The following is a 71,448-nucleotide window of genomic DNA, read 5'->3' as shown; positions in this document are numbered from 1 at the left end:
TCTACAAATTATAAATAAATAAGAGTGGTTGGAAACTAAATTACTTGAAATTTGCATTTAATTACAGGCCAGCTTCACTTAAGGTTCTGGATGTTTTGGATCACTTCTTAGATGCCTTATTTAATGGCCCGTGGTCCCATTGCCACAGTGAAATAGAATTAATAACAAGTATTCTATGCTGACTTAATACTTGACAAACATATCATTCTTTGTTAAAAAAAATATCCTGGCAAATCTAGCAGGTTTCAAAAGGATTCTAATTTTTTAGAAATACAAGTCCTTAATTATAGCTGTAGAGAAATTTGAGATGAACATATTAACCAACACATGACAAATATAGACACTGTACTGTCCTGCTGGCTAACAGCTTTGACTGAAGCCTGACATTTTCTTTTTCAAGCTGTTTCAGAGTAAAATTAACTTGAAATACTTCTGAATGGAAGGAAGTCATTTCATAGTCCAAATTATCTTTTTTCCTTTTGAATTCTATTAGAACTTGTCATTACAGGCCAATCGAAAGGATCTAGTACATATTTTTTTCTAAAACTTGAAATAAAATTTGAATTTAGTTTATATTAAATTGCATCTAATATAATCAAAGGGGACTTTGTCTATATGGTAGGACATATATAGAAAATACCAATATAGACTTTCTGTATATGGTAGGACAATTTTGAAAACACCAGTGTAGACAATAAACTGAACAAAAATATAATTAAAAGAACAGAATTGGAAACCTGAATTCCAAGCTGTTTAAATTGATACCTAATCTGTTTGCATTTAACCACATCATTAACCTCACTTTGTTTATTCCTTAATAGGACTAAGATTGCCTTTACCCCAGGGATGTTCAGATTCTAAACTATATGCAATTTGAGATCCTTGGAAGACAAGTAAAGATCTGTGGTGATGTTGTTATTGTTCAGTATTCTTTTAATATATTACTGAATTATACGCTTAAGAGTTTGAAAGAACAAATTGGGTGTTGATAGAGTCTCTAATCCCCCCAGCTACTAGATTATTTGTTCTTTCACTTTCTCTGTAGTCCCAGGAAAAGCCACTAGTAAGGAAGACTTTTAAAGTACGTAAACCAAATCATCTAAACAAAATTGCCATCTATGAACACACAGTTATCACTCATTTGGATTACATTTTAAAAACTTTCAGTCTAATGTATCATAATCTTCATGTAATTATGATATTCCCATTTTTCAGATGGAAATATGGGCACTGAGAAATTAAGGGAGAAGCCCAATGATGAGAACTGGAATCATTTATCTCTTGTGGAACTTTCCACTCTGTTTCTGTGGTTCTCATAATAGAAACAGAAAGGTCTGAAGGTTTAAGCTTTCAGAGGACAATAATGCAGATATGATGCCTGGGGAATAATGTAACATGCTTAATTTGTTGGATAACAAAGCAGGCTTATTCAAGTCTCTTTGAGATAAAAGGAAAGTCAAGCAAATGGCAGAGAGTAATTTATCCTTACAATATTTTTAAAGTATCACTCCCAAACACTCAAATTTAAGGGACTCTTCTTTTTTCTTTTTGTTCATTTGATTACCCGATAGTTTATAAATCGCGGGTCTGTTTCGTACATTTTGTACCAGACAAGTCTGGGCATACAAAGATTGTAGAGAGTTCACAAAAGCCACTTAACATACTTGGTTGTCATTTAAATTATGACTTTGGAAACAAAAGAAGACAAGCCCTTTTACAGTGATAGGCAGGTTTACATAAATTGCTACATGAACTGAATTCAGGATAATTTCAGTTCATATTGAAAAATTCTTCCATTGACACTCTGCCATAATACTCTATAATATTTTGCAAAATATTCACAGTGATTAATAAGCATGACAGTTCCACCAACTTCTCTTCTGTGTACTCATTATGTAAGTCATGGAATCTGCGGCCCCACCTACTCCCAGGCTTTCCATGAATGATTGGATGAAATATAGCTTTTCCTCCAAATATCCTGCCACATTATAAACCAAGAAAAGAAAGCCCAGAGACAAGACTTAGGAGCACAGATGAAACTTGAGTTTTGTAAATTTGCTTCCCCTATTATCTCTCTTGCAACAATTTCAGTTCAATGACTCAAGAATATCCAAGGAAGAGAAGAAAGAGGAGAAGTTAAAAGAACTAAAAAAAAAGAAAAGAAAAGACCCCTGCAGTTCATGTATTCTCAGTGGCCCAGAGCACTGCAGTGGGTACGTGTATTTGGAGAGGTTAGCAGTATAAGCCCAGGTAGAGGCAGATTGGAGTTTAATCCCTGCCTATAATTTACCAGCAGTTTTCTGCATCTCATCTATAAAATGGGGAAAGTCACTTCCGCTTCAAAGAACTATTTTCAGGGTTAAATAAAATACCCAATGTTTATTGCTCAGTGATGTGTCTGACAGAACATGTATTCCATAAGAGTGGTTATTGTGGTTGTTATACATGCTTTGAGTCAGTCTATAAATTTATGCTAAATACAAAGTGAAATATTACTAGAAAAGACCAGGAAAAGACTGTTCAGAGGAGTGAAATATTTGTGTTATGTAATTAAAAAGGAAGGAAGTTTCTTACTTTAATAACATACAGTCAGAGAACTATATGCATAAATTATGGTAAAACTTGCTTTAATGAATAAAAGAAGAATATATAGATATCAGTGTTAGATTTCAATTCTAGAATTATCCTTTCAGCAATTTCTTTACTTTTGCTCTTTGGCTCTCTCGACTTCCACCCTTTGAGGGAAGTAGTGGGGATAGTATAGTAAAACTACATGTGTGGGGGGAAGTGATATCTATATCTCTATTTATCTACCTACCTACCTCCTTATCATCTATCACCTACTACACAAAATAAGATATATAAGACAGTGATTATTTTAAGATTATAATAATTTTTTTCTGTAAGTAGACTTTTTTATTTTAAAAGAATTTGATTCCTTTAAAAAAGACTTTATTTAGATTGTATATGATGTGATGTTTTCACATATTGACACAACACACATATGCATGTAGTAAAGCAATTACTACAGTCAAAATGTTACATAACCCTCTTCTCACATAAATTCCTTTTTCCTCTCTTTCTCTTTTGTGTGGGTTAAGAATGCTTAAAATCTACTCTGACAGTAGCAAATTTCTAGTATCCAGTACAATATTATTCACTATAGTTTTTATGTTGTATATTAGCTACCCAGAACTTCTTTATTTTAGATAACTGTGTCTTTGTACCCTTTGACCTATCTCTCCTAATTTCCTTCATTTTTCCCTTAAAATTATTTTAAGGGCCAAAAATTAATCTAATGTAGGGGCTGGGGATGTGGCTCAAGCGGTAGCACGATCGCCTGGCATGCGTGTGGCCCGGGTTCGATCCTTAGCACCACATACGAACAAAGATGTTGTGTCTGTGGAAAACTAATAAATAAATAAATATTTAAAAAAAAAATTAATCTAATGTAGACATACATATTCTCTTTGTAAAACCATTTACATTATTGCTTATCTAATTATTTTGTGATTTATATAATTAAAAATTAACCTCAAAGGGGTTGTGATTTGGATAGGGTACATGAAATATCTTCTGGAGTGGATGACAACATTTGATTCCTTAATCTGTGCTGGGAGCCATTAGCCAAGTAGGTATGACAGTTTCCTTGCCAGCGTACCCCATGTTGCTGACATGTTGCAGTGACATTGAATGTAGGTGACCTTGCTCAAGGACCAAGGCAGATTAGGGTGTTCCCGGTTTTAAGATAATCGTGTTTAGGGCGTTCCCAGTTTAGGTTCCAGGTTTAAGGTTTAAGATTATTCCTGCTGTGAATAGGGCGTATCCTGCTGCCTGAGTTCCCCTTGAGTTCTCACGGGATTTAGACAGTATATTTTGGAGATAGAAGCCCAGTGGAGGTGGATTTGGGCAGAGAACGTGGATTTCCCCAGAACGTGATTGTAGACGGCTGGTGTGAGTTCGGGAATAAAGAGTTGCTGTTTGAATCTACAAGCTGTGTGGTGGCTCGTGATTGTGTGCCCAGCCAGACTGAGGCATTTGTGCCCAGCCAGACTGTGGCAAACCTGGGTAGTAATTACAAGGATGTTCTTATAATTACTCATTAAGTGATACATTGGTTTTGTGTGGTTTTGGGTGCCTTTACTTTAAAACAAAAAATTTCTCAGTTATTGTATGAACTCCTACAAAAGGGAAATGTAAAGGACTAGTTTAGTGAAACTTCATTATTTTTTTAAAAAACATATAAAGTAGAACTAACAAAAAATAAGTCAATTCCTATCTTTTTATGGTGTCATTCCACTAATGCAATAAATTACTAGGGAAGTTTTCCGTTTTCAAGTATAAAATTCTAGCTGGCAGGGCTGGGGTTATGGCTCAGCAGTAGAGCGCTCACCTAGCACGGGCAAGGCACTGGGTTCGATCCTCAGCACCACATAAAAATAAATAAATAAAATAAAGGTATTGTGTCCAACTACAACTAAAAAAATATATTTAAAAAAATTCTAGCTGGCAGTTTCTGTAAATGTAGTAGTATTAATGATGTCAACAATAGCAGTACATATAGCAATTTATATAACAACTGCTGTTAATTTCAAAAGATAAATCAAATTATAATGAGGACCCAGGATTTCAGTAGTGGCAAAGATAATAGAGCCCATTTAAAAATAAAAAGTGTACAGAAGTACTGGGATGGTGGTGGCTCCATGGTAGAGAATATGAGGCCTTGGGTTCTATCTCCCAAAACAAAAGTGGAGTGAGGATGGGGGGAGAGAGAAAACACAAATGGATGACCAGTTGATTGAGTGAGTCCATTTTTGTGTGGTTATTAAAAGAACTAAAAAGATGGCTTTGCTATTATAGGTATGTCTTGAACATTATCTCCAGTGAAAGGTATAAAAATCACAATTATTCTCTATGTGGAAGATATATGAATCAGTATCTTCAGGATATTTTGTTGATAAGAAAAAGGAACTAGCTCAAGTTTTCTCTAGATAAGAGAATACAGAGGTATCTTAGGAAATCCAGGACTTTGTAAGTGGGAACCTGTCAGAAACCAAGGAAGATGTGAATTTTGTCCCTTTCCCCCTTCAAACTCTTGATATGCTTCTCTTTGCAGAATGACTCCCTCCTCTCTGCAGACCATCACTCCATTCCACCTATCGATTCCTGATTATTAGCATTAGTTATGGCTGCCAAATGGTATACGACCTCACAGGACCAGCATCTGATGCAACTAAGTCTTTAGTCTGGGGAGAGATTCTGATTCACTCAGCATTAGTCAAGTGTCCAGTGATGGTCTGAATAATGGTGAGTAAAAGAGACCATAGGAGTGGAAGGTTTTGGCTAAGGTAATGTAGTGGTGAGAGGAAATGACTTAATAGAATTCAACATAGACAATGACATGGCCACTAAAATGAATCACCCATTCCTTCCACCATGAGTCAGACTGTGCTACAGATTCAGGGATGAATAATATCTAGTTCTTATGCTGGATGAGGTCAAACTTCAAAAAACAAGACAGAATAACTAAAGAAATCCCTTAAAGAATATAAAATAAAAGAAATATGAATAAAGTCATTCAGGATCCTAAGGAAGGTAATGACTAATTTCATAGAGGGGTAACAGCAAAACAATCGGGAAGAATGAGTATTAAAACTCACAAAATACATTCAACTAGGCAAAAAACTGGTCAATTTACTTGCATCAAAACTGGGAATTTTTCTTCAGAGAAGGACAGGTACGGATGACATGTAACCCAAATGATGGTCAAAAAGATTTTTGCAATACCTAAAACTTACTTAGTTAATGCAAATCAGTAAGAAAATGATGAATGCTCTGATGGAAAATGGGCAAACATTATGAATAAGTAATTACCAGATGAGAAAATCAAAAGCAGCAAGCACCCGAGATGATAAAACTCATCCTTAATCAATTTTCCCAATCAGACCGACAAAGTTAGCAAGTAGAATAGTGATAAGTGGGAGCACAGGATGTGGGGCTCTATCCTTGAATGGGAGTGTTAATCAGTGCATCCATCCTGAAAAGCATTCTGGCAGAGTGTATCAAAGTATGCACTAGAGACTTAACACCCAGTTCAGGAAGATGAGAATGAAGAGACAAGACCAGCTTGGAAGAGTTATGAGTTTGGTTTTGATTCTAAAGACAATGGTCAGCCAAGAGAAGACTCTAAACAGACCAGTGATAGCCATAACAAAACTGATGGCAATGTCAGGCAACATGGAGTTAAAAACAGACTGCATGTGTAGGAGAATGGAAGCTTAGAAAATGGATTAAAGGCTGTGTGTGTGTGTGTGTGTGTGTATACACAGATAATTTCTGTATTATTTTGCATTCTGTTTTGTATACACACAGTGAACAAAACAGAATGCAAAATAATAGAGACTTCAGCTATTATCATATAAGAATAGCAGAATACATTTAGTAAAGATAAGAAATTAAGTATATCATTTAATATTCATAAGGTTCTTTTTTCCCATGCAGCAACTTGTTTATATTTTTATTGTGAAAAATACTGTTTAGAATTCTGTAGTATAAATATTAAGAGCATTACTTAAGCAGGCAAATGAAATACACATAGAGATGTAAGAATACAGTCATTATCCTGATCCTTTGATCTTATCTGACAGGTGAGGTCTTGGCAGTTTGGTGGTTTCTGACAGCTACTTTTAATAACTATTATGAAAACTTAGAATCTAATGACTCTTTAAAATTTTAAATTGCTCTTTAAAGAATGTAGCTGCCAAGGCTGGGATTGTGGCTCAGTGGTAGAGCGCTTGCCTAGCACATGTGAAGCACTGGGTTCAATCCTCAGTATCATATAAAAATAAATAAACAAAATGAAGGCATTGTGTCCATCTACAACTAAAAGAAAGAAAGAAAAAAGGATATAACTGCCAGCATGGTGGTGCATACCTGTAATCCCAGTGACTTGAGAGACTGAGACAGGAGCATCACAAGTTTTAGTTCAGCCTCTGCAACTTAGCAAGGCCCTAAACAATTTAGCAAGACTCTGTCTCAAAAAATAAATAAATAAACAAAAGGGGCGGGTATGTAGTTCAGTTGTTAAGTGCACCTGGGTTCAATCCTCCATACCAAAACAAACAAATAAACAAAATAATGTGACTACTCTTTATGGGATTATGGATGAGCTTTCCAAATGTTTTACATTTTCTACAGTTTCTATAATAAGGCCACACCCATGTAATTTACTGTTTCTCCAACTAAATTCTAACTTTTCGTTTAGATAAACTTAGGATTTGTTTTAGATAATTGTAAAGCTAAACCTACTTATGAAATTAACTGGGTGATCCAGCTGTTAGATAAGGTCACTGCCACCCCTGTGGCAAAGCACTGTCAACCTGGAGAATGCAGGGAAGTCAGTCCCTGTGATGGACAGATTCTCTGCTTTGACATTACCTCCACAGTTCTTGTGATTTCAAAAGCATGAAGCACACCAGTCCCATGAAGTACACAGTCAATAAGTGCTTGTTAGCTTCTGTTTTGTGTGCAGAGATTTAATTACCTCTACTCTTAGAAACTGTTCATTTTGGCTTCTGTAACCTGAATATTAATTAACAACCTATTCTCTTTCCTGTATATCTCCCCATCTCGGGACAATGCCAATGCAGAGAATACACAAAGTCCTTTTCTAACTTGCTTCTAGTTTTCTAATTTCTCTTTCTTCTTCTGCCTCTCTCCTTGCTTTTTGTCAGCCCCAATCTCTTGTCTTTCCTTTTGTACCCACTGTCCTAGGCTTAATGGTTTGTGTTCTCATTAATCCATGAGACGGCTTCATTGAGACTTAGGCACCACCTAGACAAAAGGACTCTCAGGGTAGAATGTACATGTCTCCAAGTAGACTTCATCAAGATTAGGTTGGAGCTCATTTGCAATGAAGTACATTAAAGCCAAAGAACTGTGTGCACATTAGATTACTTGCTAGGATCATTAAAAAATAAAATAGATACTTAGTATGGAGACTAGCTTTTTAATTTGAAAATAGCATCCAAACACTATAAAGGGTGTTCAGTTGTGCCCTGAATATAATGTGTGGTGTTCTGTCAGGTCTAACTTCTTTTCTTAATTTAAGCAACTTTGAAGAATTGCTTCATGCTTTTCTGTCATTATGATGCAGTTTAATATGTTAAAATAATAAATTATTAATAACTAATTCACATAGCTGTACTCAATGCTACAGGTGAACTCCAAAAAAGTAGTATGGAAATAAAATTATGAAAAGAAAGAATAGAATTTTAAATGACTAAGCTCTGTGAAAGAATTCTATTGCTAATTATTCAATAATTAACAAATGAACCTTCTTGTGAATAATGTAGAAGCATGATAAAGTGGGAAAATAATGGGATTTGCAGTAATGAGAACTAGATTTCGGTTCTGGTCTTGCAAAATATGAACTGATCTGTATTGTATCAAAGCAGCCTTAGGTACAGTGTCTACTTGGCAGATTTTTTTTTTCACAATGTTATTGCACTTTGCAAATTAGAAAATACTAGAAGAGTATGCCACTATTATTCTCAGTCTTTTTTTCCCTCCTTATTGTGCACTTGTAGGGATCAAACCCAGGCAGGGCCTTCCACATGCTAAGCAAGCACACTGCCAGTGACCTACACTACCAGCCCTGTAGGGCCTTTTAATACATGTGTTCTTATGGGCTTTCCTGCATTTCTGTAGTTGAGACAGAGCTGATCTCATACATTTCTGTATAGATAAAGAAACTAAGGATCAGGAAAGTTTAGCAATTAATATAATATTACCAAAGGTGACAGAGGTAAACCTAAAATCCAGGTTTTGTGACTCCAAAATTGGTACATGCTGTGGTTAGATATGGTTCGAGTATGTCCCCCCAAAAGTTCATGTATTGAGGACTTGTCCCTAGGGTGGTGGTATTGGGAAGTGGTAGGACATTTAAGAGGTGAGTCCTAGTGGGAGGTCCTTAGGTCAACTGGGGGCATGCTCTTGGAAGAGATGGTGGGAACCCAATCTCTTTCTGGCTCTCCTGTTTCAAGATGTGATCTCTTACTCCTGCATGCACTATTGCTTCTGCTGTACCCTATAGGGCCCCTACCAGAGCCTCTGCCATGCTGTTTGGACTTTCAGCCTTCAAACTGTGAGCTAGATAAACATATTTTCTTGATCAAGTTAGTCTTCCTCAGGTATTCCATTGAAGCAATGTAAAACAAATGAATGCAGTACATTTTCTACTATACCATGCTATCTCAGACTTTAGGAGTAGGAACTGGAGGGAGAGGGAAAGAGATGGATGCTTATACATTCATATGCTTTTCCCTATTACAGTGCAAAGTGGAAGGGTATTGGCTTCAGTAGAAACAATCTTAGCTAAAATTCTTGCTCTACCACTTACTAGTAGTATCAGCTTGACTTACTAGTAGTATCACCTTGAATGTAATACTTAACCTCACTGAGTCTCTGCTAGTTTAGATCTTAAATGTTCCCTGAAGGCCAAAAGTGTTAAAGGCTTAGTTCCCTAGCTTCATGTTATTGGAGGTATTGGGAACTTTAAGAGGTGGGGCTTAGTGGAAAGTCTGTAGGTCATAGGGGTGTGGCTTTAAGGGCACTGTAGGATTCTAGTCTTCTTTCTCTTTTTGTATCATGGCCATAAGGTGACTGGTTTGATCCACCACATGCTCCCTACCATGATGTGCTTTCTTGCTACAGGCCCAAAGATAGGGCCAATTGGTTATGGACTTAAACTTCCAAAACTATGAGCCAAAATAAACATTTCTTCTTTATAGGCTGATTGTCTCAGTTTTTTTTTTCTTATCGTAATTGAAAGCTAACTGGCACAATCTACATTGATTCAAATATAGAATGAAGATACTAATATAGAATAGGCAAAGACAATGGAATGAATCTGACCTAACTTTCCTATGTACATATATGAACACGCCATAGTGAATCTCACCATCATATACATCCACAAGACTCTAATATAAAAAAAAAACTAAGTAAATAGTAGAAAGATCGATAGAGTAGAGGGAAGAGAACAAGGGAAGGGAGGAGGAGAGAGAGGGAAAGAGGAAGTACTAGGGAGTCAATTAGAACAGATTATATTCCATGCTTTTATGATTATATCAAAATGAATCTTAATGTTATATATAACTAAAAAGAACCATTAAAACAATTTTTATTTTATTTATTTATTTTTAAGAGAGAATTTTTTTTTGATGTTTATTTTTAGTTATTGGCAGACACAACATCTTTGTTTGTATGTGGTGCTGAGGATTGAACCCCGGGCCGCACGCATGCCAGGCAAGCGCACTACCGCTTGAGCCACATCCCCGGCCCTAAAATAATTTTTAAACAAAACAAAAAAACTTACAATGGTAGTGTGTGTGTGTATATGTGTGTGTGTGTGTGTGTGTGTGTGTGTGTGTAGGAGAAAGAGAGAGAAAGGGAGAGAAAGAGAGAGATGAGTTGGCTCACACAACTGTGAAGCTGCAAATCTACAGTTAGGCCTGAGGCTAGAGGCCCAAGGAACTCAGAGTTGCAGTCTGAGTCCCCAAGCAATCTGCTGACAGAATTCCTTCTTGCTTGGGAGTCATCAGTGTTTGTTCTATTAAGACCTTCAGTGAATTGGACAAGGTCCACTACATTATGGAGGGTAATCCAATTAAGTCAAAGTCCAACAATTATAAATATTACTCTCATCCAACAAAATTCTTCATTATCTCTAACAAGTATACAGGATATATGGAGGTGGTGACCTTGTATATAGCATAATTTAATAAATGAAAATATTCTCAATCTTAAAAAATAATAAAGATACTACTATCTAATTTGTAGGTTGGCTAGGAGTAATAAAATGATATGTGTATTTTATTATATGTGTATAATAAACATCCATTAAAGAAAGTTTTCAGACCCACATAGGTGTGAAAGAAAAGGAAAAAATATATCTAAAGTGACTTACGGGATGCCAGTAGTTCTGCCTTCAGAACTATGGATGCCTTAAGGAATCATGTTGGATACCAGGAGAAGAAAAACATTCTCATTTTCCATGAATTTCCTTAATTCCAGTCATTCTAACCATCAAAATTTCCTGCAGTTCAGAATATTCTTTCTTTCCTGAGAAAATAATGAGATGATTTCTTGATGGCTTATGGAAATGGAAGATGTGCAGTCTCAGAGGACAAACTGAGTACATGACTTTGTAAATGCTATTAAAATGCTAATTAACACTATTTTTAAATTCCAAAAATAGAATAGAAGGGGTGTCATCCACAATCTAGAAAGTTCAATCAATTTCTGTAAAACAGAAATGTATAGAAGAGAAGGTGACTGATGAAGTAGGTGGTAGAAAGCCTAAATTGCTAATGGAGGGACTGTGAGGTTGACAGGTTCGTGAGTAAATCCTGACCTACAGGGTAGAGAGAGCCTTCAAATTCCCATGGTAGGTTTGAAGTGGGGCTGAGAAGGGAGATCTATTAAAGATCTGTATATTAAAATTAATCCTTCCTGATATTTCCCACTTTTCTATTCAGAGTATCTGGTAGCTAGGTGTTTAACTACTAAGCAAAGAAAAAACATTTTAAAAAATTATATTAAATTTACTTTTAAAATGTTACATAAAAATAGAAAACCCATATATACCAACATGACAATATGTAGTTTCTTTCAATACCTGGACACATGATGTAATGTTTAAATCAGGTTAAACATATCTATCTCCCCAAACATCTATCATTTTGTTATGGTGAAAACTTTTATTTTTTTTCCTTCTAGCTTTTTGAAATATACGTTTCTAAATAAATTGAAAGGACTCCCAGGGAGAATTCACTTGGGTGATATTGGTGGTCCAGTACAATGTCACTCTCTTCAGCATTCTGCATAGTGATCCCTCCCAGCCTGCCTGGCCAATCTAAAACAAAATGTGCCCAGGAGAAAGCTCCACCTCTGCACCAGGCATTCCCAGTTGACCTTTGGTTTTCCTCATTTCCACATATAAACAAAGATCACCAGACTTTTAAGTCAAACCTGCAACATGGAAGAGAAAGAACAAGTCAACAAAGAGAGAGATATCGACCCCTAGAAGAGACAGAATTGGTTAATGAAACAAAAGAGCTAGGTGTGATAGCACATATCTGTAACCTCAACCCCTAGGTGGGCTGAGGTCAGAGGATCACCTGAGTCTTCGAGTTTGGAACTAGCCTGAGCAACAGAGTGAGACCCAGTATCAAACAAACAATAAAAAATAAAAAAATAAGAAGAAGAAAAGAAAAGAGAAAAAAAAACAGAAGGCACCATTTTAAATATGAAAATTAGGGGGGATGGGGCAGGAAAGATGGTGGAATGAGATGGACATCATTACCCTAGCTGCATGTACGACTGCACATGGGATGCAGTGCTACATCATGTACAACCAGAGAAATGAAAAGTTGTGCTGCAATTGTGTACAATGAATCAAAATGCATTTTGCTGTCATATGTACCTAATTAGAATAAATAAATAAATATTTTTTTAAAAAAATAACTAAAATTAAAAAAAAATGAAAATTAGTACAGCCACAAAGTTATAAGTAAATAATATATCTGTGAAACAAGGATGTATGCTGTGAAAAAGGAAGAAGGGCTTGGAATGTAGCTCAGTGGTACAGTGTGTGCTTAGCATGATTATATAAAAATGAATCTTAATGTTATATATAACTAAAAAGAACCATTAAAACAATTTTTATTTATTTTATTTATTTTTTAAGAGAGAATCCCCAGCACCCCATTTAAAAGAAAAAAGAAATGCCCAGTGCAGCTGTGCACACTTGTAATTCCAGCTGCTTGGGAGGCCAAGGCAGGAGGATGGCAAGTTCAAAGTCAGTCTCAGCAACTTATCGAGACCATGTCTTTAAAAAACAAACAAACAAAAATGGCTAGGGGAAAACCAAAACAAAACTAAAAACACACACAAAAAAAATAAAGAAAAAAGAAAACAAAATTAGAAAGAACTGGTGGTGGGAAAGGAAGAAGAAAGAAAGACAAAGATTGTTGAAATTGTAAATTCAGTACAAAGGCAGGATGATAAAGTCAAAGAAACTGCTCAGAAATTAAACCAAAATGACAAACATATCATATCAGAAGTTGTAGAGATTGAGATTATAGGATGGAGTAGCGGGCAGGGAGTAGGGAGCCACAGCTGGAAATTTTAATATAAAATTTGAGTACCCAAGACATTTAAAAAAAAAATCTAAAGGCCTCTAGAGAATAAAACAGGAAAGAAATCTGCAAGACAAAAGTTATTCAGTGCTAGAATAATGGTAGAATAAAAGCACTTCAAAATGGACAAGTCCTCAGAAAATTTACTTCCTGCCCACTCCCTTACTGGAAAAGATTGGGAAGGTTTTTTTTTTTTTTTTTTTTTGGTAAAATGAGTAGAATCTAAGATACAGCAGACATCATAAAGCAACCATGTCCCAATAAGAACATGAGTATTCTGAAAGGGAGGTTTCTGGGGAAATAGCATAACCATCTATTAAAACCAAATAGAATAGTTGTACTCTCAAAAAAAAAATAATAACGATAATATAATGTCTTTGGATACAAAAAGGTAACCAGAAACTTAGGGGGTGGGAGAGAAGCTGTATAAAAAACTGGAGTTTCAAGAAGCAAAATGGATTATATTCCAAGCAAGGAATGAAATGAATAGGAATCTAGAAGACAGTAGGGATACGATGGAGAAGACATATTATGTTAACACATGTGTTCCTTCTTCAAAAACAACAAAAGAGTAATGAGAAAATTGAGAGGAAGAAAGTAAGAGAAAGACATTTTTCAAATACAAGGCAAATTCAGGCAAACTGAATTTTATGTTAGAATCATATGTGAGGGGTTCAAGTGCCAGGAAGAAAGCATTGTTTGTAGATGCTATTTGAGTAGTTGGTGAACAATGTTTACAGTCATTATAATAAAAGTGCTGTTAATTACTTTTTAATGTTTAAAATAACTTTAAAGGAAAATATCAGGAAAGTTCATTATGGTTGTAAAGCAGGCTATGAACATTACCAACTCTAATAATTTAAAATAAAGGTTCAGCTGACACAAGTTGCAATGAAGAGAAAGAGCTAAGCTACTAACTCTCATCACACCAAACTAGAAGGAGTCCTCTGTAATGGAACAGGAAATGTAGGTGGAAGTGTTTGGTGAGGGTGCTAAGCCCCTGTCATAGAAAAGGGTGAGAAAAGGCACTAGACCACTGAGCCACATCTCCAGCCCTATTTTGTATTTTATTTAGAGACAGGGTCTCACTGAGTTGCTTAGTGTCTTGCTTTTGCTGAGGCTGGCTTTGAATTGGCTATACTCCTGCCTTAACCTCCCCAAAAGCCGATAAATCTTATATAAAGTGGTATAAATGTATAGTTTATAAATATGGAGCTGACTACTAGAATACGTGAAAATATAACAATGTTAAAAGTGGTGACTGGTGGGAAGAGAGGAATTAGAGGGGAGCAGGGCAGAGGAAGGTTGCTTTCATTATAATCCTTTTATGATTTTTTTAATCCGACAAAAATTCTAATTTTTTCCAATTTAAATTAATTAAAGTCCAGTATACATTGTGTTATGTTAGGCCTTTTTCATGTTTCCCTTCTGACATGCAGAATGTTTACTGTGTGCTATCTATTCTTTGTGCCTCTATTATCCTGATCCTATCAGTATGATACAAGGACTATCATTATTTCCAGTTTACAGGTAGGACACTTAAAGAATTTTAGGGGTATTACATAAATCACTTAAATCTGTGAAGCTCCTAAGAGCAGAATCAGAATTACAAGCAGGGGAGTTCTTACTTATTCCAGTTGATTAACCAATGCTCAGATGGAGGGTGCACATTTACTTAACAGCAGAAACGGCCCTGGGAAGAGTGGAGGGAAGGATTTTCTCTCCACAGCTCTGAAGCTGTTGATACGTAGGGTACATATCAGGTGAAAGGAATCAAGGTGAATGTTTTAAGTAAGATAGTATCTTGATGAGATGGATTTCTATAAGAGTTCCCAATGTGGAATTATAGAATTTCAAGAAAAAAATGTTTATATTGACCAATCAATTTTGCTCTGAGGTGGCCTCCACTCCCACCCCTAGCAATATGTCCCCATACCCAAGGATAGTTAAAACTTTCAAGCTTGGGTCTTGAATTCTTTTTGTGACTAAGTTAATAACTTCAATGCAGCTGTCTTGCCCCAATCTTTAATTTTCTTTGAGGAACACATAATGTGTTACCCTACTCAATTTTAATCAATTTATTTGACTTGAAGAAATTTGGGGGCAGGGGGTGGGGGTGGGTACTGGGGATCAAACTCAAGGGCACTCAACCACTGAGCCACATCTCCAGCCCTATTTTGTATTTTATTTAGAGTCAGGGTCTCACTGAGTTGCTTAGTGTCTTGCTTTTGCTGAGGCTGGCTTTGAATTGGCTATCCTCCTGTCTTAACCTCCCAAGCCGCTGGGATTATAGGTGTGTGCCACTGTGCCCAGAAGAAAAATTTTAATAGATTGAAAAGGGAACAAATCCAAACAAAACTACTATTTAAAAGAAAAAAAGAAGGTACCTCTTATTTTAATTTCAGATTTCTTTCCCATTATCCTGTCTTGACAACTTCCTCTTCTTGCTTCAACAGACAATTTCTTTGATGTAGCAAAGCTTGGTGCACATTTTTGAGACTATCTGAAAATGCCTACGTTGTTATCTCTGATTTAAATAGTTTGCTTTTCAAATCAAATTCAGGATCCATGCTATCATACTCCACTCATACTGACAGCGTGATCTGTTCTTAAATCTGGATGAGTTGGGGGTGTGAATTCTGATGATTTGAACTCTAATAGTAGCACACAAAACATTTTCTTCATTAGATATATGGACACTTAATCAGATTATACTGTATTTTTCCCCAAATTTTAGTGGGTACATTATAGTTGTATATAATGATGAGGTTTGTTGTTACATATTCATACATGCACACAATATAATAATATAATTTGGCCAATATCACTCCCCCGCACTTCCTCCTCCCTCCCCCGTTTCCACCCCTTGGTCCCTTTCTGCTACTGATTTCCCTTTGATTTTTAGGAGATCTACCCCCTCCTTTCTTTTCCTTTTTCCTCTCTAGCTTCCACATATAAGAGAATAGAAAGGACCCTTGACCTTCTTAGTCGGACTTATTTTGCTTCACACAATGATGGTCTCTAATTCCATCCATTTTCCTGCAAATGCCATAATTTCATTTTTGTTCATTGCTGAATAAAATTCCATTGTGTATATATACCACATTTTCTTTATCCATTCATCCATTGATGGACTCCTAGGCTAATTCCATAGTTTGGCTACTGTGAATTGTGCTGCTAGTTTATATATGGGCATGCATGTATCACTGTAGTAAGATGACTTTAATTCTTCAGGATAAATACCTAGTAGTAGTATAGATGGGTCACACAGTAGTCTTTTTTTTAATATTTGTTTTTCACTTGTAGTTGGACACAATACCTTTATTTAATTTATTTATTTGTATGTGGTGCTGAGGATTGAACCAAAGGCCTCGCACATGCCAGGCAAGAATGCTACTGATGAACCACAACCCCAGCCCACATGGTAGTCTTTTATTAAACTGTATTTTAAATTTTACTCTCCCTTGAATCTTTTAGGAACTCACTCCTTCAGGTTTTCCCATTCTCTCCAACCTATTGTCAACCAACATCATGAATGATTAATCTTCACTTTCTGTCTCTACTTTCTTAATTTACAACTCTTTCTTAAACTCCTGAAATCTGACTTTCTTCTCCTCCCCTCTTCCAAAGTCCTAAAATGTTCTTATAGTCCATTCTAGTCCTCCTCTGTTCATGTACAAGAGCTCAGAAGGACATTTTATATCATATGTCAGGAAATTGAAAAATGAACTTCATTGGGGGAAACTTGCATAATTCATGAGTAATTTAGAAAAGATTGTGCATACATTTTCTTTATTTTTCCATCATGTAATACAATAGAATCTTTGTCTTAAGTAAGGGATCCTCTCTCCCTGGGTCTCCCTTTGAGGGTAACAGCTATGGTTTGGACAATGTGTTCCCCTGAAGACACATGTGTTGAAAGACTTAATCCTTAGGGTGGTGCTGTTGGTTAGTGATGGAACCTAGTGGGAGGTCTTCCAGTAGTTGGGGAACTGTGGCCCCTTCTTCTCTCTCCCCTTCACTTCTTGGCCTTAAGGTGAGCAGCTTTGCTCCACCATGCACTTCCTTGTCACAGGCCCAGAAGCCACAGGGCCAACTGATCATAGATTAGAACCAGCAAAACTGTGAGCCAAAATGAAACTTTTTTCATTATAAATTGATTATTTCAGTATTTGTTAGAGTGACAAAAAAGCTGATTAACACATCCTTGTTTGGAGAATTTCATTACCCCACATTAAGGAATTATCTGGGAGCTCCAGATGCCCTGTCTGGGGAGAGGAAGCTACAAGTTTCAAGCTACAATTCTCTTGGTTCCAGAGATGATAGCTCTTAATTCCCACCTATACTCTTCCCTCTTCCTATCCCAGTTGGCTCATTGTCCAAACAACCAGAATGAGTTACCTTAGTTACTGTCAAACAGTTCTCTTTGTTTCCTTACCCCTACACCTGCTGAAGTAGAAGTCAACATCCAGTAATGAAAGAGAGTGGACTCTACCCAGTCCTCACCTCTGTGTCAGCTGTGGAGCATCTGATACCATTGACTACTCCCTCTTCTTGAAACTCCTATTTTTTCTTGATTTTTTCCAACTATCCTCCTACTTGTCTGAACTTTTCTATCTCATTCACTAGTTCTCTTTATATCTTCTCTATGTGAAAGTTGTAAAAACTTAATGAATAGTATTTAAATAGGAAGACTCAAGAATTTCAATATTTTGTATAGTATTTAGCTATGTGGGAAATAGAAATACACAAAGAAATAACTAAAAGACTTGAATGTGTTATTTCTAGGAAGATTAGGAGTTGGCAACAAGGAGGGATATTTATTTTTGTAATAGCATTGTTTGACTTTTAAACATTTATTTATTTAATGGTACTGGCGATTGAATCCAGGGCCTTGTACGTGCTAGGCAAGTGCTCTACCACTGAGTTACATCTTCAGCCCTAAAAAACATATTTTTTTTTTTGTACACAGTTTTAGAGTCAGAGCAAAATTGAGAGGAAGATGAAAAAAAAATTGTGTGTATGTGTGTGTGTATAAACTTTTGGGGGTAAATGACAAGGAGTGCAATTGTTGGATTATATAGTAGAGTTTTTGGATTTGTAAGAAACTTCAAATTTTTTTCCAAAGTGGCTGTATACTTTTGCATTCTCAGCAGCAATGCATAAGAGAGTTCCTATTATTCTATATCCTTGTCAATATCTGGTGTTGTCAGTATTCTAAATTTTGGCCATTCTGATAGGTATGAATTGCTTATTGTTTTAATTTTCATTTCCCTGAAGACATAAGATGTGGAGCAACTTTGAATGTATTTATTTGCTTCCATATTCTTTAAGAAAGGGCAGGGAATTACTTGCAGATAAAAGCACCTTAGCTGATACACCATTTCACCTTTTCTTTTGGTACTAGGGATTGAACCTAGGGATGCTTGACCACTTAGCCCCATTCCCCAGCCTTTTTTTTTTTAATGTTTTATTTTGAGATAGGGTCAGTGTAAGTTGCTTAGGGCCTCACTAAATTGCTGAGACTGGGTTTGGAAATGTAATCCTCCCACCTCAGCCTTCCAAATTGCTGAGATTACAGGTGTGCCTAGCTCATTTCACTTTTAACTTTAACAGAAAGCAAGAACTAAGGTGATAGAAATAGCCCCCAATAAACCAAGTATAGCAATAAATGCATATACTTTACTCTCTCTATTATATTCTTTCTTATAAGTCAAAAATTTCAGATTGAGTTAAAAAAATCAAATGTATTGTCTAAAGGATGGGTAAACATAGGTTAATACAAACAAAAATACAGCAAGAATTACACAACATCATTAGACAAAATAAACTCAACACAAAGCATATCATCATAAACTTTTATGTGTTGAGTAAGAGAGTACCAAAATGTGAGCATCAAAGCAAAAATTGACAGAAAATTAATAGAAGCATGAGTACTTAACATAACTCTGAATATTTGACAGAGAAATAGACCAACAGGTTAAACATAGGAAGTAGGGACCATCAACTTTCTCTAAAAGGGTTCAGTCAGTCAGTATTTTAGATATTGTAGGCTTCACAGCTTCTGCCACAATCTTCTTTTTGTTGTTCTTTGTTTGTTTTTCTTTTATTTTTTCAGTTCTGGGGACTGAACCCAAGGATTCTTAACGATTCACTGAGCTACACCTCCAGGCCTTTTTATTTTTATTTTGAGACAGGGTCTCTCTAAATTGCTTAGGGCCTCCCTAAGTTGCTGAGGCTGGTTTCAAACTCATGATCCTCCTGCCTCAGCCTCCTGAGTCTCTGGGATTACAGGGATGCACCACCATGCCTGGCTTGTTTTTGTTTTCTTTACAACCCTTTAAACACATAAAAATTATTCTGGTTTGTTGGCATGAAAAAACAACCAAAATTTAGATTTTGCTCATGAGCCATGGTTTGCAAACTCTAGGAAGTGGAAGATAATATATTTAATAAGGCAATATAATTAATTTGAAAGGTACAAGTCAAACTTCAAAAGTTTTTTTCTCTATGCTTATACAATGAAAGCTCTTTTGGTTGCAAGTTTTGAAACCATCTCAAGTCAGTGTAAGCAGTAAAGAAGTCCTTGTTATGAGATTGAAGAGTTATTTCTCAAAACCCATAATCCTTTCTGCTTCAGTTCCAACCCTGGTCCCCATGTGACCAACAGAAGTGTCCCACTGCTGTGAGTGGAAAAAGGCACTAGAGGAGAAGGGGCCTATGAGCTCAGCAGGTACTTAGAACCCATCTGTGTGATGACAACCTTCAGAGGTGATGTCTGCACACACACTCTCGAATGCTCACATGGCTGCCCATTTACCCATGGATAGCACCTCCTTATGTTCTCCCACTTCTCCCTGCTTCCAATGGTGAATTTTAACCTATGAATAGATAATAATATCAATTTAGTGTGTTGTGTTTAACAATTTCGAAAACGAATAACAGAAAGCATCAGAATATCTTATTTATAAGGTTAAATATTATTTTAAGATTTGAATTTTTTTGTTTCATACATAAATACATATTTACCTCAAAAGCTTATGAAATATTGAATTCCCATGTACAACCACAACTACATTCTCCTCTTCTCTGAAAGGGGAGAACCCCAAATCTATTCTGGCTATGGTGGTGGAGTCTACAATGTCCAATGATGACTGTCTGTTCCTTGGTCAGATGTGGCTTGGGCCAGATTTATCTCCTTCCATTCCATAATTTATGGATGATGTTAGCAATTAACTAACTCCTTCTCCACACACATCTGAAAGGGGATTATTAGCTTGAGACATGAAAAGGTAACACTGGCTTTTTATACTTTTGTGAAGTTTTGATGTGAAAGCTATATTTGCTTAGTAAAATGAATAGAAGTTCATTAATCTCTTTCTGTGTTCTCTATGATTTTAAGTAACATTAGCATTGTCTACTCCAACATTTAGAAAGACTGAGATGTATAGCATGAGTGGCTATTTCACAATCTTTGTTTTTTATGACAATTTCAATTCTTCCAAGATTATTGTTCTGTTTAGCTCTCCTTTTTGCATTATATTGATGTTTCTATAAAATCACTATAAAAAGTCTAGCTTCTCAAACAAATTTATAGTAATTTGTAGAAGGCATTCTTTTATACCTATTAACTCTCTTCTGAGTCTCCCTTCTAATAATTAATATTCTATATTTATTTTTTCTTAAGAACACTTGCTAGAGGTCTGACTTTTTTGTTGTTGTTGGATGTTTGTAGAGAAACATATAATTCAAATATATAAATTCAATTTAACTTCCCATTCTTGTGGTTGTACATGATGTGGAGTTACATGGGCCATGTAGTCATATATGAACATAGGAAATTTATGTCCAGTTCATTCTACCGTTTTTCCTATACCCATCTCCCTTCCCTTCTCTTCATTCCCCTTCATCTAATCCAATTAATTTTGTATTTATTTAATTCTATTACTTTTGCTGTTAGCTTTCTCAATTTCTTCCTTCTGTCTTTAGATTTGAATTTTTTAGGTTTCTTTTCTAATTTCTTGAGGAGAATTCTTGATTTATTTAACCTTTTCTTGATCTGTAATAAAATCATCTTATGTTGTGAATTTTCTTGAATTCTGTTTTGGCCTGATTCCCTAATTGAAGTGTTTTCAAGTTCAACCTTTCTTAATTTAAACTTTTATTTCTTTATTTCTGATATTATTGTATTGTGACAACAGAATATGGCCTATATATTTTTGGCTTTTTGAAATTAAGTAAAGTTTTAATTGCTGATAAATATATGAGATTTTTTTTAAACTTAATAAATTCCTTCTGGAATGCCTGGCCAGCTTACCACCCTTCTCTGAGAATTGTTCTCTCTGTTCACAGGGTGAATTTCTCTAGTAGGAAACTTTGCCTTCAATTCCCACACTGTACCCAACCCCAATTCCCTAATAGCTACTTGGACCAAGAGATACCTGACCCTAGTCGAACCAATCAGTTTTTTCCTTCTACTAATTTGAAACTGAGGTATAGTGATGATATGGAGGGGAGAAAGACCATCTTCATTATTGGTTCCTGGCATCTTTCCAGTTCCTGTTTTATTCTTTTCTTGAAATCTGACTATGCTTCTGAACTTTGAGTTCCAAGAGATAGTCTAGTATTCTGCAGTATACTCCCTGTCTTGGTTTAAGGTAGTTTAAGTGGATTTTTATTACCTGTGTAAAGTAAGGTATGAAGTTTGGATACAAAACCAAACTCAGTTTATCTTTGTTCCATTAAAAGTGATTTATCTTGGGGCTGGGGCTGTAGCTCAGTGGTAGAGCTCTAGCATGCATGAGGCACTGGGTTCCATCCCTGGCACCACAAAAATAAACTAATAAAATAAAGGTATCATGTCCATTGACAACAATAAAATAAATATTTAAAACAAAAAAGTAATTTATCTTGGAGCTGGGGGTGTAGCTCCATGGTAGAGCACTTGCCTACCACTATGTATTACCCCTGGGTTGATACCCAGCAACAACAACAAAGGAATTTGTTTTAATCTGTAGGGGAGAGATTTGCCTTCCCTTCCAGGTGGTGGAGATCAGAGCATTGTAGTACCTATTGAGCCTCTTATCCATGAGAAAGAGGCAACTGCTTAATTTTTCTCAACAATCAGGGCTTTTCCTAGAATCAAAAGCTGTTATAAAAGAAAAGAAGATAGGGCTGGGGCTGTAGCTCAGTGGTGGAATGCTCGCCTCACATGTGGAAGGCACCACATATAAATAAAATAAAGGTATGGTGTCCACCTACAACTAAAAAAAATATTTAAAAAAAGAAGATAATAGGACTCTCTCTTTGTGTAGGGGTGTCAGGGTGTGAGGCCAAGCCCTTAAAGGTGGAAGAGGAAGGGAAAGAAGCTGAAACTGATGAGCATACTGAAAATGGAACTATTTTCCTGGAAGAACCAGGCAAGTGGACAAGATAAGGACCTCTGTTGGGAGTGGTTTCTGGGAGCTATGGATCTGTCAAAGGACACAATTATATCAGTTGAGTTTAATGCTCTTAGTTGGCTTTGTTTTTATTCTAGAATTGGATGATACTTAATTCCATAAAATTGGAATATTCCAGTGACCCGAGGAGGTTGGTTTTGGACAGACAGCTGAAGAAAGCAGAAACAAAAAGCAAAGAGGTGATTGGTCTTTTCAAAGTTACTTTCCTCATAAGGTCATGACAAAGAGACAATAATAGAAAAACAACTGATTGGTTAATATCAGGCTACTTTTTTTATGTGTAAGGATTAAGGAAGAGAGAACTTCATTTTATGCCAATTGAACTGGACTGTTTGTGAAATTTAACTATTATCTCTCTAATCCTGGTTTCTGGGAAGGACAGATAAACAGCTTAAGTTTCAATTTGGTGACTTGGAACTTTAGCATGAGTGATTCCATTGTGATTTTTAGTCTGGTCTGTTGGGTACATGCGCTTAGTCCAAAAAGATGACCTCCTGTAATTTTTATTTTCCAGATCTAAGACTCTACTGACCAACAATTCATGTTTTTAATCATTGTCCTGCAAAAAGTTTGATTCTTTTATTTATTTTTGCTCCTAATTTTATTCTCCTTTGACTAACCACCACAGGCAAGCAATCATTCTCAGGTGTGTGAGATATTAAGTATGAAATCATTTACCATTGTTTCATGTGCATGTATTTTTTTAAAGTAAGCTATAATTCACATAATAAATAACTCACCCTTTAAAAAATGTGTAATTCAGTTGGGTGTGGTGGTGCACCTCTGGGTTCAATCCCCTGTACTGCAAAATAATAACAACAATAATAAAGTAAAAGTAAAATTAAATTAAAATAAAATATAAAATTCAATGGTTTTGAATACATACATTATGTTGCACAACCATCTCCACTATTTTGCATGCCTTATTAATTTATATAAAGGTATTATGCTGTGTTATCATTCTGTTTTTGCTATTTTTACCAATGGTTTTATCTTTTAAAATTGACCAGTGTCCACGCATCTGGTTTATTGTTTCCAACTTAAACATTCCATAGTGTACATTCATCACAATTTTCTTATTTATTCTCTCTGTGATGAACACTGAGGTTATCTTCGAATCCCCAACATAACAACCAGTGCTGCAATGAACATGCTCTTAGTGTTCCCTTGTAGGCCAATGTGATAATGTCTCTTTTGGAGGGGGCCACTGGAAGCAGGCTAATCCTTTGACTAAGTTGCAGCTGATGACTCTAGAACAGCATGCCTCCACTGGAGAACTCAGCAGTGGGGCACCCACTGGGTCCTCTATGGGTTCTCAGGATTAGCTGCTTTCTATTTTTGCCATTCTAGCAGGTATAAAGGGATATCCAGTGCCTCACATGTGCCAGGCAAATGCTCTACCCCTGAGCTACACCCCTAGGTCCATAAAGGGATACATTCTTATTGTTTTCATTTCATTTGTCATTACAGTTGAGATTGAATATATCTTCATATGCTTATTAGTTTTGTGAGCTTCCTTTTTTTGAATTGCCTGTTTGGTGATTTGCCCCACTCCCCTTCAATCCTGTCTTGTTTACTTCTTTATTTTCCTTCGAGGGGAGAAGATGGCCGCTGCGTACGGGGGTTGCTGAAGTGCTGAGCGTGGTGCTCAGAACAGCGGCTTTATTTTCCTTCCCTGGGTACTCTGGATATTAGTCCCTGTTTGGTTTGAGATACTACAGGTATCCTCATCAATCTGATCTCCTGTTATTTTTTCTCATGATCTCTCATTCTCCAGTAGGGTAGAGAATTTAAATTGCCTAATCCAGAGCCTATGCCAGTTAACTGCTCAGCATTCTTATGGGTGGAAATCTGACTGTATCAGCACGAACATTGTCACAGCTAACCACAAAATGGGAGTGGCCCTGGCCCCTGTCAGAGATGTCTGCTCTGCTGCCATCTGGCTTTGCTGTGATAACCTCTAAGACAACTTCCTTACCCTCCTATCCCCTCACCTGTCAACTGTGACTCAAAGGTGACTTTCACACCCACTGAGGTAGTGGGTAGGAAGACCCTGAAGTGGAGTGAGGGAATGACATGGGAAAAAGAAGGGACAGAGAACTAAACCTGTTGGAGAATTTGAAGGGGGTATGGTGAACATAACTATTCACTAGGCTTTCAAATAAAAATGGTTTAATGAAGAATTGGTACAGAGAGCTGGTTTATAGTAAAAGAGACTCAGAGAAAATATGGGGTTGGAGGCTACTGAGGATTTCCCCTCTTTAAGAAGGAAAGCTGATAATCTATTTAATCAGCAATGGAGGCCTTGAGATATATGGGAGCTACAATGGGAGTTGCATTAGAGCCTCCTGAAGTGGACTCTAACTCAGATATCAAAGCCTTGAGTAAAGTGACAGATTCTGGACTAAGATGTCTTTGCTGAAAACAGAAGAAAACAGGGCCAAATACTTAAAAATGCTGAGAAAGACTTTCACAATCATACTAAATTGTAATAACTAAATTCTATACTTTGCTCCCAATGCTATTGGTAAGGTTTAAGCCTTAAGAGTTGGACTCTGGTGATTGCATTGGGAGGCAGTCAGACCCTAGACCTCCATGGGGGACTTGCTTCCCCACACCATTGCTGATCCAATGTGGGAAGGCCCCCCTTGGGAAAAATACATCGTTGGATGCTAGGGTTGAAAAAACAACCTAAGTGGGTGTTTACACAAAGGAAAGACACCTCCTACAATCTACTCAGTCCATTTTTTCCTATCCATGACCTGGAACTAAGAAGTTTAGTGGGAAATAGAGCTCAGCCTACTCTTATGATTAAGAAACTAAGAGAGGAAGGTGGAGTCCAACTCCAACTGTAAGGCTCTCTGGTAAAATTATTCATAGAGCTGCTTGGCCCAGCAAAACAAGATGATAACATTTGTATTGAGTTTTTGCAAATAAAATAACCAAAAATAACATTGCCAGGGGACCTACTTGGATTCCAAGAACTTATGTCATAATGGGAAAAAAGAGTGATGGGTGTGGAAGTTTGTGGTTCACTTAAACATCTTGCCACTGTTTATGTGTACCTAACTGAAAATAAGAACCACATAGAAAGATGGAGAGCCAAAGGACAGTGAAGCAGATTATTTAAGATGTATTTTGGGTCCACTGAATTCAGCCATGAATGAAATTGATACTTTCTGTTCATTTTGGTACTTTCATTCTTGCTTAAAGCTGTTTAAGTTGGATTTCTATTGCTGGTAACCAAAAGGTTCTGACTATGGGAGTGGTATTTATTGGAAAGGAGAATGAAAATTTTATTTAGTTGTATTTATTACCTGGAAAACTCTAGAAAATGAGATGGAAACTTGTAAAAACAAATGAAAAGATGGTGCTTTTTTTCTCAATAAATGGTGCTAGGGCATTAAATCCCTATTTCACACCAAAATAGCTTTCAGGAAAACAAAAAAAATTATTAAATCATAAAGGAAAGAAAAGAAAATCCAAACAAAATTTCAAATCTAATTTTGGAATCAGAAAAGCTTCTCTTAGTCTTCAAGTCAAAGCAGAAAATAAGTAAACAAACAAGACAGATTTGTTGAAAAACAAACTTTTCTGTTTTAATAATAGTAAATAATAATAAAGCAAAGGATGAAAATTCTATCAGAGAATTCACAGGAATAGGTTTGGGAATTCCAGAAACCATTTTTGGGAGTGAGAAAGATAGTTTGATTTTGGATAAGTTCATGGGAACAACTCTGGAATAAACTAGAGAGAGAGATACGTGTCCAAAACCTGAGGATGATCACAAAGTAAGTGGCATACATTTGTGATAATTTAGCATACAGATGACAGTTGATGCTGCTAGAGTGGATGGAATCACCTAGGAATGAGAAAAAAGTGGTCCCCAAATCTTTTGGAGAATGTTGACATTTAAGTAACAAATAGGAAGAAAATCCCAGAAAGACTCTGAGCTCCTCAGGGAAGGAGGGGCTCCATGTCTGACTTATCTTTGTAACCTAGATAATACCTAGCACTATGTCAGGTACATTTGATAATCAATACAAACCCTTATGATTGTTTCCATTTTCAAAATTAATTTAAAAATTGGTCCATTCATATGATTTGATATTTAATCAGTATGGAAAGATTTTCTTGATGCCCCTGTGCCTCAACTACTATTTTTCCTCCCTGAAATCACTAAACATTAACATTTTTTGTGTATCTTTTCAGAGATAGTTTATGCATATGCAAGCAGATACAACTTTCTTTTTCCAAATGACAATATTTTTGGAGATTATATTATTTCAATAAAGCTGTATCATGTCTTTTTATGTTTATAATATTAAAATGCATACATTACCATAATTTATTTAACCAGGCCCTTTTTTGTAGATATTTAAATTATTGCTTTAACTAACAATGCTGAAATAGAAAACTTTGATTGAGATCATTTTGCGGTGATGTTTTTGAAATTGTCGATTGGATTTGATGGACCTAGAGGCCTGAGAATTGCTTTTTTCTGTGTGTGAGCCATGGGAGACCTTTTCTTTTTTTCCTCCATGAGATTGGAGGGCAGAAGTGAAGAAATAGCCATATTGAATACTTTAAAGATCAGAACAAGATCACCAGGTGTTTCTGTAGCTCATAAAAGTTGTTATTTATCTGCCCACACATCCCCTCTAACCTTATAACAAATTCTGTTATATTTCTCAAATGTTTTTATAGCTTACTTTAAAAATATTTAAATATGTGGCCCCTTTGGAACTTTTCAATATGTTTACCCAGTAGTTCTGAACTATTTTTTTGTGCATATTCTGTTCTTGTTTCCTTTGATTTTAATGCCATCTTCATTATATTTTACATTGCTATACATATTTGAGTCTTTTTTGGCGGGGAGAGGGGTGTCTTTCTAATCCTTTTAGCTAAATTTACATACAACATGCTATTTTACCTATTAAATTTTTTAAAATTTTAAAATAACTGGTTGACCCAATCCCATTTTATTATCCTCTTTTTCAGAATTTTACTGCTAATCTTATTTGTTTATTTTTACATGCAAAGTTTAGACTATTCTTCTCTAATTTAAAGATCCATTTAGAAGGGCTGGGGTTATGGCTCAGTGGTAGTGCACTTGCCTAGCATGCATGAGGCACTGCATTTGAGTCTCAGAACCACATACAAATAAATAAAATAAAGGTCCATCAACAACTCATTTAAAAAATCCATTTAGAAACTTTATTGGAATTGTATTAAATTTATAGATCAACTTTTGGAAATTTGGTATGATGTTGAATCTTACTAAGACCATAGTACACCTTTCTGCTTGAACAATTTTACTTTGGTATTCAAGAATAAATTATAAAATTTTACTTATAGAAACTGCATATTTGTTGGTAAGTTTATTTCCATTTATTATATTTTTTAAAAAAACATGATTGAAATCATCATTTCTTCCATTGTATTTTCCAATTGGCTATGACTAGTACATTTTTTTTCATTAGATTTGTAAATGGGACACATCTGAACTGAACTGTTTAGCAGGACAACATCATACCATTAAAACTGCTTTTTTTTTTTTTCTCTGTAGATTTCCTAAATAGTCTTAAAAACAGTAAGTTAAGTACTGCACTCTCTTGCAAGTTTCTCTTTAAGCCACTCAGTTCCAAAATTCCTTAGCAAGGTCACAGATGGTGTCCCCTCTCTGCTGGTATTTTAGTCAAATCAAGGTTTTTGTTTATGCTTTTTTTCTTCAGGCCAAATAGTGAGCTATTTTTGGTTAAAGTTGGAGTTTGATCTCATCAAGCCTCTAAACTGAACACTCAGGATGCTGGCCAGCAGTGCTGTTATCTGTTCTGAGGACCCCACTGGTGTGGGTAATTGTGCAAGTCTGTAGAAATTGCTAAGGCCTTATTTTCATACCCTCTCATGAACTGATACAACTCTGCAGTACTGAGTATATGAATCACATGCTTTCATCATATTAGTTAATTAGAAATGGTTAGAACAGCAAGAGATTTTTGAGTCATGTATGTAGTCTTTCATCTTAAGGATGAGGAAGCACATGCTAAAGTAATGTAATATATCTCCCATAGTTAAAAATAAAGGACAAACCTCATGATTTCAGATGACAGGCCTAGTGCTTTCTTTTCCACCTTAAACACTCCTTTCTCCTTTAACCTATAATGCTTCAACATTTCAAAGGATCCTTCTCCAGTCATTGTGAGTAACAGAGTGAAAGCCACCTGGTCAACTACAAAATGCTCTCATTGGTAAATCAGGCCAAGCAGCTGTGTGTGACTTCTGCCTGTCTCTGAACATTTTTGTTAATCTGGCAATTCTAAAAAATGTAGTCCAGAGATCCCTTTGAGACCACAGGAGCCTCTTAGGAAATTTGCAAATTAAAAAGTATATTCATAGTGATAGTCTCTCATTTACTTAGGAATGTTTTTTGGAATCTTCCAAGAAGGTAGGTTGAGGATATAAAGATGAGCATTTTCAGATATTAACTAAGTTTGTTCTCCTTCTAACACTTTATGTCATACTTACTATAGTCTCTTCAAATTCATTATTGTCTAATAAATGGTTATTTTAAAATCCTGAAGTCTGCCTAGATCCTGCACAGAAGTATAAGAAGTAATTCTACTTTGTTGTCTTGGTTTGTTATCATATTTTAAAATTTTTTTAAATTTAAAATTTTTGTCTAAAATTTCCAATTTAAAAATTTAGTAATATTTTATTCTAAAATAAAAGAAAATATTTATAATATACTCTTGTTAGTTTTGAGGGTGAATTATGGGCTCTTTCTACTCAGAGCTTCACCATCCACATAAAAAGAGGCTTCTTTGCTTCAAATGAGAGATACCTTTGCCAAAGAAACAAGGTGAAATGATAAGTGTTTTTTAGTCAGGTTTGTGTTGTTGTGACCCAAAGACCCAACAGGCACAGCTTAAAGGAGGAAAGTTTTATTTGGGCTCACAGTTTGAGAAGTCTCTGTTTTCAGAGATCTTAGTCCATAGTCAGCTGAATTCATAGCTCTGGGCTTGAGGTGAGGCAGAGCATCATGGTGGAGGGCCTGGCTGAGGAAAGCAGCTCAGGACTGGGCAGCCGGGAAGCAGACAGAGAGCTCTGCTCATCACACCCCTTAACTTCCTCCAGCCACACCCTACCTGTCTATAGTTGCCACCCAATCAATCCATATGAGTGATCCCTTGATTAGGTTACAACTCTCGTAATCTAATCATTTCACCTCTGATGAATCTTGTATCATCTCATAAATGAGTTTGGGGAGGATACCTCATATCTAAACCATAATAATAAGAAAAAAATATATAGTGAAAGTGACCTTTCCCTTGGTTGTGTCCATGTTAACAACTTATTATTAGTTTTGAACGTATTATGATAGACAACTTATAGCTTTTCATCCAGCATGAGAGGAACTTAGAAGTCAACACTCTGTCCCATCAACAAGTAAAGAACAAACTGAAAATGTAAGAACTCTTCTTAGATCTATCAGTAAGCTGAGTTCACAGGGCAAACTACTGTCCACAACATTAGACAGGCAAACAGAGAACCACAACCTGCTGGAACAGGAATTCCAGAGCAGCAAAGGAGCAACCTCTGTGCTTTTGTGAGTTTTACCTCCATGAGCCTGACCAGGTTCCCACAGAGAAAACTCCTCTCATATTTCCAGCAGGGGAAGAGAAAAAGGAACCATTTTGAAATCTGGGAGTGCACTCTGTAATTCTTCACCAAGTTTTTCCTCAGGAGAAATTAATTAACCAAAGCCTGACTCACTGGGATTTTATCAGGACCCAGTAGAAGGGAAATACCCTAAACCAGTATCCTCTAGCCATCCCATTCCACAGGGTGGGAGAAAATGAGAAGCACAGGTGACACCCATGATGTAGGGACACAGACATGCCAAAGAATTGAAGGCTGATTATGGGACATAGGTGCTTCCCCTTCACCATACTTCACCACCACACACTAAAGTCCTAGTTACCATTTTCTTTTAACATAGTACATTATATTTAGCTATTAAAAAAATTAAAGGGCACATTAACGGCAAGAAAAAAAAAGGAAAGCAAAAGAAAAAAGTTGGAAGAGGCTGAACAAGCATCAGAACCAGAGTCAAAAATGACAAGAATGTTGAAGTTATCAGGCCACGAATTTTAAAAAATGATGAAAAAATGTTAAGGACTTTAATAAATAAAATACACAGAAGGCAAGAACAAATAAAGAATATAAGGGAAATGGAAATCCTAAGAAAGAACAGAAAAGAAATGCTAGAGATCCAGAACAATTGTAACAAAAACGAAGAACATCTTTGGTAGGTTTATTGGTAGACTGGATGGAAATAGTTGAGAAAAGAATCTCTGATGAGCAATAGAAAACTCCAAAACTGAAAACATAGACAATAAAGACTAAAAAAGGAAAGAAGGAAGAGAGGGAGGGAGGGAGGCAGGCAGGCTGGCCCAAGAACTGTAAGATAACAACAAAAGATGTAATATCATATAGTGGGAATACTAGGAGAAGAAATAGAGAAAAGCAATATTTGAAATAATAATGACTAAGAATTACCCCAAAATTGATGTCAGATACTAACCCATAGATCCAGGAATCTCAGAGAAACCAAGAAGGATAAATGCCCCAAACAAAAACAACCTACTATACCTAGCGAGGTGTTGTGACACTCACCTGTAATAGCAGATACTTGGGAATCTGAGGAAGGAAGATTACAAGTTCAAGTCCAGCCTGAACATCATAGCGAGAGCCCATCTCAACAAACAAAACAAACAAAACCTCCCCCTGTACCTAGGCATACATATTCAAACTAAAGAAAATCACAAGTAAAGGAAAAAATTCTGTAAAAAGCCAGAAAGAAAAAACAGCTATTTATAGAGGAACAAACATTAAGAATTACTTTGACTTCTCAGAAACCACATAAGCAAGAAGTGGAATGCTGAGTCAAAATGCCAAGAGAAAAATGCTAAGAGAAATAATCAAAATACTAAGAGAAAAACAAACAAACAAACAAACAAAAACCCAGACCAACCTAGAATTAAATACCCTAAGAAATTATCTTTCAAAAGTTAATAAATAAATATTTTTAAAAAGTTAATAAGAAATAGACATGTTCAAACCAAACAAAAATTGAGGGAAATTGTCAGTAGGCATATTTAAAAAAAAAACTTAAAAGAGGTTCTTTAGGAGAAGAAAATAATGTAGGTCAGAAACTTTAACCTACATGAAGAAGAACATCAATAAAAAAGTAATAAATGAAGGTTAAAACAAAAAACTTTTATTTTTCTTATTCTCAATTGATCTAATAGATCAATTTGTTCAAATAATTACAACAATGTATTCATACATATCTTTATATATGTTATGTATGATCATACATAGAAATGAATGGCCACCATGATACAAGAGACAGAAAGAAGGAATTAGGAATATTTTGTCATTATTAGGTACTTGCACTACAAGTGGCATAATATTATTTGAAAATGGAATTGCAAATTCCAGCAGCATTTTTAAAAGAAGTATTATTGATATGCTGATAAAATAGAGAAAATGGAATCATATGGAATGCTCAATTAAAACTTCAAAGGCATAAAAATAGTAGTGAACAAAAGAACTCTTGAAGCTTAATAACAAGAAAAGGAATAGCTTATTTAAAAATAGGCCAAAAGGGGCTGGAGATGTAGCTCAGTAGTAGAGTGCTTGCCTAACATGCATGAGGTCCTGGGTTTGATCCCCAGCACCACAGTAGAAGTAGTAGTTGTAATAATAATAATTAATAATAATAATAACGAAGATACCCAGATGGTAAGTAAATATAGGAAAAGATATTTAAGATTATAGGTCATTAGATTAAAATGACAATGAGATTCCACAGACACATGTTAGAACAGCCAAAATCTAAAACACTGTTGTTACACCAAATCCTGGCTAGGATATAGACTAACTCTCACTGACTGCAGATGGGACTGCAGAAATGTTATTGCCACTTTGGTAGACAATTTATCAGTTGCTTACAAAACTAAACATATTCTTGTCATAGAGTCTAGCCTTGGTATTTACCCAAATCACTTAAATCCACACAAAAATAAATCCACACAAAAATAAATTACATAAATCCACACAAAAACCTGTATGTGGATGTTCATAATTGTTCTATTCATAATTGCCCAAAGTGAGAAGCAACCAAGATATCCTTCAGTAGATGAACGGATACATATACTGTGGTAGACCAACTATTGAATATTATTCAGTGCTAGAAATAAATCAGCTGTCATGTCAAGAATATGTGGAGGAACCTAAGGGCATTTTAGTAAGTGAAAGAAGCCAATCTGAAAAGACTGCAGATTGTGTGATTCCTTATGGAAAGGCAAAGCTATAGACAGGAAAGAGACAAGTGATTGTCAGGGATGAGTGAAGTCAGAATGAATAAGCAGAACACAGAGGATTTTTTTGGGCAATGGCACCACTCTAAATGATACTACCATACACACTTGTCAAAGCCCATAGGCATGCTGGTGCACACCTGTAATCCCAGTGACTCAGGAGGCTGAATCAGGAGGACTGCAAGTTTGAGGCCATTCAGCAATTTAGTGAGGTCCTAAGCTACTTAGCAAGACCCTGTGTCAAAATAATTTTTTTAAGAAAAAGGGCTGGTGATGTGGTACAGTAGTTAAGTACCCCTGGGTTCAATTCCCAGTACCAAAAAGAAAAAAAAAAGTTCATGTAAAGTACAACACCAAGAGCAAACCCTCATGTAAACTATGAACCTTGGTTGATAATGATGTCTCAATGTAGGTTCATCGACCATAACAAATGTAGGATGTTGATAGTGATGTGGATGTGGAGTGAGCATTCTCCACATACATAAAACATCTTAATACTTTTCCTCAATATTTCTGTGAACCTAAAAATTCTCTAAAACAAAATTTATGGAGGAAAAAAAGAGAAGATATTTTGGTGCCAGTTACATGGTGGCATCACTTGAAGACTGCTCACTCAGAATTTAAAGGAAAAGAAATTAAATGTTTTAAGTGTAGATGTGATAAGCTCTTAAAAAGCTAAAAAGTTACTTACAGGTTTTCATATAAGAAATTAGACAACCTCCAAAGTCCTTCACCGAGTAAGTCATCTGATTACATTGGCTGGAGAAGAGCCCAAAGTACCTGGAAGACTTATGAAACCTTTTAGAGTTGACATTGCTGAACATTTGCCGGATGAAAAGACAGCAGAGGAAACCATGGTTGTTGCCACTTTCTTAAGACACAGTAGCCTGTTGTTTTGAAGATTTGGCTATAAACATGATAGCCAAATTAATATCTCTTCTGAAGAATTGTACTTTTGCTTACCACGAGGATGGATCTATAGATGTGCCTGGACTTGCTCTTTTGCATCTGCCCCCACCATCAGCCCCAACTAATTCAGGTTCTTGTATGGGTGTCACTTTGGTGAAAAACAAATAATTGAATAACTTTTTCTTTCTGACAATAAACCTGCTGCTTGGCAAGAAATGTGAAGTGTTGAATAACGTTTTTTTGAATCTCCTGGTTTATCCTGGAATGGGTCTGTTGACATTTGCACAGATGATGGAAACGCCAAGTTGAGTAAACCTGATGGTACCTCAGCATGAACCTAGGTGGGTGCATTAAATTGCACCAGTAATTATTATATTCTTTGCTGCCACATGTATGCAGTTTAGAAAAAATAACAAATACTTTTGCTTAAACTTGATGAAGCACTTGATGAAGGTTATAAAAGCTGTTAAATTCATTAAACCTTCACTGTTTTAAATACTTCTGAGTGGCAGAAAGGGAAGAATGTAAGAAGCATTTCGGCTGCATAAATAATAAAAAGATTGTCTCAGGAAAATTGCTCAAATAACTGCTTTACTTAACCAGCTATTTTTGTTATGAAACCCCATTTTAACTTAATAGACAAATTGTGATTATTCAGACCTGAGTATTTTGCAGACATTGTGTTGAAGAGGAACAAAGTGAAACTTTTAGTTCATTCAAAACAATTGTCAGTTTCTCTTGTCAATGATAAAAGTTGAACTTTCCATGGAAAATTAGAAGACTGTAAAACCTGAATCTATGGCTTTGAGTTTCACAACTTTCCTTGTAAGAGAGGTGGTGGCGTTAGAGAATTTTTGGTATGAAATAGATCAGTATTTGGAAAGTCTGTATAATTCAGCAACCATGTTTCCCAAGTGACAAATGTGTGATTTTATAAAGACACTCATGAGGGGCTGGGGTTGTGGCTCAGGGGTAGAGTGCTCGGTGGCTCAGGGGTAGAGTGCTCGGTGCTCATCTCGCAAGTGCGAGGTCCTGGGTTCCATCCTCAGTACCACATAAAAATAAATGGATAAAATAAAGGTATTGTGTCCAATTACAACTAAAAAATAAATATTCTTTTAAAAAAGACACTCATGAATAAAATATCCAACGTGTCAAGTAGACCAATGGAAAAGTGTATTATTGATTTCTAATTGCACATTGTAACTGACCATTCAATCTACTTCTTCTCATATTTTGTTTAGCACCAAAACAGAATGTCCACAATTATTTGAAAAGGCTATTAAAATACTCCTTCTTTCCCAAATATCAGTGTGAGGTTAGATTTTCTTCATATTCTTCAACCAAAATATCACATCACAATAGACTGGATGCAGAAGCAAATGCAAAAGCCGTCTGGTACGAGCTCAGACATTGAGCAGATTTGTCAAAATGCAAACAAGGTTACTCTCCTGACTAAATTTTTCTTATGTTTTGGAAAATACAGTTTAAAATATAGTTTAAGAAATATCATTTGTGTTTCCATGTAATGGATCTATTAAAATTATTTTTACATGAATATGTACATACCAAATATTTGAGAACTGTTGTGTTGGTCTATTTCTCTGTACATCACTTATGACATATCTGTTAATCTAATAACATTGAGTCATGCTTATTCAAATCTATTTGACTGCTTATGTTTTCCCTGTTTTTTCTTCTAGTTCTCATTCTGGACAGTTCCAAATCATTGGCTCCATATTTTACAGCCTGATTCTGAACTTATCTGTGGAAGCCATTCTAATACCTTCTTTCTTGCTAACAGAACCTGTTTTGTTTTCTCCTCCTTTGAATGCCCTTAACCTTTGGAGCAGGTTAGGCCTCTCTCTACCCTCAAGATTTTATCCTAAGCTGTGCATGGTGGCACATACTTGTAATCCCAGTGGCTTGGGAGGCTGAGGCAGGAGAATCATGAGTTCAAAGTCAGCCACAGCAACTTAATGAGGCACTTAGCAACTCACCGAGACCCTGTCTCTAAATAAAATATAAAAAAAGGACTGGGGATATGGCTCAGTGGTTAAGTACTCCTGGGTTCAATCCTCAGTACCTAAAAAAAAAAAAAAAAGATTTTATCCTCTTTGCTATGTCATTGGCTTAGGCATGGTTGTAAGGCATAGTTCTAACCAATGAGATGTGAAAAACCTATTGGGAACCTTGGGAATTTTTTTTTAATCAATCTTTTATTTTTAGTTGGTGCTCGGGATTGAGCCCAGAGTCTTGTTCATGCTGAGTACATGCTTTACCTCTGAGCTACATCCCAAGCCCTTTCAGTCTTCAAACGGGATAAAGACAGTGTTGACTCCCTCTTTCTGCATAGGTAGTGTTGTGGGCACATAAGGCTCAGAGCCACTATAGTCATTTGGGGCCCATCAGGAGAACCAGCTAGTGAACTAGCCAGGGTGCACTGGATGGCAGACTATAAAGAGGCAACCCAGCCCTTAATGACATCAATGTTCTAAAAAATTAACTAGCCCTGCCACTGACAAATCTCTAGATTTCTTATAAAGTAGCTAATACATTTCCCATGGCAAGCCATTTTATCGAGGGTTTATGTTTAATTTCAGCTGAAAATATCCAGACCCTGTTGGACATTATTACAAGTTATTTTACTTGCCTCAGACTCCCATCTGACTCTCCAATCTCTGGTTCCCTCAGGAGGGAAAGCCATGCTGCAGAACTATGCCTCACAACTGTGCCATGGGTAGGCCCTAAGATGGGCTCAGTACTATATTCCTGGTAAGAAAGAGGCTAAGTTGTTGAATCTCTCTGTGCCTTGCTTTCTTCATTTGTAAAAGGAGGATAACAAGTAGGCTATTTCATTTTTGTGGGGAGGACTGAAAGAGATGATGGTAGGTCCAGGACATAGCTCAATGGCAAAGCGCATGCTTAGTTAGCATGCATGAGGTCCTGGGTTTGATCCCCAACACCTCCCCCCCCCCCCCCCCCCCCCCCCGCAAATTGATGGTAATATGTTTAAGCCATTTGAAGCCATTTGAAGCAATTTCAACCTTCTCTCAGTCCATAAAAGTGGGATTCAGACGAGGTGAGTAGTATCTTTGGCCATAAACTTTGGTTAAGACCAAACTCAAGTTGATCATATGAAGTCGCCAAGCAGAAGTAAAGTTCCTCTTTAAAAGTTGCCCCCTTTTACAAGATGGCAATTTCATGTGGTTCCATTTAAAACCCCTGGAGGTTGTACTTTAGAGACAGGAAACAATAACAGCTAAAGGACCAGCTCTGTGCAGTCCACAGTGATCTGAGATTAAACAGTAATTAAGCAGGTGGCTGCCAAGGAGTCAACTTCTGTGGAAACAGACTTATAAGTATGCAGCAAGTGAGGCAAATCAAAATCAGCAAATGGGAGTTTGTGTATATGATTTGAAAACAGTAAAGTGCTGGCCAAATGTTATTATAAGAATAATAGTTTGTCATATAAAACATCTTTAGTTCCTTACCTATGAAAACTATACATTTTAATAGTAATACATTTGATATTTTAGCTATTTGCTTCAAAAGGCCAAAATGGAATTAATGGCAGCACCATAGACATTGTGAATTGCGTTCATCTAATAATCCCGGTTAGACCACAGACATTGTAATAAAAGGTCTTCTTAAACATTTGAGAATCTGATAACTTAGGTGTCTTTTTCACTGAATTGGCTTATATTTAAATTAGAGAATTAGAACAGAGTAGGAAATGTGACCTGTTGATACTCTCCTTGTAGAATAATAATTTGCCAGCTAAAATGATCTTCATTTTTTTCAAAACACCAAGAATTTGATCACCGTTGTTCATGAACCACTTACCACCACACTCAGGGCAAGGCCTGCTGGAGCTCTCCTGGTCACCCTGTGTCTCATTTCATAAACAGAGGAGCTACACATGAGAACTAGACAAGATGTGCCCAGAAAAAGAATGTGTGGCCTCACATTACCTTATAGTCCATTTCCTCTTAGGCCTGGGAGCTACCAGGTTTCCAGGGGAACACCCCTCCCCTTTTGATGTTTACAAGGGAGAGAACCCAGGCTACCCACATGTGACCTGTCATCCTAGTGGGCAAGCTTAGAGGTGACTAGAGGGTTAAGGAGAAGCCTCTGAGTGTGGGCCAGGGAAAGAAGTCGGAATACCCAAAAGGTTCAGTCTGTTTGAAAGGGCACTTTCTGTTTGTAATCTTCGCCTGTGCCCTGGCATTCTGATGTGGACCTATTCATGCCCATGGAAACCTTCCCTGCAGAGTCCTGGCTTGGCCTCGAGGCTGAGCCGCACTTGTCCCAGGGACTGTGCCAGCTTAGGAGCTCCTTGGTGGTCTCAGTCCCAACCCAAAGCTCCCTTTTGTTTCCCAGTGGCTTTTATTCCAAGCTCTGGGAAAATAATATAAGCAAAGCTCAATGAGAATTGATCATGAGGTCTGTAAGGACCCCACACTTTGACTCAAAACCTGGTGTTCAGCACTGGTTCCCTAAGCCCAGGATCATTTTAACTGGCCAGCCCCTTTGAGCTCTCAGGACTGAAGAACCTGTGATGAGACAATAGAAGTTGGGCTTCTTCAGTGCATATGTCTTTAGACTCCTCTGACCTTTCTCCTACATTCATCAGGAGATTACCTCTGGGGAGAAGAAAGACTAGGATTAGGGGAGGGAAAAGATGGCTTCAACTTTCTTCACAATACATTATTATATTGCTTTTATAAAATGAATGGTTTGCTGCAAAGCTTTTATGACAAAATATTAATGTGATATTTGGAGGTTGATTTAATTTCCCTGTGTGTTCCTCAGTTTTTAAACTTAATACTGTACCTCAAATATTGATAATGGTAAAATCAGTAGCAATCTCTTTTGCCCTAATTTGGATCTGGAATGTTCCCCAAAGTCCCATGTGTCAAAAGCTTAGTCCCAGCTTTATACTATTGGAAGGTGGAAGAAACTTTGATAGGGAGGCCCAGTGGGAGGTGTTAGGTGATTGGAGGTGTGTCCTTGGAGAGAATAGTGAGACTCTAACCCCTCCTCTTCCTCTCTTTCACATGCTGGCCATGAGATGAACCACTTTGCTTCACTATACATTCCTCACCATAATGTGCTGCCTCACCAAGGCCAAAAAGGAATAGAGCTAACTGACCATAGACTGAAAACTCCAACACCAAAGCCAAAATAAATCTTCTCTCATTATAATTTGCTTAATTCAGGTATATTGTTATAGCACTGGAAAGTTAAGTAACAAGACAAATTTCTCCTTAAAAATTTTTTTTCTAGTTTTACTGAAGTATAATTGACAATTAGATTTGTATGTATTTAAAATACACAAAGTGATATATATGTATAGCCTGAGATGATTAACACAATCAAATTGATTAATATATTCTTCACTTTACACAGTTGTTTTTTTAATTTTTAATTTTTATTTTTTTGTGTAATGAAGAGAAGAATTTGTTAAACTCTCTCTGTACTTCTCACATTTGTCTTCCAATGAGCATACTTATCTTTTCTGGTTGGAAAAAAATCTTTTTTAAAGCAGGTGTTGTGCTATTGTTTACACAAGGTGCCATGAGGTTGGGGCTATGTAGAGAGTTGTTTGGAATATGTACACTGTGCTTTATAAAAATATGACACTGAAGGACCTGAGGTCAATGGGGGAGCAGGATAAAAACATTGAACCCATAGCATAAATTGAAACTGTAATGTGCTGGTCTCCTGAACAGGTCAAGGGTAAGCACCTCTGTGGTATGAAGGGTGGGTGCCATTTCAGACTATACTTCTCAGAAAGTTAGCCTATATCCAAAGGGCAAGAGCAGAGAACAGTAACCAAAAGTAGGAAGAACCCAGGATAGTCAATAAAGGAGGTTGTTCCCTTTTCCCAGACTGTACTGAAGGAAAGCAAACCACCTTAGCAATGCAGGAATAAAGATGGAGACTTATTTTTCATTTGCAAATAAAAAAGAACTCTGACAGAAAAAAGAAAGCTGATTTATTTAGAGCAAAGAGTATGGTGGGGAGATATCAGAAGACAGATGATGCAAGAAGCTGAGAATCAGACCCAATCTCAACCATTGTTCTTGGTTTCATGAGAAGGCTGTCATTATTTGCTCAGTGAAGAGGCTTGAAGCATCGGGACAAAACTTCAAGGTACAGACTTTTAATTTTGTTGTGTTTAAGAATACCTGAGTTATATACAGGAAAATGAATTTAGTTCATTAGATCTCAGAGTGTAAATTCATCCTTAGCACATAACTGGGTTCCTTTAAGACAGTTTCAAATTAAACTATCTGCCAAGTAGTGTGCAGGTTTTAACTTACCCTGTCAAAATTCATCTGTGAAGAATCAATAAAACCTGGTATTGATACCTGCTTTCCTAACTTAAAGAATGTTATTTTGACAAAGTTTATTTCTCTCAGCCGTAGTACATATTATGAAAGGGTCTAACATATCTTCACATTTATCAGTCAATAGATACAGATTGAGCATGTATTATATATACCAGGTACTGGGTTAGACACTAGGGATATTAGACACCTTTTCACTGCTACGTCCAGAACACCTGACAAGAACGTGTTTAGAGGAGGAAAAGTTTGTTTGGTGCTTATAGTTTCAGATCCATAAACTGACAATTCTCACCTCTGGATCAGAGGTGAGAAAGAGGATCACGATGGAAGGGTATAGAAGAGGAAACCAGCTTAGAGCATGGCCACCAGGAAGGAGGGAGGGAAGGGGCGGGAGGGGTGGGGGGAGAGAGAGAGAGAGATAGAGAGAGAGAGAGACAGAGAGAGAGAGAAAGAGAGAGAGAGAGAGGAATCTCACTCACTGGGTGCAAAATATAAACCCAAAGGCACACCCCCAATAACCCACCTCATCCAGCCACACCCTACCTGCTTACAGTTACCACCCAGTTAATCTCTGTCAGTGGATTAATGCACTGATTAGGTTAAGGCTCTTTAAACCCAAAATTTTACCTCTAAACTGTCTTGCATTGTCTCACACATGAGCTTTTGGGGGATATTTAATATCTAAACCATAACACTAGGATACTATGATAATGAATCAGGTACAGTCCTGCACAAAGGGGACATTCCCTAAATGGACACTGCTGTTCTTTCTCTTAAAAATATCCCACTTGGCTGTGTAGGTCCCTAAGAACTCAGAAGAATCTTGACATTGTTGAAAACAACAAATTCTTTTCATTACAACTCATTTCTAATCAAACCAGCTCATACATATTTTAATGGCAATTTTGTGTGTTAAACTCACCAGCCTATGATGCCCAACATTATACTAGATGTTTCTGTAAAGGTGTTTTTGAATAAGAGTAATAGTTATTTATTTATAATTTTTTTTGTAGTTGTAGATGGACAGAATGCCTTTATTTTATTTGTTTATTTATACGTAGTGCTGAGGATCAAACCCAGTGCCTCATGCATGCTAGCCAAGCACTCTACCACTGAGCTACAGCCCCAGCCCCTAAGAGTAATATTTAAATGGTGGACTTTGAATAAAGCAGACTGTGCTTCCTAATAATGGGTGGGCCTCATCCACTCAGTCAAAGCAGACAGAATTCTGCCAGCAGAAGGCCTTTGGCTCAGACTGTCACTCTCCCCTGGGACGTAGACCTTTCTCTACGTCCACATATCCTACTGGTTCTGTTTCTCTGGAGAACCCTGATTAATATGCATGTACACCTACAAAACCTCACATAATGCACACTGAAGAAAGAGAAATGTCAAGGAAATGGTGATGCAAGACGGTCCACAGCTACTAACTCTTTCCATTGTCAGTGAACATAGATGGGTTTCAGTTGCTATTATGGCTTGAATCTTAAATGCCCCCCAAAGACCCACATGCTAAAGGCTTGGGAGCCAGCCTGTGGCCCTTTTGGGAAGTGGTGCAACCTTTAGAAGATAGGGCCTACTGGAAAAAATTTAGGTCACTGGGGAAGGCCCTTGAAAGGGATATTGAGACCAAAGCCATTTCCTGTTTCTTTCTTTTTTTCCTGGCCACCAGGAAGTGAGTAGCCTCCTCTGCTACATACTCTCCACCGTGATGTTATGCTACTAGAGGACCAGACAACTGTGGACTGAAACATCTGAAACCATGAGCCAAAATAAGCATTTCCTCTTTTTTAAAAATATTTTTTTAGTTGTAGTTGGACATAATACCTTTATTTTATTTATTTTTATGTGGTACTGAGGATCAAATTCAGTGTCTCACACGTGCTAGGTGAGCGCTCTGCCACTAAGCCCCAACCCCAGCCCCAGCATTTCCTCTTTTAAGTTAAATTTTCTCATAGCAACAGAAAGCTGACTAACACAGTTGTGAAAGATGAAGAGAGTCTTTAAAATCATCTATATACTCAGTATTCAAATTCTTTCCAAACAAAATCTTATATAGAATCCAAATATACCAATATGGGACAAAAAAACCCACTTATGCCAATGTGAGGCATGTCTCCCAAACTCCAATGTTTTGGTTCATTGTTTACCAACAAGATTAATATAGTGCCCTCACTCTCATATCTGCTTGCATATCCCAATGTTACTTTATTGTAATACTATTCAACTCTGCTCCAAAATTATTATAGATAGAAATTCCTAGCTCAGGAACGATAATAATAAGACAAGTTTATAAATTCAATAAAAATGTTACTACCAAACCAATGGAATTTAATATAATAATGTTAATTTAATTTGCCAAATGATATTGTTTTGCTCAAATTGAATTGCTACTGGTAACATAAATATGATAATGACTTCTATGGAGAAGTTTTTTTTGTGTGTGTTCAACATGACTTTACTGGTGTGCATTTGTATGAAAAAGAGACAGAAATAAAATTCCTCATGCCTTTCCCTATTAAAAATTACAGGACAACCTTCCTTTATATGGGGGTTTCATGATATCATTTGATATGAATATTGTTGAGAACTTTTCAGTTCTTTTCTGGATATTCCATGAAAATTAAAGCAGTACTGCCTGATGTCAAAGGCAGGAGACATCCAAGCTCTGGTGGTGGGCAGCAGCCCCTGATTGTAAGATGGACAGCTAAATGATTCAGACAAAAGCTTATATGAGTTCTCATCAACATGCAAACACTAACAGAAGAGAAAAGGCAAATGTGACAAAATGCTAGTAATCAGTTCATCTAAATGAAGGGTGTATGGAAGTTCTTATATTGTTCTTTCAACTATTCTGTTAATTTTAAATTTTTTAAATTAAAAAGTTGGTAGAAAAAGAAATGCTCATGGAGAATTCAGAGCTTCTAAGACTATGTATAGACACATAGTGTGAGACACATTAATCTACTTCACCCATTTATTTTATAGACGAGAAATTTGAGGCCCTTAACTTAGGAGAATGTTATAGTGTGAATTAGTGGAGAATCACAATTAGAACATCAGACCCTCATACTGACTATGGTGACCATACTGAGTATGAATTGTAAGGTTTGAGCCCTACAATTTCTTACAGCGTTATGCTGTTATAAGAAATGAGGGAGGACTTCACCATTCACTGGTATTTTTATAGCATTACAAACCTGACTTTTGAGAACATAGTATCTTGTATACTCCAAACACATCACAGTCATGATAAAGAGAGTCCAACATGACTGGAGAAGGAGAGGAAGCTCCTTGCAGTAGGGGGAATAAGGTTTTCTTTGAAAAATGAAGCACTTCATTTATACACAGAAAAAAATTTTGTCTTTATGCTCCAGCTACCACCAAATTCTCTTACGGTCAGTAATACTTGAAGCTGTATGGGACCAGAGGGAGTGTGACCTGAGGCCATACCTATGCCATGACCCAACTGAAGGTACTTGTATTCTTTAGGTCCACTTCCAGCCCTGCACTTTAATATCGTATCAGTAAAAACAAGAGAATACAAAGCTTAGAGAAAGAACAAACATTACTATACATAGAAGCACTTTGAAAAATAAGAGAACAAAATAAAAGGCAAAATGTTTTAGGAAATGTTCATCCTTGAAACTATCATTTCCCCAAGGGACAGGAATCTGATTCTGGGGTTAAATAACTCGATGGCTGAAAGACGTGATTACTGCCAAAGAGTCTAAAATGTCTAAGGAGTTGAAAAGAATTTATGAAGGGTTTGAGCAAACGCTATTGTCTCTATCCTACTGAGAGGGTCAAGTTCATGGGAAAAAGTCAAGTCATGTTTTATGTGAAACACAGACACTGTAGGTATTCATCAGCGGAAATTACATGCAGAGAGAGCTTTTCAAAGAAAACCTTATTCCCCCTACTGCAAATATACAGAACTGCAAATATGCGGCAAAAGCGAACCATCTTTTGGTTTTCAATAAACAGGCAACTGTTTCCATAAGCTATAATCTAGTTCTTAAAAGTCTACAGTTACGATTAAGTTGTGGATGAACCCATCTGACCACAAACCTTAGAAGTTGTGCAATGTTTTCCACAAATGTTAGGTTCACAGTTCATTAAAAAGATCCTGAATCTTGGGCCTGGGTGCCAGTTAGCATGCTGGTGCCTTTGGGAGAGTCTGGTGGTGGGAAATAAAAATCTGTAAACTGTCTGGGCAATTGAGAAACCAAAGTTTATGAGCTGCCCAAGCAATTCCACTCATTGTTTATATTTCACCTCCCCTGGAGCACAAAGAAAATCAGCACAGCTGGTCCAGGTGGGGGATTGAAAGTCTTTAAACAGCATCCAACCTTGTGGAACTGCTCATCTGACCAGGAAGGTGGTTTCTGATAAGAGGTACCTCTTTTAGATGTTGCTGATCCCCAGAAATGTCAGCCCACTCTGCTCATTCCTCATATCCTTCCCTTCCCTGGATGATATCACCTAATTTTATGGTTGCATCCATCTGCTCCTAATGTATCTTTCCCAACCTGGATCTCCAACCTGGATCTCCAACCTGGATCTATCCCATATACACATATTTTGGGTTGTTCCACTTGGAGTCCTTCCAGCCTCTGAGGCTTAATATATCCCAAATGGAGATCAACAGCTTCTGGTTTGGTTAGAAGGATCCATTATACACCTAGAATCATGTTTGACTCTTCCTGACATCCTTATGAATATTTCTTAACTCTTCCCTCTTCTCCATCCTTCCCTTGGCTGTTTCAGCATCTTTTCCCACACTGTTGTGTTATCCCTGCTTGATGCTCCTACCGTGGGCGTGTTCTGCTTGATTTCATCCATCAGTGGCTGGCTCCTTATTTCCCACAGGAATAAACTCAAGCTCTTCAGGACAGCATCGAAGGCCTTTTGGTCAGATTTCTACCTCTCCTTGACTCAACTCTTACATTTCACCATGCCAGAAGTTGGGGTGTGTGTGTGCTACATTGTTTCCAGGTATGTGCTCCCCCCACCCCACATGTCTGTGTAAACCTGAAATGCCCTCCTCCAGCCTCACTTTCTTACTTGGGCTAGTTGCTACACTGATCTCCTTAATCTTGATTCAAGTGCTCCCTCTTCCTGGAAGTGGTCTTGTCTTACCTTTTTGGGTTAGGTGTGGTCCCTCTGCACCTACAACATGACTCTCTTCGTTTTATGTCTTTTACGTCTCACTTATACACTCACTTATAAGCAGAGACTGTGTATTCAACAGAAACTTGTGTAAAATGTTTTACTGAATGGTAAATAAATTATCTAAGCTTATTTTTCTGATTCCTAAGGAACTATTTCCAAAACAAATAACCACGATATGATACACCTACCCCCACAAAGAGGCCTGTTGGGCACCTCTTGAGGGAAGGTGAGCTGGAAGCTCTCCTACTTGTGACATGATCAACAATAACTCTGAAAGGCCTAGATGATTGATGCTATCAGCTAAAAATCTGAATGACAGTGTAATGAAAGGATTGGACTCAGGAAATAGGGCTGTGTCTGTGGTTTACTAGTCCAATGAATTGAGCTCCCTTTTGGAACCCGATCTTAATTGCCAAAGGAGACCTTTCAATTAAAGAAACTCAAAGTTATCTTTAGAGTTCAGGAAATACCATTGTTTGAAACAAAGTAGTTTTGCCCAGGAACTAAACTGTGATGAATGGTAAGGAGGGGAACACATTTGCTGTGGATACCCAGTTGTGACACCTTAGTGAGGATCCCATTCCCTAGGGCGGTGGGAGACATTAGGCAAGGCTAGAGAGTCGCTGTTTGTTGTGACTGGGGGATGCGTGGAGGGAATGCCATTGACCTGTGGTGGGTAGTAGCTAGGCATGCTGCTAAAAATGCGCATGGCAGCCCCTGCCCACCCCCACCTAGCAAGGTATAATCTGGGCAAAATGTCAACAGTGCCGAGGTGGAGAAACCCTGCCCAGGGCTTTAGCCCTTCACTTTTGTCTCCTGATTTGACAATAGGCCCTTGGCTCAGGTTACAGAGGTTCCATCTGCTGCACAAAACACGGAGCGAAGCATGCACATCCTCTGCAGACACTAGGAAAGGTCATAGTCATTGAATCATCATGAGAGTTCAGGAGGCACCTTAGAAAATTTGTCCAGACCACTACATTCTAGTGTCCTAACTACATTAGGTAGAGGTAGGGGAGGTTGGTTCTGGACCAATTTGTGGTATCGTCACATTTATAATATTCACCTTACATCCAGTGAACCATCCATTGTCTTATGGGTTCCTACCCATGAGGATTTCACAGTCTAATGGAAAATACATGCCTGCTAAGAGCCACATTGCCCTTTCCCCTTTGAAATGTTTTCTTGAAGCCTTTCCAGATTATTGGGATTCTCTCTTTGACCCCTTTCACTTTAATTCCCTAGTTCCTGTGGTTTCTATTGCACTGCTTAGTTATATGGCTGGGTGTTATCCATTGACGGTTCCTGTGCTATAGTCATATCCTTACCTGGATTCCAATTCTTCTAGAAGTTTCTGTGGCCCCTCAATGCCTACCATACCACTGAGAGTATAGCAGAAATTCATTAAAACTTGTTTAATGGATTTCTACTTTCTAAACAAATAATTAGATAGTCACAAAAAAGGGCCAACTGTTAATGTGATAAATCTGTCACTATCAAGTTTATTCTTAATGATTACTTTTCTCTGTACATTCTCCTTCTTCTCCTTGCACTTGTACTATAATTTGGAAATTCTCATAGTGGGAGTTTCAACGGGGTAGGAGGAAATAGACTTCTTAAAAGGAGAAGATGTTATAGGACACTGAAAGTTGGAGGCCCATTTCCCCTTTACCCCTTTCCTAGACCCTCCCACAGACCAGTAGGAAGTGACTGACTCTTTGCTCTTTTTATATTCTGTTATAATTTGTATCTTAAATGCCCATTGGAGATCCATGTCCTAAAAGGCTTGGTCTCCAGTTTGGTGCTATTGGAAAGTGGTAGAAACTTGAGAGGTCATTAGATTGTTGGTAACATGCCCTGAAAGGGAACTGTGGGACCCTGGTCTCTTCCTCTTTTTCTTGCTTTTACTTCCAGCCATGAGAGTGGTTTTGGGCTGCCATGTGCTTCCACCATGATATGTCACCTGACCGAAGGCCCCAAAGCAACAGGACCGATTCATCATGTATAAAAAACTGCTAAAATTATGATCAGAATAAACCATTTATCTTTAGAAACTGATCATGTTAGGTAGTTGTTACAGTAATGGAAAATGGACAATCATATATCCCTTTCAAACCTGTAGTTGAAATAGAAGCTTAAAGTGTCTGTGGTCAGGGAGACATGATGACAGAACAAATTAACAGAAAGAGGATTTGTATATCTCCCTCCTTTCATGTCTTTCCTTTCCATTCTCATCTTTGCATGCTGATATTCAAGTTATTACTACTGTCCAGTTGGGCTGAGACTTGGGACTATGACAACTGAGGATTTTTATGGCTAAAACATATAATGCTTCTATGTTTGTGATGATACTTGCAACATCTGTGCTGTCAGATACTCTTGGTTCAACAGAATATATAAAATTTTCAGGATCTTCCAAGACTAAACACAGAATTGGAAATGCTTTCAAAAAAACCCCACCTCATAACAACAACAACAACAAAACAAAAACAAAGATAAAACATCTTGTTAGAGGTTTAGGCCTAAACTAATGATGATATGGACATAAATGACCTTTTTTTTTTTTTTTTCCTGTGGTGCTGGGGATTGAACACAGGGCCTTGTGCATGCAAGGCAAGCACTCTACCAACTGAGCTGTATCCTCAGCCCCCCATAAATGACTATTTTCTATCATTGCTTGCATTAGGTAGTCAATCTTGGGCCCTGGCTCATCCAAGCCTAATTGAATAAATAGCAATTAATTCCAGATTTTAAATCTTCATTAATCACACCTGCTAATAAAGATGCTTATAATTTTCTAAGCATTTATAAGATGCAGAAGACTTGAAACCCAATCCTTGTTTTGACCCAAAGCAAATCACTTTACTTTTCTAAAATGTGAATGATTGTACCTGCCCAACTTGCCTCCGGTTGCACTGGGAGAAATGGAGTCTATGGCAATACTCACTTCCCCTTAAAAACCAACCAACCAACCCTTGGAACTGTCTGACTCATTTCATCTTGTAAATGGAGCTCCTCACATTAATGTATTCTGCACCATTATTATAAGGATGACAGGAGAAAAGTGTCAAGGAAGGCCCAGCAAGAAAGGAGGAAGGCCAAAGGCCAGGCTGCACCCCCTTTCCTCCCCTCTAGCCTGATTGTCTCCCATCTGCAGGCCGCCCCATGGTTCCACCAGGTTCCCTGGGGAGAGCTGGAGACTTAGCACTTCTCAGTTGCTGACTATTGGCAGACAGTATTCTGCATTCTCAGGGTGGCAGAGCCAAGAGGAGTGGCAACGCCCATTCTGACTCTCCTACCCTCCACCTCTGCACCTTCCCAGTCAGCTGGTGCTTCTGTTCCTTGGCGGGCAGCCTGGTTAGCTCACACAGGCTTCCAGGCTCCTCCTAAGGTCCAGTCTTTTTCCAGCCCCAGGCTCTCCCACGGCATTGCCCGCCAGCCTGGCTGGGATCCTGCATTGTGCTGAGGAGCAAGGAACTAAGTGTTGGTGGGAAATATTATGCAATTCCTAGGGATTATGGTAATGTGTAGTCACCCTCAATTTAATCATAAGTATAGACAGTTAAACACTAGATTATAGGCATCAAAAGTTGTTGACTGTTTACTAAAATCTAAGAGGGTAGTACAATATTATCCAACAGTACATATTCATTACGGGAGAAAAAGGAAGTTCTCTTAAATGTCTCCACTGCATATAATTTACTCTGATGAATACCCACAGAGTATGTGTTTCATGTCAAGTGCAAATTAATTTTCCCTCTGGCTCTTTCCCATGAACTTGCCACTAGGCTATAGCTACTTAATCTCAACACCACTGGAATTCTAGAAAACTCCTCTACTGAATTAGAGTACTGGAATAATTCCCTCCTGCCCTGTCCCTGCCTCATTTGGTCAGCTCGAAGCATGGGTACCCTTGTCTCTGTTAGTCCCTTTACCTTTTGTTTCATCTTTCCTGGAGCCCCACACGTGGGACATCCTCACATCTCTCACTCCTGTTAACCTCCACACCAACTCTCTTCCATGAGTCCTTCATCTAGTCTCCAGAGAATCCATTCTCATTTCTATGTTATAGAAAAGGTAGGAGGAAAAAAACTAGCAATGAGCCCAGATATATTTGCTTAAGTGCCTTAAAACACATTTTGAAGATGACCATCAAACCCTACTCTGAAAGAGCATAAAATTGCTACTTTTAGGATTAAGAGTTAATATTCAGGATGTCAAACTGAATTATTAAAATATAATGAGGTGGCACTGATGTTGGAAAAATCATTATCTGACTCTGTAACAGAAGGGGTCTCTGCTAAAGGCCAACCTCTCGCCCCATGTGCTCTGTATCCCTTCTCGCTCTCTCAAAGCCTTCAAGTGTATAGCTTCCCCTTTCTATTTCCAGTAATTTCTCTCTCCATCGAACCATTCACATAAACAAATTTATCCTAGTATCTCTCATCTTTAAAGAAAATGAAATTATCTCTTCACTCTAGCTAGTGTCACCAATTTCATGTGGATGTGTTGCCTTTTGATCCTGTCTCGGATTCCTTTTCTCCCATCCTCTCTTTAATCTGCACCAGTTTAGTATTGGAAAATGTAGCCTCTAACTGGGTGGCTGTGTGCAAAGGGGGGGGGTTCTATTATTAGGATAAAGCAGAGAATACACACTAGGGGATGGTTAGCTGTCTGCCACGTTACAAGACTGTGAAATGCTTTAACTTTGAGTTAGGGTAAATTTGTGTCTGTCTATCTACCTATCTATCTATCTATCTTCTGTCTTTTGACTCACTATATCATGTTTTGTCCTTGTTGTAGATTATCTAGGTTGACAGGTTCTATACCTGAGAAATACCTCTGTCTTGTTGCTGCTCATGAAAACAGTCTGCTGACAGTCTAATCGATGTTCTTTAGAGATAAGCTGTCTTTTCTCTCTGGCTGCTTTTAAGACTTTCTCTTCATTTTGGTGATCTGGTTTCACAATGATGTAACTTGGGCCTAATTTCTGATTATTTAGCTTGGGATTCCTTTCATTTCTAAGTCTGAGAATTTGTGTTTTTTATCAGCTCTGGAAAGTCGCCTTTTGAGGTTTGATAATGTTTTTTTCTTATGGAATTCCAATTTCCTGTGCTTTGTACCTTCTCTTTATGTCTTTTATCATGTCTGTTCCACATTTTTATTTCTTTGTGCTGAATTCTGGGTAAGATATTTGGGTGTTTTTCTGTTTATAAATATTCCCATCTCTTCTATTTCCAACAAAATGTTCTATTAAAGCACAGTAATGTCTTATTGTAAAATCTACTCTCTCTCTCTCTTCCTCTCTCTCTCATCCTTGAGCAGATTTCAACATTAAATAGTTGTACACATCAAGTTTCAGATGTCTATTCTTAATAAAGTAAATCTTATGATATACCAAAGTGATTTTTGTGAAATGAGGGGAAAAACATCCTCTCCTGTCTAAGTAGATAATTGTGTGGATTGCTTCTAACAACCTTTGTTCCAAGCAGTTTTTTTAAAAAGAAAACTTTTGGTTTGAAGGTCCCAGTCTTTTCCCTCACTTTGCTGCAATCTCTAGGCACTGAATGAACCCTGTACTGGTCAGTGGGAACTGTGGGGTTAGGGATTGTTCTTTCTGTCCTACTTGAAAGAGGATTGAACATTCCTTCAGTCCCACATGGTGTGCAGTGCTGCTCTGATCCTCCAGATCCAAAAGGAGTCAGATCAAACTGGGTGCTTCTTGCTAAGTAAGAGAATGTGTTGGGTTGGGTGCCTCAGAAATTCTTAGCATGTTGAATGTCACAATTAGATATAAAACGGGCATCTAGATACTGGATGCTGAACAGGTCAGACCTACTCTTAGCCAAATTTCATTATCTTCTAGAGTAATGATTCACATGAAATTGCTGGTCCATGATTATCTCACTACAACAAACACCCTGTAGTTGCCTGGGCATTGATAACTGCCTTGGTGAACACACCTCTCAATTTCCATAAGTCACATTTACTTACATACCTAGTTCTTAAAAGCTGGCCATTGACCTTACAAAACAGAAACTGCTTCAAGAGTAGACTCTGCAATAGGTTTTTGAAAACAGCTCTAGATTATCTGATGGAAACTTCTTCATCATGGCTGGTGAGAACATGTGCTTAGTTGTGGTGGTAAGGCCTTAGGGGAATATTTTCAATACTCCTGTTTCATTGGATCTACCCTCTTCAATTCTAAGTGGTGTGTGTGTGTGTGTGTGTGTGTGTGTGTGTGTGTGTGTTGGTGGGGTGTTGGTGGTTAGGATTAGGGTCCTGTCAGCCCTGGCAATAATTTGGGCTAAGTGATACTTGGGCTTGGATGTCATACTCCATTTAGGTTAAAACCTTAGTTGTGACACTATGTGAACTTAGAAAATTACCTAGCCTCTCTGAGCTTAGCTCCCTCAAGGGAAAGGCATGGATAATAATAGTGTAGGCCTCCTGTGAGTACTCAGTAAGACAAGGTAAAGCATTTAACACAGTTCTTGGCACATGTTAAGCACTCAAGAAATGTAAGCTCCTGATTTTATGGGTGGTGATGGAAAAAGTGAGCAAGAGAAAATGCTCCAGGCTCTGTTTTCACTTGACCTAGTACTGTTTTGTTTTGCCTTTTTTTCTCCCTCCTAATTAATTCCTCATCCAAAAGCACAGGATGTGAAGCTGTCTTGTCTCCTACTTATATCCTGGTTCTGCTATTTACTAGTTAAGTGACCGTAGAAAAGCATATTGCTTAGAATGGGTAATAAAAATAACAAATCTCTTGTCCTGTCACAGAAAGGTTCTCATTTCATTCATGCAATGGTTGGCTGTAGGTCCAAGGAAGCTACCTCTGTGTGGTGCTAAGCCCTCCTGGCTGTTTACTTTATGTGATTCCCAGAATAAGACCTCCACAATCACCCTGGCAGAGGAAGAGCTGGGGTTGTGATGGAAATATTGGGAGCAATGTAATTGGTAAGTGTTCCTGTTTTTGCCACAGAAAATCTCTAAGCCTCTCTGTGCCTCTTTCTCCTTATCTATAAAATGGAAATACCTCCCAGGCTGTTATGAGAATCAATAGTGCATATGATTCCATATTCCATTTAATAATATACTTGTCAGGGTCCTGGCAGAAAACAGATGACACACTGGGAAGAATTTATTGTTCTTAGAAGAAAATAATTAATGAGACTAGGTCAACAGGTGTGGGCAGAGTTGAGGACCACTAAGGGATATGTCTAATATCAGATTCCTTTGATGCAGGTCCAGCCCAGCTGGAACCCAAGAAGCCTGTGATACATTTTGGAGAGGTCAGGTACCCTGGATACAGAGCTGGCAGATCTAAGTGGGGGTAGAGGAATGATCAGAACAGTACTTAGGATAGTAGGTACTCGATAAACCTCCACCAAACCTGTAAAGCTCAATCTACATCACTGTAGGGCAGTTGGGCTTGTGAAGTGTTGATGACTTATCATACTCCAAATTGGTCTCATTTCATTTTCTGACCTTTTTCTCCCCCTTCACTGAAACAGACAGTGAAAAGGCTGGAACTTAGGTTGCAGCCGAAATCCAGACGGCCATGTCTATGACAAGTGGCATAGTCAACATGCACATGTATCCTTTCGGTGGCACGAGGACCCAACAAGTCCTCATCTCCCCACACACCCAAGCTAATATAACAGTCTACCAACTGGTCTCCCTGCTCCATGACAATTCCATTCTTTTTTGGGGGGTTGGAGAATACTGGGGATTGAACTCAGGGGCACTTGACCACTGAGCCACATCCCCAGCCCTATTTTGTATTTTATTTAGAGACAGGGTCTCACTGAGTTGCTTAGCACCTGGATTTTGCTGAAGCTGGCTTTGAACTCTTGATCCTCCTGCCTTAGCCTCCCAAGCTGCTGGGATGCAGCGTGTGCTACCATGCCAGGCCATGCCAACTCCATTATGCCACTTTTAAAATAACAGTCAGTGCTTCCTTCTTTCATGAAAAAAGAAGTCCAAACTGCTCACCCTGAGATCCAAAGCTACCATTTATTTCTCACCTTGACAGCACCCTCCACGTAAGAACTATTCCAGTCACGTGTTCACAATTTTCCACATTTTTCTCCCCTGGATCTTGGCTCCCGATGGAATGAGCACCCATGGTCACTTGGCAAAGTCCTACCTCTCTTTCAAGGGTCAAGTCAATACCAACCTGTGTACAACTCCTTTTCTTAATCCCCGCAAGAAGGAAAAAATCCCTGTTCATCCTCCATGTCCTTCTGCTCCATGATTGTCTTTTATATATGTGCCTCTCTCTTTTACTAGATAATATGCAAATCACCAGAACCGTCTTCATTTCTTTCTCTTCATTTCATCTTCATTATGGGGCTTAGCATGGTGTTTTTCATGCAGTAGATACTTAGTACATATTTGTGGAATTGAAATAAGTCCAATTCCATTTTGAATCTATTTCAAAAATAGCTCCCTAAAGAGTTAGGGAAAGAGAAGCCCCCATTGCCGGGTCTTTAATTTAGGTAGATCTCTTTTTGAAATGCCATAAGCTCAAACGTGTACCAATAGATGAATAGGTATAATGAAGGCAGAGGTTGATGAACCAGGTAGGAAGGTCTTCCTTGTAGGTCTCTAATGATGTCAATCATTAAAAGAATATGAAGGGAGCTGTGCTGGCTGTAGTTTTCGTTAGAGGTCACAGTTCTGAGAAGAGTGGACCTCTCCTTTTATTTTGCACAGCAAGGCAAAGGAGCAAAGGAGTCTGGTACTGGCTGATAGCTTTGTGATCTCCCATTTCAAATCAGTGAGAGGCATGGAAACAGAAAGTCTGACTCTCCCTAAGGTGCCTGTTGAAAGGAGTCATAGAAATTCTTTCCATAAAATTTGCATACACAGCTCTAGGGAGAGGGTGAGGGAGTTACCACAATCCCTGCTCACCTCTTGCAGCCTCTCAATTATTTCTTTGCAAAAATATCTTCAATTTTTATTATTTGAATTGCTAAGAAGGCTTTTCTGTCCTTCAATACAGTCTGTAAATTGTGGGCAGCCACCTTCTCTGAGATGGACTTTAGAGCCTCAGCTCCCTCCCACTGCTCTGCTCTCACATTCCCTCTGGGAAGTTGCTGGGTGTTTCCTGTTCCTCTGACCTACCCACTGCTGCTGCCTCAGAACATCAGGACACTGCTCCTCCCAGTCTCTCCCTTCTTTAAGCAGTGGCAGCTTAGAAATAATATCCTGTGTTTGTGTAGCATGTTCCAGCAAGACTTCCAAAGCCCTTTGCAAACATCAGCTCATTCTCACTGCACCTCTCCCTTTTCTCACCATGTTGTGGCAAGGAAATTGTGGAGAGAGCACGTGGTTTGACAGAATGGGGGGAATTGCATTTGTAAGGTAAAATAAGAGTTTAAAAACATGGGAAAAGTCAGAAAGCCTAAGTTCTTCATTTCGGAATAAAGTTCCCTCTGGAGTTTCCCCCTTACTTTAGATTCTGTCCATCTGGCTGCTTTCTTGGTGATGTTTCAGCACAATGCAAATACTTCACAACACCGTGGGGGAGAGCAGTCTCCCTGCGTTTTGCTAGGCTGATGAGATTTTTGAAAACATGACTTGAGTTTGTGTGTGTATGTAGTTAGGGAGCTTGCTGTAGTTTTGACTCAGCTGGAGGAATGAAGCACCTACTAGTTTAACTCCTTGACCTTCCTAATAAACTCCCCATTTTATGGATGGAAAATTGAGGAGCCAGAGATGAGCCAGATCCCTGAATCCACACCTCTTTCCACTGGACTGTGGCTCTGTATTCTGTTGAATTTGATGGGACATGTGAGACGTAGACTTGAAGACCACAAGCATTCCCATTCATCTCTCTACTTCAATTGCTTGTTTCTGGGCCTGGGAACAGTTGAGTAGATGTCTCCACCTTCTAGATGCTTTGCCTTTTGCCTTGGATCTGCCACATTCAGTGTTTTGGATAGAAACCTGATCAGGTAGCCAAGTTCCCAGTCATGTCTCAGCACCTAATAGCCATGGATTAATTCATACCTCTCCCCTCAGGCTTTATCATCTCCAGGCTCATCCAATTATGATACTTAGACATAGAAGTTCATCCGGCTCTGATTTCAAACTCAGATCTAATCTATTTACTGGAACCAGAGAGATACTACTAAGGTCAAGCTCAGACCACCACTCATATCCTTTTAAAAAGGGAATGGCACCCTCCTGTAATGAAAAAATAAGGAAACTCTTCAGCCTTCAGCACTCCATAATATAATCTTGATTTGCCCAATGCTTAATTTCCACTATTCCTTTTTGCAAGGCCTATGCTCACGTTTCAACCAGACTTCTTGCCATCCTTGAAGATGCTTCAAACCTTCCCATTCCATTCATTAGTATTCATTTGCTCTATTCCTCACCCTGGAATGCCCTCCCCAATTCCCATTTCCACAAGCAAATCTTATTCTTTTTTCAAAGTTTTTTTCTAATGAAGATTCCCTGAAGTTGAAATCCTACGTATCTTCTCGAAAACCCCAAAACAGATTGTGTTTCTCTCACAGAACAAATCTTACACCACCCTGTAGCAAAACTCTTTTTGTCTTATCCAAATGCAACTTCTATTGTATATTCCTAAAAACAAGTATGTGCCTCCTCTCTTCTTTCATTTTTCCACAGTATATATCATGGGACTTGACATAATAGATGCCAAATAAATGTTTGTGGGTTATATGGATGAATATTAGCACTAACTAAGTGCTCAGTAAATATCTGTTGAAACTTATTTGTTAATGATTCCTAACTCTGCTTCTCCAGCTATGACCTCATCTAACCTCCAGTTTTGTATTCCCGATGTCTTCAAGAATATATACGGTAAATGTGTGTAGCATGTCCAAAACTGAACTGACCATCCCTTCACCCCCACTCCAATTTTGTTCTTTTTCTTTTTGTCTCATAAATCCTCCCAGCTTGTACCTTTGTAAGAGTTGCTTTACATGGGGGCTCAATGAACATCAGAAGCTGGATCAAGTAGCCAAGTTCCCAGCACCTAACATCCATGGATTAATCACTATCACAAAATTATAGGATGTCGGAGCTGGAAGCAACTGTGGTGCTAACCCCTTCATTACAGACGAAGAAACCAAGCTCCCAAAGGGATTTGCACAGAACCGGAGGTGGAGTTATCACAAGACTCCAATCTTCTCATTCTTGGCCAAGGTGTCTCTGTCCTCATTAGATCTGACACGACCTTTCTAAGCTCTTTTGTTTTTCCAGGTGCTTCAGGTGGTTATTTTCCAAGTTGCTGCATGCTTCAGCATCTCTTTTTCTGTGACTCCCACAGAGTGATATTTGACAGTACAGGTCTTCAGAATCTGCAGCTCAGGACTTACACAAAGCTGTTGGCTTTTCTAGAACAGTCTGCTATAACTCTATCCCTGCTCCCTATCCACCCCATCATCCCCGTACCTGGTGAGCCTGTTTCTCTACAAACTTCTAATGTGTAGCTGGTAGCAACTTTTCATTACTAACCAAGCTGCAGGCTCAAGTTTTCTTCATCTTATCTAACATCCCCTACAAAGCTAAAGATAACTTCGGATATTTTGAAGCTTTGAATAATCAATTCACAAAAGGTTATTTAGAGCATGATTTAAAATGACCAAACTTCCATAGAACACAGTTCTAACTAGACAATATGCACTTGGGCTAAATCATCTGAGCTCACAGACAGCCCGCAGGGTGACACTGATCAGAAATTATGTACATCTGGTCTGCTGAGCTTAAGGGCCTGCAAGCCCGCTCAGCTGGCTCATCCCTTTCCAAGGCAGGGAGATGGAGAGAAGCAACATTTTTTGAGGACTTACTATGCGCTTTACATAGGTGATCTCCTTGAATTTAATCCTCTCAGTGATTCTGGGTGGTAATATTCTCTTTTTGCCAAACAAAGAAGCACATAAAAAAGTGTGGTCACTTTTTCAGGCAGATATAACCAGAAGCAGAGCCAGGTGTTCTCTGCTTCCAAAGACTAAGCTTTGACTATTTCACCTGTGGTTTTCTTCCTGTCTGCCTTTCTTCCTCCTTCCTTCTTTCTTTGTTTTCTTTACTTCTTTCTTTCTTGAGAAGCCAAATGCTTTTTTCCCACCTGAAATGATATATAAAACTTGAATACATAAAACACCTAATAGCAGAATTGTTTTTGCTTTATTGGTAATGGACAAAAACTGGAAACACCCCAAAGGTCCACCAATAGGTGAACAAATTAACTTTGGTATATTCATACAATGGAGTACAGCTCAGCAATAAAAAAGAATGAAGTAGTGATACATTCAGGTCATAGGTGAATCTTAAAATAATTATGCCAAGTGAAAGAAATCAGACCCAAAAGAATATAATAATTCCATTTACCTGAAAGTATAGGAAAGGCAAATCCAATCTATGGTGACAGAAGACAGAACAGTGGGTTCCTGGGGAAAGAGTGCTTATTGTAAATTGACTAAGGAAACACTTAGGGGCAGTGGAAATGGTTCTGTATGTGGATTATGGTGGTAATGAATACAACCGTTAATAAAAAATGTTCACATCTTTATCTTCATGTATAAATTATACCCCAATAACATTAGGGTTTTGTTTGTCTTTTAAAGTAGAACCACTATATGGAGGAAGGAATGTCCTACCTTGACGCTGGTAGTGACCTTTCAACTTCCAAAGGAACCCTGAGATTGTTTTGTGGAAATTTGCATCTTCAGGAAGCTGTTTAACCACACCAAGTTGTATCACACAGCCATGTATCACCCAGGTAGTCTAAGCTTTGTAAAGATACAGGATCTGTTCATTTAAGAGTAAACTTCTTCAATGTTCTTCCTGAGGGGTGCATACTTCAGGCAAAAGATGTGATAAGCTCTGTCTTTATAAGAAGAAGCTTCTGGTATAGCTTGTTCTCTGTACAGTAAAAAGAATGGTAATGCAGAATTCATGTTAGATCAATGAAACTCGGGAATATTTATGAGTGGAAGTGTGTGTGTGTGTGTGTGTGTATGCATAAATTTGTTTTGCAACACTAGGATGCAGTAAGTATTGTTTTATTGTTTAAAATCAAATAACATCCAGCCCCCAGACTCAACTGACTACAGCAGTGTATGCTCAATGTCAGTTTTTATTGCCTCAGAGCAGGGCAAGAGTCCTGTTGTATTTAGCATTTCAGAAAATAGAAGTGTCTCCATTATTGAGTTGATTCTGGTCAAAGTTAAGTGTCCAGTGTCCAACCCTTTGTGGTCCATTTCAAAGATCTGCAGCTCTGATCCCAGGCTGAAGCCAGAGGACTTCGCATTAAAGCTCTAAATTAAAGAGTCACTTAGGGCCCTTGAAATCATGCCCCTGTGGAGTTCTGGGTTCAAGGCATCCTGGCCCCTCTTATCTCCAGTTGCCCCTAACATTCTCCCTTCTCTGAGGGTTGAGAAATCTTCCCACTCTACTCATCACCCTCCATCCTCTCTCCCCAATTAGATATTTATCTCCTAAGACTCTGGAAGCCTTTTCTAGGGCAATTCAGCTTAATCCCTCTCATGAAACCTGAAACAGAGCTGACAAAGGGCAGGGGGTAGGAGAGTAACGTGGAAAGGGCAAGACAGCACAGTCTGCCAGTCCATCTGGTCACAGAGATCTTTTATTCTTTCTTGGTGAATCCACAGCAGGAAAAGATGAGCCAGAAATTAGTTTCTTTATTAATGACTCAACCAATTGAATAGGAGGGTTTATATTTATATTTATGTAACATCTATAAAGAAAAGAACCATGTTTATATCATTCATGATTTTCTTCCCTGCACCATTTGGGACAATAAAGGTAAAGGATTAGTGTTGGAAGAAAGAAAATAAAAGTAAAGGAAGTGGCCAGAAGAACATTCAACACATACAGTTGGTTAACTTTGGGAAGTGGAAATCTGTGGGGGCTCTCACTTACATGTCTATGAATTGTATTTCTTTTAGTCAGTTTTTCATCACTATAACCAAAAACCTGACAAGAAAAATGTAGAAGAGTAAAAGTTTGACTCACAGTTTCAGAGGTTTAGTTCATGGTCGGCTGACTCTATAGCTCTGAGTCCGAGGTAAATTAGACTATTCCGGTGAAAGGTGTGGCAGAGGAAAGCACTTGGAACATGACAGCCAGGAGCAAAGACAGAGAGTTCTGCTCCCAAGGACAAAATGTAAACCACAAAGGCACACCCTTGGTGACTTACTTCCTCCAGTCACATCCTACCTGCCTGAAGTTACTGCCCAGTTAATCTATACCAGCAGGTTATGTATTAATTAGGTTAAGGTCCTCATAACCCAATCATTTCACCTCTGAAATTTTTTGTGCACAGAATTTACTGAACAGGATAGAATTAGGTAGGAGGAAAGTGTCATTCAAGGAAAAAATTAGCAGAACTGTCTGGAGCAGGTAGATGTAAGGTAGCATAGAAAAGAAATAAAAGGTAAATAGAAAGGAGACAAAGGAAGGACAGGAAAATATAGTCTAAAAGACTTGTGCTTAAGTTCTTCATACTTTTCCTCCCAAAGCCAGTTTTCCTCCCAGGACTGTTATTTCCAAATTTCTGGGAAATCTATAAATCTTTACTCACAATCTTAAAGTTACTGGATATTCACTCAAGTATAAAAATTGTCCTGTGCACTGGTAATTAGCCCACTAATGCATATATTTTTAGAACAGAGTGAGTAAAGGGAAATATGAAATCTATAATATAAGGTGCTTTGCTGGAAACTTGTAATAGAGGGTGCCTTCCCAACATTATCTATCGATCAGATAGTGGAGAAGGTGTCAATCTAAGGATCTCCAAAACCATCTTGTGATCACTGGTGGATGTCATCTTCACCTATCTTTTCATGCCCACACCTCTCCTTTTAAAAAGAAAGCCTAAAAACCCTAGTGTCTCTTACTCTTGAGATGGCCCACCTCCTCTCTTGCTTTCCTAAGTAAATCTCTGTGCCTCGATATTTGACATGCCTAGAAATTCTTTTCTACAGTATTTGTCAAGGACCCCATCATCCTAAATTGAGATCTTCTTTAGGACCTCCTCAGTCAACCCCCCAATGATAGATATTTCATGAGCCACAATCTCTATGGCTGACATAAAATGGAAGCTAAAGCATCTATAAGTTCACTGAGTGAGCTGAGAGTCTTGGTTGAAGTTTTCCATTATTCTTAGAGCAATGGTAATGGTTGAACAAGCAGGACCAGGACTAGGGCAGAAGAGGTACCAGCCTACTTATCTGGGTTCAAATTGAACTGAGTGCCAACAAGTTCAGGTACTTAAAAAATAACATCCCTTCAAATTTTAATTTTGAAATATTTATGGACTTACAGGAAGTTACAGCAATGACATACCCAGTGGTGCCATCTTATATCTCTATAGTGTAATATCAAAACATTGTTATTAGAACATTACTGTCAATTATACAATAGAAGTCTTTTTGTTGTTGTTGGTGGTGGTGTTGGGGTTTGAACCCACAGACTTATGCATCTAGGATGCTACATAAACACTCTACCAACTGGGCTATATCCCCAGCCCCAAATGGCCATTTTTTAAAACTTGTATTCATGTGTGTGCGTGCACTGCGCATGCGCACGCATGCACAACTTAAGATAAGTAATATTTTAATAAAACATATATGCATATATATATTTTTTCTGGTACCAGGGATAAGACCCAGGGGTGCTTAGCATGTGAGCCACATCCCCGGGCTTTTTATTTTGAGACAGGATCTCACTACATTGATTATGGCCTTACTAAGTTCCTGAGGTTGACTTTAAACTTGCAATTCTCCCGCCTCAGCCTCCCAAGCTGCTGGAATTACAGTTGTGTGCCACTGTGCCTGACATAATGTAATAATTTTTATGTAATAATTTTAAAGATCAAAATTAATGCCCACAGACCCCCTAAGATGAACAAAATATCAATGTTTTAAATAAAGACAATATCCATAAAAGCTCTGTGCTAACCATGTTGACACCTGAGGCTAAAGGAAAAAAACAGTAATATTTGTTTGTCATGAATGTTTTTACATTAATTTTGATTTTTAAGAGCATTATATTACAGGATTATTTATCTTGACAAGTGAGTTTTTGGAAGCCCCTCAGGTTTTGAGCCCGAGACAAGTGCCCTGCTTGCTTATGCACCAGGCTTTGCAAGTGAGGGCACCATGAGATAGGGCCCTGTGGGGCACTTGCCTGAAGGCAGGAGAGCAGAGAATGTGCCTCTTCCTGCTGCTCTTTTCTGCTGCCATCTGCTCTGCTTTCTGGGTCAGGCAGGGTGGTGCTGGTCCTGTGATTCAACCCCAATTACATGCTGCAAGATGCAGAGCTCCCTTTTCAGGGCCAGATGGATCACAGCAGTTTGTGGCTCTGTCCCCTCTCTCTGGCCCCTGGCTTCCTCCGAAGCCCAGCTCTGCCCTGAGCTGAGCAGTCACACAGCACATCATCCCATCTTTGTGCCAAGAAATTCAAAAGGGACAGTGACTCACCTTTATTTTTCTTTCCTGGATATTTTCAGTTTTACACTAGTATTTCATTGCATCCATCTTGATTTGTTAAGGCTGCATTACAAAGTACCCAGATTGTGTGGCTTCCACAACAGACATTTATTTCTGACAGTCCTGGAGGGTGGAAGTCAGAGATTCCAGGGGCTGACAGGGTTGGTTTCTCCTGAGGCTCCTCTCCTTGGCTTGCAGATAGTTGTCTTCTCCCTGAGTCTTCTCGTGGTCTTCCCTCTGTGTGTGTCTGTGTCCTCCCTTATCTTCAGAAAGACACCAGTTATATTGGAATAGAGTCCACCCTAATGACCTCATTTTAACTGAATTACTTTCTTGAAGGTCCAATCTCTAAATGCAGTCACATTCGAGGCACAGGGTGTGTTAGGATTTCAATATTTAAAATGGGGGAAGGGGACAAAGTCACATCGCCCATAACAATATTTTAACCACTGTTTTCCTGGCATGGAAACCCGCACGGGAAGTGCTCTACTGGTGGGCTGCTGAGGCACCTATTTGTATTCTGGCTGCCTAGCGTGTTTTCCCCCTTCCTCCTTTCATCTTGGCTGCATGCCTGACAAAAGAAAGCCACTGAAGTCTTTTTCTAGGCCTTTTACTTTGGAGCAATAAGTGCTAGGAGGATGAATTCTGAGGCCACCAGAAGCTGCCTGTTCTAGCACATGGAAGAAACCCATCAGCCACCAAAGATAATAAGGTCAAGACACCACAGGAGGAGTAAGGACAATCCTGGATCCAGTTAGCCTGTCATGGACTCTGTCCCTTAGTCCCTCTCACATGGGTCATTACTCTTGTTTTTGCTTAACTTAATTAAAGCTATGCTTCTGTCCATTGTAATATAAAAAGTCTTGACTCATGTGATTCCTGTTAGCTGTGAGAAATCCTGCATGGGAACCAAAGGCCTATTATTTTATCTGTGCTTAGGTCCTAAAGAACTACTTCATTTTAGGAGATTTCAAATAGGTTTCTGGGGGTGATATCTTTCTTTCCTACATTGAACTGCTTATAAAATGGAATTCAACAAATATAAAATAGCAGGGTAGTACAGATTCAGAATTTGAGACAAAAATATTTGAAACTAAATAATACTAATGTGGTTGAATTGATTGTGTTCATTTTTGGACATAATGAGGCAGGAAAGTATTGGCACTTTGAAATCAGTCTGTAGAGATGGGTCACGGTGGCCCAATGCATCACCATTGGTACCTTTAGGGATTCTTTGGGAAAGGCCTAGTTACATTCACCATATTGTGCCAAACACTATAGACCCAGTGGATGGTAAGACAGGTTTTTGTCTCCAAAGTCATCTTGCTGTGAAGACAAAGATGTTCAAAAATGTACAACCAAAAAGAGTATTACACTTTTTATGGAAATGCTAACATAATCTGACCCCAAAGTAAACATGGTACGTGAAAAATTTGTGAAGCAAATTTTGAAGTTGGTCCTATTTATCTTAAAACCCTAAGTGAGTTGGAAATTATAAAAAGGGACCAGGGAAGGAAAGTGCAGATGGGTGGGTTGGTATTAGTCCCTTCACCATAAGCCTAGGGCTAGGACTTTCCTAGGGCCACTTAGAGGGCTTTGAATGAGGTTCTTGTATTTGGGATGCTTGAAGGAATGGTCTCATGCCTCAGAAAACCAAAGTTGCTTATGACAGTGAGATAGAAGTAGTGCCACTAGGAGTTGTCATGCACCTGGAGTTTGCTAATAAGGCACAAATTCTATCAAATAGGCTGATCAGAGGGACCAGGGAACTGAGTAAGAAAAACAAGTAGCCCCTGGGCAGGAAAGGCTGAAAAAGCATGGGAGACAAGGTCCTAGTGACCAGAATTTCTGAGGAACCCACTAGATAAAAGGTCCTTCTTCACCATCTGCCTGGCACTAAGAGCACAGCCAACTAAGGACAGCCCCATACGATTACCTCTCCTCCATCCCTTCCTCGCTACCCCATCACAGTACTGAGTGTGGGGAAGGTGAGCAAGACCACAGGCCCTCCCATATAAGCAGGCTGCCTATCATAGCACAGGAATGGGAGGAAATCTTCACTTTGAGTGAAGGCTGAAGCATTAGATTCATACTTTAGACCGAATGTCCTCATTTCTGAGTATTTATAATGAACACAGAGCTGTCTAAGTAGAGTGAGCAAAGAAGTCAGGATTGTGTCCAATTCTCCACCCAAGGGTAGTGTGTTAGCTTGCAGACACTAGGGCAAAATACCTGTTGCTTTAGGCCTGTGGCAGATCAGTACATCATGGTGGGAACACATGGTAAAGGAGTCTGCTTACCTCATGCCAGCTGGGAAACAGAGGGGTGTGTGTGTGTGGGGAGAGAGAGAGAGAGAGAGAGAGAGAGAGAGAGAGAGAGAGATTAGGGAACGGGTTCCCAGGGCACACCCTCAATGACCTAACTTCCTTCCTCTAGGCCCCACTATTAAAAGTTCTACCCACTCCCAGTAGTGTCATGGCAGGTGACCAAGTCTTTAACACATGGGCCTTTGGAGAACGTTTCAGATCCAAACTATAGCAGGTAGGGATGATTACCTTCCATAAGTACATTTAAAAGAACAATGGGAGAAAAAATTAAGTTTGTTTTGAGCATATCCCTTGTGTTAGTTTTAAAAATGTTTTCATGCAGAGGTATATCTTAAGAGCTAAACACCAAAAATAAGAACAAAAATAAGAACAATAAAAATAGCTTATATTCAATATAAGTTATTTACTGAATATTTGCCTTGCACACAGAACTGCCTGGGAATACAAATACTGATATCATGTAGTTCTCAACACGGGGCTGGCAACCTAAAGAAGGAAGACCGATACAAATATGATTAACTCTGACCTGAGGTTGACCAGGAGGACAGCTGTCAATCAAGACACATGCCTCTTGCTAAGAAAAGCATTGGCAGGAAATGTGTGCTGACAGGAGGTGAAATTCAGCCAGGGAAGGAGATAGCTCACACTTTCTTTGGCTATTTATTTTTTCCCCTGCTATTTGCAAGTATGCTAAGTTCATGTTTATTTTATCACTTGCTATTGTTTCACAAATAGAAGGCTGGTTTCTTGTTCTTATAAACAGCCTTTTGTGAAGCTCATGAACTACAAGAAAAAACTAAAAACTTATGGACTCTCAGAGTACTGCTTGGCCCCAAAAGTTTGGAGACAATTTAAATGCAATGACACAGAATATGGGGAGACGAATTTGAAGGGGGAAGAACAGCCATTCACGGAGTATCTTCTTGTAAGAGATTGGCAAAATCTGTTGACCAACTGTTCATCTAGTAAGTAGAGGCAAGAAAGAGGGATGGGCAGACTCTTTGTTCTTCCAGCATCTTGTCCTGACCACCACACACTCACTCTTTCACTCCCAAACCCTTCCTTTTCTGAAGGGCATCTCTGTCACACGCTTAAACCACATGTGACCCGTACAAGAGGATATGGGCAGCACAATCTCAGAATTCTGAGAGAAATGAAGAAGAATCTAAATGCAGTTAGTAAAAGTTCCATCTGAGAAACTTCTTGGACAGTTTGCTCTCAGAATAAAGGACTGTGGAGATTTATCAAACTCAGCAAGAAAGAAAAGTAACACGAGGGAATGGGTCAGCCTGGAGTGTGCAAAAAGTGGGGGTGAGGTCCCTGCTCTGTGTAGGGAGAAGCTGCTATGATGAGCTGGCAGGAGCAGTGTGGGGCTTTGGCAGGTAGAGCCATGGGATCTTGCCACTCTCTGGGCTTCCACAACAGGAACCACAGGCTGTTAACACCGAGCAGATTCACCTTGCCAGATGCATTAGTGTCCTGTGGCCGCCATAACAAATTATGGCACACTAGGTGGTTTAGAAAACAGAAACTTATTATCTCAGAGTTCTGGAGGCCAAAAGTCCAAACTCAAGGTGTCAGCAGGACCAATCTCCTTCTGAAAGCTCTAAGACAAAATACTTCCTTGCTTCTTCTAGTATCCAGTAGTTTCCGGAGTTCCTTGGCTAGTAGCCATATCATTCCAATCTCTGCTTCCATCTCCACATAGTCATCTTCTCTGTTTCTCTGTGTGACCTTCCTCTTATAAGGAGGCAAACATTAGACACTGGACTCATTCTAATCCAACAGGACCTTGTTTAAGTTTAATGAATTACATCTTCAAACCCTCTCTCCAAATAGGGTCATATTTTGAGCTTCCAGGTTGACATGAGTTTGGGGGACATTATTCAACTCACTGAGTCTTGATTCCACATTCACCAAGCAACATTCTGATTTTGTTCTGTAGAACTGAACTACATTATTCTGTCATTTACCAAGTTATGTTTCTATCTTCTTCTTTGTTTTGGCCATGCTGAGGATTAAAGTCAGGGCCTCCAGCATGCTGGGCAAGTACTCTACTGCTGAGCTATAACTCCAGCCCAACTTAGTTTCTTGATATAGACTTAAAGCATCATTCTGGCTTTATATGATTTGATGTGCTTTGATTAAACCTCCACAGTCACACATTCTCAGAATAAATAAGTTCTCCAGAACTTTCACACATTGCACTTATTATTCTCTTAATGTTATGGTTTGGATATTTAGTGTCCCCCAAAACTCATGTGTTAGACAATGCAAGAATTTTCAGAGGTGAAATGATTGGGTTATGAGAGTCCTAACCTAATCAGTGAATTATTCCACTGATAGGGTTTAACTGGGTGATAACTTTAGGCCAGTAGGGTGTGACTGGAGGAGGTAGATCAGTGGGGGATATGCTTTTGTGGTTTACGTTTTGTTCCTGGTGAGCAGAACTCTCTGTTTCCTGTTTCCATGTCTTGAGCTACTTTCCTCCACCATACTCTGGGCCCATAGCTGTGGAGCTAGCCATCCATATATTGAACCTCTGAAACCATAAGCCCCAAATAAAGTTTTCCTCCTCTATTTGTTCTCCTCAGGTCCTTTGGTCACAGTGACAAAAATGCTGAGTACAACACTTAATATTAATAAGAGCTTCATGAAAATAAGTATACCAAGTTAATTTTATTTACCAGTATATATCCTCACTTAGCATAATATGTATATAATGGTAGTTCAATAATTGAATAAACTAAATAATAAACTAATTTCAGATAAACTAATTTTGTTAACATTTTAACTTACTGTGCTCAATATATCACATGAAATAACAATCAATCAGGTTTATGACAGCAGCATTTTGAGATAAGGACTACTTTTTTATTTTTATTTTTTTGTGGTAGTGCTAGGGATCATACCCAGGGCCTCACACTTGCCAGACAAGCACTGTACCACTAAGCTATACTCCTAACCCTAACACTACTTTTCACATCATTTTAAAATAGAGAAACGGAGGCTCAGGAAGGACAAGTGGCTCATCAAGCTCTGGAAACTGTGCAGTCTCAAGCTCAGGAGTGGCTATTTAGGTTAGTGTAAGACACCTGCTGTCAGGCTGATCTGATTGCTCTTTATTGTTTTACAGTTTGTTTAAAACATGATACATTGCAATTGATGGATGGGTTTCATTTTTCATTTTTCCCTTACAATTTATTTGTTGAGGAAATCTGGAGTTTCCCATAGTCTGTTTTTTTCTGATCATATCCCTAAGGGATGGTTTTAAAGTGTTATTCTGTCCACTGTATTTTTGTAGGTTGGTGGTTAAATCTAGGGCTTGTTCTGATTCAGGGTGGCTTTTTGTCAAAAGGGACATAATATTTGAGTATCTCTCTTTTGGTGATGTTAATAGCTCTTGGTAATCGTTGCCCAGAACCATAAATTATGTATCACAAAATTATGACATTCTATAATTCCTTCTTCATCTATTAGTGGACTACTTCTTTAAAGAGAAGCTTCCCTTCCTCAACCTATTTGGTTATAGCAAGGTACAATTTGGTTAGGAAAAATGAATTCTCCTCCTGATACCTTTAGTGGGAAACAGGATTTAAATACAATAATCTGGGCTATAGGAGTGCTCAATCTTAGTGAATGGCCATTATTTTTAGGCCTTTTCAATAGATAGAACTAAGAAACAATTTTTTCAAAGATAAAATACATGATTAATTTTCCCATAAATACAAATACATTAAAATCAAATTCAAGATTATATTGTTTTAACTCAATCTTCCAGCCTCACACTTATAATTCAATCTTGCCAAACTTAAATTTTTCCATTCTCCCATGACCAAATTCTGGTTCACAATGGCACCTGTGATGACTGGTTTGCTTCATCTCACAATCTATGTACAATAATTTCAATAATACCAACACTATCATCAACAATATTATTACTGAGAACAAGTTTGGTTTTCTTTTAAGTAGTTCTTTTTGTTCTTAGGATCTCAGTATGGAAATACAGTCAAATTACTGTGATTTAAAGTTCCTTGAACTATCTCATCTCTGTGGGTTATGCCACCAACTCAATGCACAATTAGGTTCATGTGTTTCATGTCTTACCATTTTTAGGAATTTCTTTTTTTTCTTCTTAAGTTTAATGTTGTTTTGTAATTATAAAAAAATTAATTGGCTTTAAGATCAAATCTATCAAACAAGGCATAGTCAGAGAAGTCTAGGTTCTATATGTATTATGTGAATGATACATCAAAAAATCTTTTATGTCTCCCTGTAACTTTTTTCCATTTTAAAAAATACAAAATTGGACATATTTATAGAAATATGTGTTTATATGTATGTGCATATTCACAACCCTCCCTTTTATCACATAAATTACATAAATGTATCACCTAAATCACCTTTTACACTAAGCGTGTATATAATAACTATGTAGTAGTAATATATAGAACTATTTTCTTTAGGCTGGAGATGTGGCTCAGTAGTAAAGCACTAGTATGCAGCAGGCCCTGGGCTCTATCCTCAGCACACACACATACATTTTATATATGTATATATGAATGAAAAGGAGAGAGAGAAAGACGCTTTCTTTTTTCAGTTGAATATCTTACCATTTTTTGAAGATACCATTATCAACCAGACCCGCATGTGTAGACAATTGAATGGCTGTCAATCTTTGGTTAATTAATACTATAAGAATAACTGTATGCATGTATCTTTTCACACTTTTATCTCATTGTTTTGGGAATAAATACTTAAAAGTGGGAAAACATCTCAGTTTATAAATGAATATATAACTTTGCTAGATATTATTGCCAAATTCCCCTTCATAGAAATTATACCATTTTATATGCTTCCAGCAACGTGTGAAAATGCCTGCTTTTCCAGATTACTCCGCAGCATCTGTTATCAAATATTTTTATTTTTTTTAATGTTGGTTGAATTTTTAAGATCTTAAAAAAAATTTATTTTTTCAGTCTGCTAGTTGAGAAATGGTATCTCAATAAGGACTCTGTGTGTGTGTGTGTGTGTGTGTGTGTGTGTTGAAGGGCCATTTAGATTTCATTTTCTATGACTTATCTATTCATTTCTCTAGTCCAAGTTTCTATCAGTGTATTGACCTTTTTCTTCTTTAGTTTGGAAACTATTCATATGTTAGGGATAATAGCCCTTTGTCTATAATATTTCTCCCAGTTTATAATACTTTGCTTATGGTATTTTGCCATGAAAATTTTCTTTTTGATGTAATCAAATTTATCAACATTTTCTCTCATTGTTTCTGGATTTTAAGTCTTAGAAACATTTTCTCTGAGCCCAGGTCACAAAGAAATTCATGCATGTTTTCTTCTAGTAGTTGTACAGCTTAAATTTCACATTTAAGTTTTTGTTTCATTTGAAATCTATCCCAGCGTACCATGTGAAGAATGGATTCAACGTTATCTTTTTCTACATGTCTATCCTGGAATCCTAAAGCCACTTGTTAAAATATATTCTTCCCCTGCTTATTTGAGATGCTTCCTTGATTACTAAGTTTCCATAAGCAATTTTGCCAAATTCCTCTCCATATGAATGATACCATTTTGCATTCCCACCAGTCATGTGTAAGAATGTCTGCCTCCCTGGATCTTTTCCTAGATTTTCTGGTCTGCTCTATGTGCTTATTTAGTTGCAGAAGCTTTATATTTTCCTCTCTCCCCCACTTCCATTGTTTTATTTATCAGGGGCTTCCTGGCTATTCTTGATTTTATGTTTTTCTAAGTAAACGATTCACTCTTTTTATAATTTATACTATTTTAAACTTTAAAATCAACTTTACCTCCATGAAGTCATCAAGACCCTGGTGATCCACTCAATTTCAGTCCCAATGCCTAAATGCTTCTTACAGAAGGAGGCCTCCCAGGCTGATAGTGGGAAGTGGCAATGAGGCATACAAGTGGGGACTTCTAAGCATTTGATCAAGAGAGCAAAGGACTGAGATACATATCTTTGGCAAACTTAAAGTTCAAGTATAACTTTCCTCTTGCCCATAAAATGATGACTCACTTGATTTGTCTTGGTTATAGAGTAATAGGAAGATTACATTTTCTTTATGAATTAATAGAGGAGTGTGAGTGAATTTGTGATGCTGCTCCTCTTTCTCTTGATTTTCTTATTTCTCTCAATAGCATAACTACTCTCTTTGTCATCTAAACGGGAAATTTTGCACCTCTCCCACATGCTTCTCATCCAATCAGTCATCAAGGCTCATAGGTTCCTCCTTCAGTGTCTTCTTTTTTTTCCAGGATAATTAGATCAACAGTGTTTCAAGGTTCAAACCATAATGTTCCCTGGTTCAAACCGTGTTGTTCCACTGGCTGCTGTAATTTTAAAAAGAAACATATATTTTCCACAGCCAATTTCACTTATAAAAATGCATATACTCTTCTAATTAATTATTGTCAACCCATTTTAAGTTTAAGGAGTAAAATATATCAAACTCCACAAACAGATGGTCCTGCCTATTTAGCATGTAGTATACGTGTCAGTATTGTTCATTGTAGGACTTTAGAACAAAACATCATGCCTTCTCCAAACTGGAGCCAGTCACTGTTTAAAATCCATTTTCTGTGGGCTGCAGATGGATCTTTTAAAATTATCTGTATACACATCTATACACACATTCATAGATTAAAAATAGAAACAAATTTTTTAGAATCTAAAGATATTGTTAGACTTCACTCCTAGGTGTATAGCAAAAGTAGGAAGTACACACATCCACCAAGAGACAAGCACAAGAATGTTTGTAGTAGCTTTAGTAATAAAAACCCCAAACTGCAAACAACACAGATGACCATCAGCAAGAGATTGGGTAAGTGAATTGGAATGTGTTCCTTCAATGGAATGCTACACAACAATAAAAAGAATGGACTACACTAAAATTTATTAATATGGATGACTCAGAGACAGAAGGGTGGGCAAAAGGAGAACAGAGAAAGAGTTCATGGGGTGTAGTTCTGTTTTTATGAAATCCAATATGTTAAAACCAATCTTTGATGATAAAGTCAGAACAATGGGAGTGGGTACAGCCTAAAAAGTGGCATAAGGGAACCTCCTGCAGTGTTGGAGATATTCCATCTCTTCCTCTGGGTGGTC

The 71,448-nt window shown here is 37.9% G+C and overlaps 1 long non-coding RNA gene across 2 annotated transcripts; it reads right to left on the bottom strand.

Moving 5' to 3' along the window:
* Positions 1 to 19,046: 19,046 nt before the first annotated feature.
* On the bottom strand, positions 19,047 to 59,691 carry LOC124091858 (uncharacterized). 2 transcript variants are annotated; one of them, XR_009226691.1, is made up of 6 exons: positions 59,511 to 59,691; positions 58,133 to 58,397; positions 57,864 to 57,922; positions 57,504 to 57,600; positions 23,404 to 23,465; positions 19,047 to 20,083 (listed from the first exon to the last, which is right to left on the bottom strand). It is a non-coding gene; the product is annotated as an uncharacterized LOC124091858 (long non-coding RNA). The 2 variants fall into 2 exon arrangements; XR_006851452.2 differs by lacking the exons at positions 19,047 to 20,083; positions 23,404 to 23,465 and having other exon boundaries at positions 53,492 to 57,600; positions 59,511 to 59,688.
* Positions 59,692 to 71,448: the final 11,757 nt, after the last annotated feature.

This window comes from Marmota monax, unplaced genomic scaffold, assembly GCF_021218885.2.
Source record: "Marmota monax isolate L192 unplaced genomic scaffold, Marmota_monax_Labrador192_F-V1.1 WCK01_AAM20220418_F8-fsc00252, whole genome shotgun sequence".
NCBI lineage: Eukaryota > Metazoa > Chordata > Mammalia > Rodentia > Sciuridae > Marmota > Marmota monax.
This window is presented reverse-complemented; position numbering and strand designations above follow the sequence as displayed.